The 71,893-nt window shown below is 37.1% G+C and overlaps 4 protein-coding genes and 7 non-coding genes across 16 annotated transcripts; 5 read left to right on the top strand and 6 right to left on the bottom strand.

The window, feature by feature from the left end:
- Positions 1–22,316: 22,316 nt before the first annotated feature.
- On the bottom strand, positions 22,317–24,804 carry LOC145937261 (uncharacterized). Its single transcript, XM_083040199.1, has 6 exons — positions 24,349–24,804; positions 24,123–24,279; positions 23,733–24,004; positions 23,360–23,589; positions 22,939–23,255; positions 22,317–22,750 (listed from the first exon to the last, which is right to left on the bottom strand). Exons 1-6 carry the CDS (start codon positions 24,492–24,494, stop codon positions 22,661–22,663), a joined length of 1,212 nt encoding a protein of 403 aa, XP_082896325.1. The 5' UTR covers positions 24,495–24,804; the 3' UTR covers positions 22,317–22,660.
- A 631-nt stretch (positions 24,805–25,435) lies between these two features.
- Positions 25,436–29,670, bottom strand: LOC145937281 (uncharacterized). 2 transcript variants are annotated; one of them, XM_083040239.1, is made up of 4 exons: positions 29,552–29,670; positions 28,724–28,925; positions 27,852–28,062; positions 25,436–25,742 (listed from the first exon to the last, which is right to left on the bottom strand). In XM_083040239.1, the coding sequence occupies exons 2-4, from the start codon at positions 28,911–28,913 to the stop codon at positions 25,598–25,600; spliced, it is 546 nt and encodes a 181-aa protein (XP_082896365.1). In that variant the 5' UTR covers positions 28,914–28,925; positions 29,552–29,670; the 3' UTR covers positions 25,436–25,597. The 2 variants fall into 2 exon arrangements, with proteins under 2 accessions (XP_082896365.1, XP_082896364.1); XM_083040238.1 differs by lacking the exon at positions 29,552–29,670 and adding an exon at positions 29,018–29,283.
- Positions 29,671–31,428: 1,758 nt separating this feature from the next.
- On the bottom strand, positions 31,429–39,128 carry Geko (olfaction protein geko). Of its 5 annotated transcripts, XM_083040212.1 has the most exons (5): positions 38,984–39,128; positions 38,100–38,548; positions 37,303–37,632; positions 36,019–36,151; positions 31,429–32,249 (listed from the first exon to the last, which is right to left on the bottom strand). In XM_083040212.1, the coding sequence occupies exons 3-5, from the start codon at positions 37,499–37,501 to the stop codon at positions 32,078–32,080; spliced, it is 504 nt and encodes a 167-aa protein (XP_082896338.1). In that variant the 5' UTR covers positions 37,502–37,632; positions 38,100–38,548; positions 38,984–39,128; the 3' UTR covers positions 31,429–32,077. The 5 variants fall into 5 exon arrangements, with proteins under 5 accessions (XP_082896338.1, XP_082896336.1, XP_082896337.1 ...); XM_083040210.1 differs by having other exon boundaries at positions 37,862–39,128; XM_083040211.1 differs by having other exon boundaries at positions 37,880–39,128.
- Positions 39,129–41,344: 2,216 nt separating this feature from the next.
- On the bottom strand, positions 41,345–43,554 carry LOC145937408 (uncharacterized). Its single transcript, XM_083040427.1, has 9 exons — positions 43,471–43,554; positions 43,294–43,383; positions 43,123–43,185; positions 42,942–43,007; positions 42,812–42,853; positions 42,650–42,721; positions 42,453–42,574; positions 41,976–42,166; positions 41,345–41,544 (listed from the first exon to the last, which is right to left on the bottom strand). Exons 1-9 carry the CDS (start codon positions 43,552–43,554, stop codon positions 41,345–41,347), a joined length of 930 nt encoding a protein of 309 aa, XP_082896553.1.
- A 6,087-nt stretch (positions 43,555–49,641) lies between these two features.
- Positions 49,642–49,713, top strand: Trnaq-uug (transfer RNA glutamine (anticodon UUG)). Its single transcript has one exon. It is a non-coding gene; the product is annotated as a tRNA-Gln (tRNA).
- An 81-nt stretch (positions 49,714–49,794) lies between these two features.
- On the top strand, positions 49,795–49,866 carry Trnaq-uug (transfer RNA glutamine (anticodon UUG)). Its single transcript has one exon. It is a non-coding gene; the product is annotated as a tRNA-Gln (tRNA).
- An 81-nt stretch (positions 49,867–49,947) lies between these two features.
- Positions 49,948–50,019, top strand: Trnaq-uug (transfer RNA glutamine (anticodon UUG)). The gene has a single exon. It is a non-coding gene; the product is annotated as a tRNA-Gln (tRNA).
- Positions 50,020–50,100: 81 nt separating this feature from the next.
- Positions 50,101–50,172, top strand: Trnaq-uug (transfer RNA glutamine (anticodon UUG)). Its single transcript has one exon. It is a non-coding gene; the product is annotated as a tRNA-Gln (tRNA).
- Positions 50,173–50,253: 81 nt separating this feature from the next.
- Trnaq-uug (transfer RNA glutamine (anticodon UUG)) lies at positions 50,254–50,325 on the top strand. The gene has a single exon. It is a non-coding gene; the product is annotated as a tRNA-Gln (tRNA).
- A 579-nt stretch (positions 50,326–50,904) lies between these two features.
- Positions 50,905–50,998, bottom strand: Trnay-gua (transfer RNA tyrosine (anticodon GUA)). Its single transcript has 2 exons — positions 50,962–50,998; positions 50,905–50,940 (listed from the first exon to the last, which is right to left on the bottom strand). It is a non-coding gene; the product is annotated as a tRNA-Tyr (tRNA).
- A 6,923-nt stretch (positions 50,999–57,921) lies between these two features.
- Positions 57,922–57,993, bottom strand: Trnaq-uug (transfer RNA glutamine (anticodon UUG)). Its single transcript has one exon. It is a non-coding gene; the product is annotated as a tRNA-Gln (tRNA).
- Between the last annotated feature and the right edge of the window lie 13,900 nt (positions 57,994–71,893).

Here is a 71,893-nt window from a genome sequence, read left to right as displayed (position 1 = left end):
ATACATTTATGCCGCTGACCCTATGCGACGCATCCTTAATTTATGTATAGCAAATGAAAAAGTTTGTACGCTGTTGTCTGCTTGGTACCAAAAGATTTTGTAATCAATGTACTATTAAGATGTATAATCGATGAATTTTTGGCTCGTCTTAAAATATTAGAAATCGATACTTTTTTGACGCGGACCCTGTGCGAGGCATCCTTATTTTAAGTTTATCGTATTAAAAAATTTGTACGCTGATGTCTGCATGGTACCAAAAGATTCTGTATTCAATGTACTATTAAAATGTATAATCGATGAATTTTTGGCTCGTCTTTAAATATTAGAGATCCATACTTTTTTACCGCTGACCCTATGCGACGCATCCTTAATTTATGTATAGCAAATGAAAAAGTTTGTACGCTGTTGTCTGCTTGGTATCAAAAGATTCTGTAATCAATGTACTATTAAAATGTATAATCGATGAATTTTTGGCTCGTCTTAAAATATTAGAAATCGATACTTTTTTGACGCGGACCCTGTGCGAGGCATCCTTATTTTAAGTTTATCGTATTAAAAAATTTGTACGCTGATGTCTGCATGGTACCAAAAGATTCTGTATTCAATGTACTATTAAGATGTATAATCGATGAATTTTTGGCTCGTCTTTAAATATTAGAGATCCATACTTTTTTACCGCTGACCCTATGCGACGCATCCTTAATTTATGTATAGCAAATGAAAAAGTTTGTACGCTGTTGTCTGCTTGGTATCAAAAGATTCTGTAATCAATGTACTATTAAAATGTATAATCGATGAATTTTTGGCTCGTCTTAAAATATTAGAAATCGATACTTTTTTGACGCGGACCCTGTGCGAGGCATCCTTATTTTATGTTTATCGTATTAAAAAATTTGTACGCTGATGTCTGCTTGGTACCAAAAGATTCTGTATTCAATGTACTATTAAAATGTATAATCGATGAATTTTTGGCTCGTCTTAAAATATTAGAAATTGATACTTTTTTACCGCTGACCCTATGCGACGCATCCTTAATTTATGTATAGCAAATGAAAAAGTTTGTACGCTGTTGTCTGCTTGGTATCAAAAGATTCTGTAATCAATGTACTATTAAAATGTATAATCGATGAATTTTTGGCTCGTCTTAAAATATTAGAAATTGATACTTTTTTGACGCGGACCCTGTGCGAGGCATCATTATTTTATGTTTATCGTATTAAAAAATTTGTACGCTGATGTCTGCATGGTACCAAAAGATTCTGTATTCAATGTACTATTCAAATGTATAATCGATGAATTTTTGGCTCGTCTTAAAATATTAGAAATTGATACATTTATGCCGCTGACCCTATGCGACGCATCCTTAATTTATGTATAGCAAATGAAAAAGTTTGTACGCTGTTGTCTGCTTGGTATCAAAAGATTCTGTAATCAATGTACTATTAAAATGTATAATCGATGAATTTTTGGCTCGTCTTAAAATATTAGAAATCGATACTTTTTTGACGCGGACCCTGTGCGAGGCATCCTTATTTTAAGTTTATCGTATTAAAAAATTTGTACGCTGATGTCTGCTTGGTACCAAAAGATTCTGTATTCAATGTACTATTAAAATGTATAATCGATGAATTTTTGGCTCGTCTTAAAATATTAGAAATCGATACTTTTTTGACGCGGACCCTGTGCGAGGCATCCTTAGTTTATGTTTATCGTATTAAAAAATTTGTACGCTGATGTCTGCTTGGTACCAAAAGATTCTGTATTCAATGTACTATTAAAATGTATAATCGATGAATTTTTGGCTCGTCTTAAAATATTAGAAATTGATACTTTTTTGACGCGGACCCTGTGCGAGGCATCCTTATTTTATGTTTATCGTATTAAAAAGTTTGTACGCTGTTGTCTGCTTGGTACCAAAAGATTCTGTAATCAATGTACTATTAAAATGTATAATCGATGAATTTTTGGCTCGTCTTAAAATATTAGAAATCGATACTATTTTGACGCGGACCCTGTGCGAGGCATACTTATTTTATGTTTATCGTATTAAAAAATTTGTACGCTGATGTCTGCATGGTACCAAAAGATTCTGTAATCAATGTACTATTAAAATGTATAATCGATGAATTTTTGGCTTGTCTTAAAATATTAGAAATTGATACTTTTTTGACGCAGACCCTGTGCGACGCATCCTTATTTTATGTTTATCGTATTAAAAAATTTGTACGCTGATGTCTGCATGGTACCAAAAGATTCTGTAATTAATGTACTATTAATATGTATAATCGATGAATTTTTGGCTCGTCTTAAAATATTAGAAATTGATACTTTTTTACCGCTGACCCTATGCGACGCATCCTTAATTTATGTATAGCAAATGAAAAAGTTTGTACGCTGTTGTCTGCTTGGTATCAAAAGATTCTGTAATCAATGTACTATTAAAATGTATAATCGATGAATTTTTGGCTCGTCTTAAAATATTAGAGATCCATACTTTTTTACCGCTGATCCTATGCGACGCATCCTTAATTTATGTTTATCGTATTAAAAAATTTGTACGCTGATGTCTGCTTGGTACCAAAAGATTCTGTATTCAATGTACTATTAAAATGTATAATCGATGAATTTTTGGCTCGTCTTAAAATATTAGAAATCGATACTTTTTTGACGCGGATCCTGTGCGAGGCATCCTTATTTTATGTTTATCGTATTAAAAAATTTGTACGCTGATGTCTGCTTGGTACCAAAAGATTCTGTATTCAATGTACTATTAAAATGTATAATCGATGAATTTTTGGCTCGTCTTAAAATATTAGAAATTGATACTTTTTTGACGCGGACCCTGTGCGAGGCATCCTTATTTTATGTTTATCGTATTAAAAAGTTTGTACGCTGTTGTCTGCTTGGTACCAAAAGATTCTGTAATCAATGTACTATTAAAATGTATAATCGATGAATTTTTGGCTCGTCTTTAAATATTAGAGATCCATACTTTTTTACCGCTGACCCTATGCGACGCATCCTTAATTTATGTATAGCAAATGAAAAAGTTTGTACGCTGTTGTCTGCTTGGTATCAAAAGATTCTGTAATCAATGTACTATTAAAATGTATAATCGATGAATTTTTGGCTCGTCTTAAAATATTAGAAATCGATACTTTTTTTACGCGGACCCTGTGCGAGGCATCCTTATTTTATGTTTATCGTATTAAAAAATTTGTACGCTGATGTCTGCTTGGTACCAAAAGATTCTGAATTCAATGTACTATTAAAATGTATAATCGATGAATTTTTGGCTCGTCTTAAAATATTAGAAATTGATACTTTTTTACCGCTGACCCTATGCGACGCATCCTTAATTTATGTATAGCAAATGAAAAAGTTTGTACGCTGTTGTCTGCTTGGTACCAAAAGATTCTGTAATCAATGTACTATTAAAATGTATAATCGATGAATTTTTGGCTCGTCTTAAAATATTAGAAATTGATACTTTTTTACCGCTGACCCTATGCGACGCATCCTTAATTTATGTATTGCAAATGAAAAAGTTTGTACGCTGTTGTCTGCTTGGTATCAAAAGATTCTGTAATCAATGTACTATTAAAATGTATAATCGATGAATTTTTGGCTCGTCTTAAAATATTAGAAATCGATACTTTTTTGACGCGGACCCTGTGCGAGGCATCCTTATTTTATGTTTATCGTATTAAAAAATTTGTACGCTGATGTCTGCTTGGTACCAAAAGATTCTGTATTCAATGTACTATTAAAATGTATAATCGATGAATTTTTGGCTCGTCTTAAAATATTAGAAATTGATACTTTTTTACCGCTGACCCTATGCGACGCATCCTTAATTTATGTATAGCAAATGAAAAAGTTTGTACGCTGTTGTCTGCTTGGTATCAAAAGATTCTGTAATCAATGTACTATTAAAATGTATAATCGATGAATTTTTGGCTCGTCTTAAAATATTAGAAATCGATACTTTTTTGACGCGGACCCTGTGCGAGGCATCCTTATTTTATGTTTATCGTATGAAAAAATTTGTACGCTGATGTCTGCTTGGTACCAAAAGATTCTGTATTCAATGTACTATTAAAATGTATAATCGATGAATTTTTGGCTCGTCTTAAAATATTAGAAATTGATACTTTTTTGACGCGGACCCTGTGCGAGGCATCCTTATTTTATGTTTATCGTATTAAAAAATTTGTACGCTGATGTCTGCATGGTACCAAAAGATTCTGTATTCAATGTACTATTCAAATGTATAATCGATGAATTTTTGGCTCGTCTTAAAATATTAGAAATTGATACATTTATGCCGCTGACCCTATGCGACGCATCCTTAATTTATGTATAGCAAATGAAAAAGTTTGTACGCTGTTGTCTGCTTGGTATCAAAAGATTCTGTAATCAATGTACTATTAAAATGTATAATCGATGAATTTTTGGCTCGTCTTAAAATATTAGAAATCGATACTTTTTTGACGCGGACCCTGTGCGAGGCATCCTTATTTTATGTTTATCGTATTAAAAAATTTGTACGCTGATGTCTGCTTGGTACCAAAAGATTCTGTATTCAATGTACTATTAAAATGTATAATCGATGAATTTTTGGCTCGTCTTAAAATATTAGAAATCGATACTTTTTTGACGCGGACCCTGTGCGAGGCATCCTTATTTTATGTTTATCGTATTAAAAAATTTGTACGCTGATGTCTGCTTGGTACCAAAAGATTCTGTATTCAATGTACTATTAAAATGTATAATCGATGAATTTTTGGCTCGTCTTAAAATATTAGAAATTGATACTTTTTTGACGCGGACCCTGTGCGAGGCATCCTTATTTTATGTTTATCGTATTAAAAAGTTTGTACGCTGTTGTCTGCTTGGTACCAAAAGATTCTGTAATCAATGTACTATTAAAATGTATAATCGATGAATTTTTGGCTCGTCTTAAAATATTAGAAATCGATACTATTTTGACGCGGACCCTGTGCGAGGCATCCTTATTTTATGTTTATCGTATTAAAAAATTTGTACGCTGATGTCTGCATGGTACCAAAAGATTCTGTAATCAATGTACTATTAAAATGTATAATCGATGAATTTTTGGCTTGTCTTAAAATATTAGAAATTGATACTTTTTTGACGCAGACCCTGTGCGACGCATCCTTATTTTATGTTTATCGTATTAAAAAATTTGTACGCTGATGTCTGCTTGGTATCAAAAGATTCTGTAATCAATGTAATATTAAAATGTATAATCGATGAATTTTTGGCTCGTCTTAAAATATTAGAAATCGATACTTTTTTGACGCGGACCCTGTGCGAGGCATCCTTATTTTATGTTTATCGTATTAAAAAATTTGTACGCTGATGTCTGCTTGGTACCAAAAGATTCTGTATTCAATGTACTATTAAAATGTATAATCGATGAATTTTTGGCTCGTCTTAAAATATTAGAAATTGATACTTTTTTACCGCTGACCCTATGCGACGCATCCTTAATTTATGTATAGCAAATGAAAAAGTTTGTACGCTGTTGTCTGCTTGGTATCAGAAGATTCTGTAATCAATGTGCTATTAAAATGTATAATCGATGAATTTTTGGCTCGTCTTAAAATATTAGAAATCGATACTTTTTTGACGCGGACCCTGTGCGAGGCATCCTTATTTTATGTTTATCGTATTAAAAAGTTTGTACGCTGTTGTCTGCTTGGTATCAAAAGATTCTGTAATCAATGTACTATTAAAATGTATAATCGATGAATTTTTGGCTCGTCTTAAAATATTAGAGATCCATACTTTTTTACCGCTGATCCTATGCGACGCATCCTTAATTTATTTATAGCAAATGAAAAAGTTTGTACGCTGTTGTCTGCTTGGTACCAAAAGATTCTGTAATCAATGTACTATTAAAATGTATAATCGATGAATTTTTGGCTCGTCTTAAAATATTAGAAATTGATACTTTTTTACCGCTGACCCTATGCGACGCATCCTTAATTTATGTATTGCAAATGAAAAAGTTTGTACGCTGTTGTCTGCTTGGTATCAAAAGATTCTGTAATCAATGTACTATTAAAATGTATAATCGATGAATTTTTGGCTCGTCTTAAAATATTAGAAATCGATACTTTTTTGACGCGGACCCTGTGCGAGGCATCCTTATTTTAAGTTTATCGTATTAAAAAATTTGTACGCTGATGTCTGCATGGTACCAAAAGATTCTGTATTCAATGTACTATTAAAATGTATAATCGATGAATTTTTGGCTCGTCTTTAAATATTAGAGATCCATACTTTTTTACCGCTGACCCTATGCGACGCATCCTTAATTTATGTATAGCAAATGAAAAAGTTTGTACGCTGTTGTCTGCTTGGTATCAAAAGATTCTGTAATCAATGTACTATTAAAATGTATAATCGATGAATTTTTGGCTCGTCTTAAAATATTAGAAATCGATACTTTTTTGACGCGGACCCTGTGCGAGGCATTCTTATTTTATGTTTATCGTATTAAAAAATTTGTACGCTGATGTCTGCTTGGTACCAAAAGATTCTGTATTCAATGTACTATTAAAATGTATAATCGATGAATTTTTGGCTCGTCTTAAAATATTAGAAATTGATACTTTTTTACCGCTGACCCTATGCGACGCATCCTTAATTTATGTATAGCAAATGAAAAAGTTTGTACGCTGTTGTCTGCTTGGTATCAAAAGATTCTGTAATCAATGTACTATTAAAATGTATAATCGATGAATTTTTGGCTCGTCTTAAAATATTAGAAATCGATACTTTTTTGACGCGGACCCTGTGCGAGGCATCCTTATTTTATGTTTATCGTATGAAAAAATTTGTACGCTGATGTCTGCTTGGTACCAAAAGATTCTGTATTCAATGTACTATTAAAATGTATAATCGATGAATTTTTGGCTCGTCTTAAAATATTAGAAATTGATACTTTTTTGACGCGGACCCTGTGCGAGGCATCCTTATTTTATGTTTATCGTATTAAAAAATTTGTACGCTGATGTCTGCATGGTACCAAAAGATTCTGTATTCAATGTACTATTCAAATGTATAATCGATGAATTTTTGGCTCGTCTTAAAATATTAGAAATTGATACATTTATGCCGCTGACCCTATGCGACGCATCCTTAATTTATGTATAGCAAATGAAAAAGTTTGTACGCTGTTGTCTGCTTGGTATCAAAAGATTCTGTAATCAATGTACTATTAAAATTTATAATCGATGAATTTTTGGCTCGTCTTAAAATATTAGAAATCGATACTTTTTTGACGCGGACCCTGTGCGAGGCATCCTTATTTTATGTTTATCGTATTAAAAAATTTGTACGCTGATGTCTGCTTGATACCAAAAGATTCTGTATTCAATGTACTATTTAAATGTATAATCGATGAATTTTTGGCTCGTCTTAAAATATTAGAAATTGATACTTTTTTGACGCGGACCCTGTGCGAGGCATCCTTATTTTATGTTTATCGTATTAAAAAATTTGTACGCTGATGTCTGCATAGTACCAAAAGATTCTGTATTCAATGTATTATTAAAATGTATAATCGATGAATTTTTGGCTCGTCTTAAAATATTAGAAATTGATACTTTTTTGACGCGGACCCTGTGCGACGCATCCTTATTTTATGTTTATCGTATTAAAAAATTTGTACGCTGGTGTCTGCATGGTACCAAAAGATTCTGTAATTAATGTACTATTAAAATGTATAATCGATGAATTTTTGGCTCGTCTTAAAATATTAGAAATTGATACATTTATGCCGCTGACCCTATGCGACGCATCCTTAATTTATGTATAGCAAATGAAAAAGTTTGTACGCTGTTGTCTGCTTGGTATCAAAAGATTCTGTAATCAATGTACTATTAAAATGTATAATCGATGAATTTTTGGCTCGTCTTAAAATATTAGAAATCGATACTTTCTTGACGCGGACCCTGTGCGAGGCATCCTTATTTTAAGTTTATCGTATTAAAAAATTTGTACGCTGATGTCTGCATGGTACCAAAAGATTCTGTATTCAATGTACTATTAAAATGTATAATCGATGAATTTTTGGCTCGTCTTTAAATATTAGAGATCCATACTTTTTTACCGCTGACCCTATGCGACGCATCCTTAATTTATGTATAGCAAATGAAAAAGTTTGTACGCTGTTGTCTGCTTGGTATCAAAAGATTCTGTAATCAATGTACTATTAAAATGTATAATCGATGAATTTTTGGCTCGTCTTAAAATATTAGAAATCGATACTTTTTTGACGCGGACCCTGTGCGAGGCATCCTTATTTTATGTTTATCGTATTAAAAAATTTGTACGCTGATGTCTGCTTGGTACCAAAAGATTCTGTATTCAATGTACTATTAAAATGTATAATCGATGAATTTTTGGCTCGTCTTAAAATATTAGAAATCGATACTTTTTTGACGCGGACCCTGTGCGAGGCATCCTTATTTTATGTTTATCGTATTAAAAAATTTGTACGCTGATGTCTGCTTGGTACCAAAAGATTCTGTATTCAATGTACGGTTAAAATGTATAATCGATGAATTTTTGGCTCGTCTTAAAATATTAGAAATTGATACTTTTTTGACGCGGACCCTGTGCGAGGCATCCTTATTTTATGTTTATCGTATTAAAAAGTTTGTACGCTGTTGTCTGCTTGGTACCAAAAGATTCTGTAATCAATGTACTATTAAAATGTATAATCGATGAATTTTTGGCTCGTCTTAAAATATTAGAAATCGATACTATTTTGACGCGGACCCTGTGCGAGGCATCCTTATTTTATGTTTATCGTATTAAAAAATTTGTACGCTGATGTCTGCATGGTACCAAAAGATTCTGTAATCAATGTACTATTAAAATGTATAATCGATGAATTTTTGGCTTGTCTTAAAATATTAGAAATTGATACTTTTTTGACGCAGACCCTGTGCGACGCATCCTTATTTTATGTTTATCGTATTAAAAAATTTGTACGCTGATGTCTGCTTGGTATCAAAAGATTCTGTAATCAATGTAATATTAAAATGTATAATCGATGAATTTTTGGCTCGTCTTAAAATATTAGAAATCGATACTTTTTTGACGCGGACCCTGTGCGAGGCATCCTTATTTTATGTTTATCGTATTAAAAAATTTGTACGCTGATGTCTGCTTGGTACCAAAAGATTCTGTATTCAATGTACTATTAAAATGTATAATCGATGAATTTTTGGCTCGTCTTAAAATATTAGAAATTGATACTTTTTTACCGCTGACCCTATGCGACGCATCCTTAATTTATGTATAGCAAATGAAAAAGTTTGTACGCTGTTGTCTGCTTGGTATCAGAAGATTCTGTAATCAATGTGCTATTAAAATGTATAATCGATGAATTTTTGGCTCGTCTTAAAATATTAGAAATCGATACTTTTTTGACGCGGACCCTGTGCGAGGCATCCTTATTTTAAGTTTATCGTATTAAAAAATTTGTACGCTGATGTCTGCATGGTACCAAAAGATTCTGTATTCAATGTACTATTAAGATGTATAATCGATGAATTTTTGGCTCGTCTTTAAATATTAGAGATCCATACTTTTTTACCGCTGACCCTATGCGACGCATCCTTAATTTATGTATAGCAAATGAAAAAGTTTGTACGCTGTTGTCTGCTTGGTATCAAAAGATTCTGTAATCAATGTACTATTAAAATGTATAATCGATGAATTTTTGGCTCGTCTTAAAATATTAGAGATCCATACTTTTTTACCGCTGATCCTATGCGACGCATCCTTAATTTATTTATAGCAAATGAAAAAGTTTGTACGCTGTTGTCTGCTTGGTACCAAAAGATTCTGTAATCAATGTACTATTAAAATGTATAATCGATGAATTTTTGGCTCGTCTTAAAATATTAGAAATTGATACTTTTTTACCGCTGACCCTATGCGACGCATCCTTAATTTATGTATTGCAAATGAAAAAGTTTGTACGCTGTTGTCTGCTTGGTATCAAAAGATTCTGTAATCAATGTACTATTAAAATGTATAATCGATGAATTTTTGGCTCGTCTTAAAATATTAGAAATCGATACTTTTTTGACGCGGACCCTGTGCGAGGCATCCTTATTTTAAGTTTATCGTATTAAAAAATTTGTACGCTGATGTCTGCATGGTACCAAAAGATTCTGTATTCAATGTACTATTAAAATGTATAATCGATGAATTTTTGGCTCGTCTTTAAATATTAGAGATCCATACTTTTTTACCGCTGACCCTATGCGACGCATCCTTAATTTATGTATAGCAAATGAAAAAGTTTGTACGCTGTTGTCTGCTTGGTATCAAAAGATTCTGTAATCAATGTACTATTAAAATGTATAATCGATGAATTTTTGGCTCGTCTTAAAATATTAGAAATCGATACTTTTTTGACGCGGACCCTGTGCGAGGCATCCTTATTTTATGTTTATCGTATTAAAAAATTTGTACGCTGATGTCTGCTTGGTACCAAAAGATTCTGTATTCAATGTACTATTAAAATGTATAATCGATGAATTTTTGGCTCGTCTTAAAATATTAGAAATTGATACTTTTTTACCGCTGACCCTATGCGACGCATCCTTAATTTATGTATAGCAAATGAAAAAGTTTGTACGCTGTTGTCTGCTTGGTATCAAAAGATTCTGTAATCAATGTACTATTAAAATTTATAATCGATGAATTTTTGGCTCGTCTTAAAATATTAGAAATCGATACTTTTTTGACGCGGACCCTGTGCGAGGCATCCTTATTTTATGTTTATCGTATGAAAAAATTTGTACGCTGATGTCTGCATGGTACCAAAAGATTCTGTATTCAATGTACTATTCAAATGTATAATCGATGAATTTTTGGCTCGTCTTAAAATATTAGAAATTGATACATTTATGCCGCTGACCCTATGCGACGCATCCTTAATTTATGTATAGCAAATGAAAAAGTTTGTACGCTGTTGTCTGCTTGGTATCAAAAGATTCTGTAATCAATGTACTATTAAAATGTATAATCGATGAATTTTTGGCTCGTCTTAAAATATTAGAAATCGATACTTTTTTGACGCGGACCCTGTGCGAGGCATCCTTATTTTATGTTTATCGTATTAAAAAATTTGTACGCTGATGTCTGCTTGATACCAAAAGATTCTGTATTCAATGTACTATTTAAATGTATAATCGATGAATTTTTGGCTCGTCTTAAAATATTAGAAATTGATACTTTTTTGACGCGGACCCTGTGCGAGGCATCCTTATTTTATGTTTATCGTATTAAAAAATTTGTACGCTGATGTCTGCATAGTACCAAAAGATTCTGTATTCAATGTATTATTAAAATGTATAATCGATGAATTTTTGGCTCGTCTTAAAATATTAGAAATTGATACTTTTTTGACGCGGACCCTGTGCGACGCATCCTTATTTTATGTTTATCGTATTAAAAAATTTGTACGCTGGTGTCTGCATGGTACCAAAAGATTCTGTAATTAATGTACTATTAAAATGTATAATCGATGAATTTTTGGCTCGTCTTAAAATATTAGAAATTGATACATTTATGCCGCTGACCCTATGCGACGCATCCTTAATTTATGTATAGCAAATGAAAAAGTTTGTACGCTGTTGTCTGCTTGGTATCAAAAGATTCTGTAATCAATGTACTATTAAAATGTATAATCGATGAATTTTTGGCTCGTCTTAAAATATTAGAAATCGATACTTTCTTGACGCGGACCCTGTGCGAGGCATCCTTATTTTAAGTTTATCGTATTAAAAAATTTGTACGCTGATGTCTGCATGGTACCAAAAGATTCTGTATTCAATGTACTATTAAAATGTATAATCGATGAATTTTTGGCTCGTCTTTAAATATTAGAGATCCATACTTTTTTACCGCTGACCCTATGCGACGCATCCTTAATTTATGTATAGCAAATGAAAAAGTTTGTACGCTGTTGTCTGCTTGGTATCAAAAGATTCTGTAATCAATGTACTATTAAAATGTATAATCGATGAATTTTTGGCTCGTCTTAAAATATTAGAAATCGATACTTTTTTGACGCGGACCCTGAGCGAGGCATCCTTATTTTATGTTTATCGTATTAAAAAATTTGTACGCTGATGTCTGCTTGGTACCAAAAGATTCTGTATTCAATGTACTATTAAAATGTATAATCGATGAATTTTTGGCTCGTCTTAAAATATTAGAAATTGATACTTTTTTGACGCGGACCCTGTGCGAGGCATCCTTATTTTATGTTTATCGTATTAAAAAATTTGTACGCTGATGTCTGCATGGTACCAAAAGATTCTGTATTCAATGTACTATTCAAATGTATAATCGATGAATTTTTGGCTCGTCTTAAAATATTAGAAATTGATACATTTATGCCGCTGACCCTATGCGACGCATCCTTAATTTATGTATAGCAAATGAAAAAGTTTGTACGCTGTTGTCTGCTTGGTATCAAAAGATTCTGTAATCAATGTACTATTAAAATGTATAATCGATGAATTTTTGGCGCGTCTTAAAATATTAGAAATCGATACTTTTTTGACGCGGACCCTATGCGAGGCATCCTTATTTTATGTTTATCGTATTAAAAAATTTGTACGCTGATGTCTGCTTGGTACCAAAAGATTCTGTATTCAATGTACTATTAAAATGTATGATCGATGAATTTTTGGCTCGTCTTAAAATATTAGAAATTGATACTTTTTTACCGCTGACCCTATGCGACGCATCCTTAATTTATGTATAGCAAATGAAAAAGTTTGTACGCTGTTGTCTGCTTGGTATCAAAAGATTCTGTAATCAATGTACTATTAAAATGTATAATCGATGAATTTTTGGCTCGTCTTAATATATTAGAAATCGATACTTTTTTGACGCGGACCCTGTGCGAGGCATCCTTATTTTATGTTTATCGTATTAAAAAATTTGTACGCTGATGTCTGCTTGGTACCAAAAGATTCTGTATTCAATGTACTATTAAAATGTATAATCGATGAATTTTTGGCTCGTCTTAAAATATTAGAAATCGATACTTTTTTGACGCGGACCCTGTGCGAGGCATCCTTATTTTATGTTTATCGTATTAAAAAATTTGTACGCTGATGTCTGCTTGGTACCAAAAGATTCTGTATTCAATGTACTATTAAAATGTATAATCGATGAATTTTTGGCTCGTCTTAAAATATTAGAAATTGATACTTTTTTACCGCTGACCCTATGCGACGCATCCTTAATTTATGTATAGCAAATGAAAAAGTTTGTACGCTGTTGTCTGCTTGGTATCAAAAGATTCTGTAATCAATGTACTATTAAAATGTATAATCGATGAATTTTTGGCTCGTCTTAAAATATTAGAAATCGATACTTTTTTGACGCGGACCCTGTGCGAGGCATCCTTATTTTATGTTTATCGTATTAAAAAATTTGTACGCTGATGTCTGCTTGGTACCAAAAGATTCTGTATTCAATGTACTATTAAAATGTATAATCGATGAATTTTTGGCTCGTCTTAAAATATTAGAAATTGATACTTTTTTGACGCGGACCCTGTGCGAGGCATCCTTATTTTATGTTTATCGTATTAAAAAATTTGTACGCTGATGTCTGCTTGGTACCAAAAGATTCTGTAATTAATGTACTATTAATATGTATAATCGATGAATTTTTGGCTCGTCTTAAAATATTAGAAATTGATACATTTATGCCGCTGACCCTATGCGACGCATCCTTAATTTATGTTTAGCAAATGAAAAAGTTTGTACGCTGTTGTCTGCTTGGTATCAAAAGATTCTGTAATCAATGTACTATTAAAATGTATAATCGATGAATTTTTGGCTCGTCTTAAAATATTAGAAATCGATACTTTTTTGACGCGGACCCTGTGCGAGGCATCCTTATTTTATGTTTATCGTATTAAAAAATTTGTACGCTGATGTCTGCTTGGTACCAAAAGATTCTGTATTCAATGTACTATTAAAATGTATAATCGATGAATTTTTGGCTCGTCTTAAAATATTAGAAATTGATACTTTTTTACCGCTGACCCTATGCGACGCATCCTTAATTTATGTATAGCAAATGAAAAAGTTTGTACGCTGTTGTCTGCTTGGTATCAAAAGATTCTGTAATCAATGTACTATTAAAATGTATAATCGATGAATTTTTGGCTCGTCTTAAAATATTAGAAATCGATACTTTTTTGACGCGGACCCTGTGCGAGACATCCTTATTTTATGTTTATCGTATTAAAAAATTTGTACGCTGATGTCTGCTTGGTACCAAAAGATTCTGTATTCAATGTACTATTAAAATGTATAATCGATGAATTTTTGGCTCGTCTTAAAATATTAGAAATTGATACTTTTTTGACGCGGACCCTGTGCGACGCATCCTTATTTTATGTTTATCGTATTAAAAAATTTGTACGCTGGTGTCTGCATGGTACCAAAAGATTCTGTAATTAATGTACTATTAAAATGTATAATCGATGAATTTTTGGCTCGTCTTAAAATATTAGAAATTGATACATTTATGCCGCTGACCCTATGCGACGCATCCTTAATTTATGTATATCAAATGAAAAAGTTTGTACGCTGTTGTCTGCTTGGTACCAAAAGATTTTGTAATCAATGTACTATTAAAATGTATAATCGATGAATTTTTGGCTCGTCTTAAAATATTAGATATTGATACTTTTTTGACGCGGACCCTGTCGACGCATCCTTATTTTATGTTTATCATATTAAAAAATTTGTACGCTGGTGTCTGCATGGTACCAAAAGATGAAAAGATAAATATTATAATTGTTGTATAATATATAATTAACGTACAAGCTGTGGATCGAGAATGCGCTACGAATAATTCGAAACATCTTTCTATCTTTGTTCCATATTAGTAGCACATTTTCGACCGCAGCTTATATTGTATAATTGAAGGAAATAAATGGCGCGCGCGAATCGCGCGCTTTGTAGTGTTCTAGTATATTAAATTGTACGTAGCGCTCACATGTCGTGTGGTGATAATATATGAAATGTAATATATCCAATAATAATATAAATTATTTATAAAATATTTAATTAACATATTTAATTATTGCAATGAGATAAAGAAATGTAATAATAATTATATTGTAATATAAATTGAGATTTTTCATATTTTTATATTATTTCATTTTAATAAAAAGATGTTAAAAACATTATCTTTTCAGAACTATTGCTCTGAGATATTGTATTTTTCAATTAATTATTTTATCCATTAATAGATATGTCGCTGATAAATCGCAATAATCTTTTAATCTGTCTTTTAGTTTGTCGTAAGAATATTAGCGTAACAATATCGCAAGCAGCGCTGAATGAAAGTCATTCAATAGATCGTCGACCGTGAAAAAAGGAAACCATAAATCTGCCATAAATAAATTATTACAATAGTACGTTATTTAAAACGCGAAGGGACGATTGATTGATTTTCTCATACTTTTTGCTGCAATTTTTAAATAATAATTATTTCTTGCCTTTACCGATAATAATTATCTCATCCAAGTATTGTACGAAATTGCATTGATTCACATTTCACGAATGCAAGTCGTTACGGTCGAATTTTCATCTCGTTACATGGCTTTTTTTTAAACTTCGCGAACGATAAGTTAATGGAATTTAAACAGCAGGACTTACATACTGCCAGCAACGTACATGAAGAATCGCAATTACGTTCTGCGGAAGTAAAAACGGCAATATAATCGTCCGATGTGAAATGTACACAGAAAACGACCGTAGGGGTGAAAGGCTAACAATCGTTAATTCGACTTGAAGAGAACGAGTGGAAAGAACGATCGGTGGCGTGAAGTCTATAATTACAGGCCGCTGTAAACTGCAGGTTTGGCGTGTGCCTCTTTATTAGAGGCGAATGCATGTGTAATAGCGATGAGTTTCATATTCGAAGCGTTTCGAAAAAAGATCCGAGGAAAAAAGATAAGATTATAATGTAATAAAGAAATTTTTTTCTCACGTGTGACACCAAATCGTAAGTAATATTTATATTTTCAAGAATACAATTATGCATATACACTATACAATTATAGTCAAACTAATAAGGTAAGTTAAATTAATCGGACCACACAATTATCGTTTGGCTTCTGAGAGGCTCATATAATTAAATTTGCAAGGATATAATTGCAGTTGCGTATCTGAAATGTAAAGCTACGTAAAGTATTTAAATGAGAATTATTAAACGATTGAATCGCAATCGAAAATGTGATTTTTTTCGAGGCGACAGATCTCACCCCGATTTTTCTTCTGCAAGAGGGGTGGAGAGGGGAAGGAAGAGCCGTATAATTATAGCACTTTTTAAATGGCAGTCCGACCCCGCACGCGTCTCTCCATTATGATGCATGGGAGTCGAATTTCGACCCCATCGGCCAGCCGCAGCAACCCCAACGTATTGTCGGCTTAATAATACACGCCGCCGTGTACAAAGTGCGGGGCTCCTTGCACGTATACGTCACTGACACCGTATAATCACATCTCGGGCAAGCGAGAGCGGTGCCTCCCGGCCATGATTCATGCGCATTACGAATATCAAATACTCGGAAAGCGAGCAAATACCGCTCTCGCCGTGCAGAGACATTAAGGGTGGCGTTTCGCGACTCTCACCCCCATACACACATAAACCGACGCAATAATCATACGTCGCCGCTGCCTTCTCTCTCTCTTTTTCTGTTGTGTTTGCAGAAATTATATCATTGACATAACGACGGTCCCGTACTTTTTTTACACCGATACGTATGATGTAATTTTATTTGACTTCTCCGCAGAGTTATAATTTTCAGCGTGACAGCACCGTTATTTTGTTTTACTTTGGCGGATATAACGTGTTTTACGTACACACACAATAGTATTATAATGTAAACAATATCTCGATATTGTATTATGGAAAACCGCCACATCATTGCTTTCTGTTCAATTCCCTATACCGGATATCCTATAATATCGTTTCTACGTGCGCTTAAAACTTTATATAGAATCAATTTTTTTCCCGATACGACGCAAGAGTAGCTTAATCACGAAAAATTTTTTAATTAAATCTGATGTTTAAATTAAGAAATTATTGTTTGATTCTTGGATGTCGCCAGTAGATAAATTAACAGACCAAGATTAAATCGATTTAATCGTGTGGTCGATTTAATCTTGGTCTGTTAAGAAATTATGTTTTCAGCTATTTGTGTGATAACGCGTATACGTTTGCAATTTCAATAAAGTGCATTCTGTTATCTGTGCAGGCACTGCGTGGGGAAGAAATGTTGCGAAATTATTTCCACCACGGAACCACTGTTTCTTCAAACAAAATTATGATTCGCTTTCACAATCCGCGCACGTCTTTATTCCGCGACTTCTTGGCATAAACAGCACATCCGTGGCTTTTTACTCGAGTCTTCAACCGACTACAACTTCGAAGGAGGCTGCTCGATGGCGAGTCGAGAAAAAATTTGCAAGACTAGCTATGTATGTACAAAGAGGTCCGAGCGTCCGACGTAACGTCCTCGAAGACAAATTAGCCCGGCGAGGTGGAACGAGCATCTAATCGAGCAGAGCCTAAAACGTCTCGAAGACGATGCTCTATGAAGATTGCCAGCCCTCGGGGCTACGAATCGCCACTTACGAAGTATTATTCGCATTAGTCGGGGTTAGCTCGACGTCTTTCACTCATCGCTTTTCTTCCCTTCCCTCTCTTTCTCTATCTCTTTCTTTCTTTCCGTCCACCTTCAAGGTTCCAGCGCACCTAACTTCTTCCTGGAAGGTATCAGCCACTTCTTCACTCGCATTTCTCTCGCGCGGCACGTCGCGATAATTTGCTTCGCGAAGGAGTTATGACGCGTAGATTTCATTGCTTGGTACATTGCATCGAAAGATAATTTTATACGATTCTCATCAACAATACATACTTACGCAACATAAAGAGAGAGAGATACTTGAATTTTGAAATTCACGTGTTAGATTGCTGTATATATTGTACTTTAGAAATTTACCGTAAATAATTTTTTCACACTTTACATCTCAGCCGTACCGTTTCGCAGCCGCCAGCATCGCTATCTATAAGTTACACCAGCGCTTTTTAATTTAAAAAATCTCTAAATCCCAGCTGACAAGCGATCGACGTGACGTGCCAAGGGGTCTCCTTAGAATTCTGTTTACACGTCTCTTATCCGTAACAATCTCAAGCAAAATCCGAAGCCTCAGTCCAGCCGCATAATCCCGGTCGCATTAAAGCATCGTCTGGTCGGTTTAAAAAAAAACCGATTCTCTGCGCATCGTTTGACTTTCCCTGCGATACGTTTGGCTTTGCGTGCAAACTCGAAGCAGCAGGGGCGACGACATAAAAGAAGAAGGAAGCGGCCGAATGAAGGAAAAGAAGGGAATTGACGGGATAAAAGGTGGCCAGGGAGGAGGACAGAAAGAGAGAAAAAGAGACGAGTATAGCAAGCACCCTTCGGCGATGATACGAAAATACTGACACGCGTCCGACGATTGATCCGCGACACGTGTCTTCAATGCTGCAATCAGCGTAGCTGACTGACGTTGCACGGTGCTACCCGCAGCCAGATTCATTATTTATGAACGATTTGAAAACCGATCTGCCGAATAAAGTGGTCTTTTTTAAAGACGTGGGAGGATCGACCGTGCAGGGACCGTGGGTGGTTTTGTACGTCGCGAATAGAGGGTTAACGTTTTATAATCTTCTAATGGACGCTATACAAAAATTCGTTAAAACATTTATAAGAAAGATCCATAAGACGCAACGAAGATACGGAATGAATATAAAAAGATTTTAATCGTGATTATAACTTTTTTTATGCGCACATTATTATTCTCCAGCTTAGATAGAAAAAGAAGCAGTTTTTATATTTAAAGCATAGAGAAGTTTCGTTGTAAAATAAGTATTCTAACGTAATACTAGGTGCATCTATATTTATCACCGATCGACAGTTCGTCCCTTCGACAATTGGCATCGCGTCTCTGCGAGGGATAAGGGAAATCTGGCGAACGGTGATAGCAGAAGGTGGAGGGTATCTTCCCTTTTGTACTGGCAGAGATACCCACTTATCCGGCGGTTTGACCAGCGCGTCAGAATTTCACGGATTTTCAGGGTTCCTAAACGCAAGACCGCGAAGGGAAGGATATCGCCAAAGGACATGAATTTTCATTCTCTGAATTATTCTGTCCATCAAACGGCCGAAGGTAGAGAAGGCGGGACGGGGAGTTTTCAACCAGTGGAAGAGATTCTACCGTAGTTCTTTTGTGTTGGAAAATTGGCGTCCTTCGGTCCTCGGTGACAAAGATTCGACACCCCGAATTGAAAAGTCTATCGAGAAGAAAAGGATAGTCCGTGGTATATTGCGACGGTAAGATATTGAGGCATTGTGAATCGCTCGTGGGGAAATATACGGCTAAATAAGGTCGCGGCGGTGTTTTATGGTCGCATGGGGGTGGAGGGGGAGTGAGGGTGTATTCGAGAATTTATGTCTTATTTTCGGGATGTAGTAGCTACTGCAGCCTGATTAAATCGCGCGCCGTTAAAGCTGCTTAGCAGGATTTGATTTAGTGAATCTTGATTGTATTCCACGTAAATATATCTTGCGCGCGAACTAGAATCTCTCTTTTATAAGAATCGACGACGTAAATACTATTTAATGAAATAATTTCAAGAAATATAATTGCAAAATACTCATTATTTCTTTACTTTTTAAATTCTATTAATATGCAAATATTTATTTCTTTTCTCTGTATTATTTCGTCGATCGTTAGCCACGATATTCGAGTTTATCTCGAATTTAGAGAATCCATCGCGAATTTCACTTTCCGCAAAGCTTCCGTTGCCTATATAGGTGCAGATCTCCAAGACATCTTGCTGATCCCTTCGAAAAAAACTCCGATTGTTCCCTGGGTGTGGGATAGACTCCTCACCTGGTCGTTGATGATAGATCCTACCTGCAGCGTATTTTTCACGGGGATTAGCTGCCACAATCACGCGGCAGATCCTTTTGTGTGGCTGAGCTCGGCTGAGCAATGTCGTACGTAGATGCTCCTTTGCATCAGCCATCCACCAATTCGGGAGGATTTGTTTCGCCACTTGGGGTGTGGTAAGCCGATATGAGATAACGCCCCGACGACGTTGCCGCTGTTAATAACGAGGAATTATCGCTGCGATACAATAGGCCTGCGGAAAATCCTCTTTGATGTCTACGACGAAAATAATACCGCACTAATAGAGCGAGATTATGACAAAGCCGTGAGGATAGACGACGTTGAATCGCATTCTCGTTGCAGTCTCGAGCGCTAATCCTGTTACTGGCTCTATTCACTTTAGCATATAGTAGCATCACTCGACAATCCACAATCTCTACCAACTCAGAAGCTAAATTTAATTATCGCGAATTAAATATAATACGTTAAATTAAAAGTCTTTATATCGCAATTGTTGAAAAATATTACATGAAATCTCCCAAAGGTAAAAAAATATATTCACGGACCAATTAATATTACATAATTTTACGAAGCCGTGTTATTTCACCTCACGCAACGAATTATAAATCAACGGTCTCCATTGCACACAGTGTGTATCTCACGTGTCACGATGCGTGAAACGAATCTTTATAAAGTTCCTACGTAGTATCACGCGACATTGGATGTATCAGAAGGCTAATTGTCTTCCGCTGTCAGTTGCACCCCACTTGGTTCTGTCCGGGGCACACGCCCCTTTAGGCTACAGCATTGCCGTGGACTTGGCCATACCATTTCTACCAACCCCCGCCTGCGTCGAGTCCATGAACGCGATGCACGCCCCAAATTACACGCCAGAAAGGATAAAATAATTACACGTTGTCCGCCGCTTTTTCGACGTTGCGCCTTCCATTTCTACAACGTCACCGAGCGGTGAGCCGCTATTTCGAGAAAGTCATACGTGAATTTTACAGCTGCGTGTCAAACGTTTCACACCGCAAAGAGATAAACGGCAATACATTGTATGTAATATCTTTTTTTATTTTAATAACGAATATTTTTGACAAAAGATAAATTCTTTTTGGAGAACCAATTCCTCCTTTTTTAGAAAAATGTTTACAAGAGATTACACTTTGATGTATTTTTTTTTTAATATTCAACAAATACCTTTAATTCAAATATACCTTCAAATATTTTATCTAAACTTTTCGGACACCCATATAGTGCGCAAAAATACCAAGAGCTGAAATGTTATTGCCGCATGTCATATAATAAATTTCTGTGTAAAATAATCCATATAATTAAAATATTATAATATAATATATATATTTTTATTCAAGAAACTTATGCACATACATTTCATACTTCAAGCTTGCACTTTTGCACGCACGCACGCAAGGATATATGAGAAACGCAAGATATTGCTATCATCACATGAGACGTGAGAAAAAAACACAAGTCAGGGAGTAACACCCTAAATGAATGGGAAGACTCTCGAAAGGCGTGTACGATCACCTGTCGAGCAAACTTTAACCATACGTGGCTAAAATCGCTAAGCGGTAGCGGGAAAGATACACACTTGCGTTGATCATAGACGTTATCGGCTTACGCTTTGCAAAATTCATGACAGCGATCGAAAATTATTACGCTCAAGGGTGATTGCACATCAGTATAGACCTAGCAAAGAATCTTCTGGCAACTGTATTCCCCGTGAAGAAAAATCCTTGTGTGAATGGAAAGATATTAAGAGAATAATTTCTAATTTCGGAAATTTTGTTCTCAAATAATTATATTAATTGTCTTTTTATAATATGTTACAAAATGGATAAATATTTAAAATATCGCGAATTAAAATTTCAAGTAAAGCAACAATAAAATAAAAAACTACAACAAAAACCCGATATATAAATCTCTTATATCTATAATCACACTATTAACTTTAAAGTTATACATATATCGTGTCAGATGTGCTTTAGAATAAACATAAAATCTATTATGAGAAAAGGTGAGGTAGGCGAATAGGGAGAATCCCTGCATCAGCGAGGATAGAATATGCTTTCGCACGTAGAATGGTCGATGCTTGCCTATCGACATCAAAATTGAATTTCCAGCTGAGTCTACAATTTCTAAATTCCGCTGGCAATGCATGTCGATGCTGTGAGATGTAATAGATAAAAAGTGTGTAAAACTGTGTAATATTGAAAATGAAAAAATGAATAGAGAAACAAAATTAAACGACTTGTAATAAATTAAATTAACTTGTCCCCTCATTTATGTGAACGTGTCTGGTTGCGAGCCATTCGGGCTGCCGAATCTCAGGCGATTGTGAAAGGTAATGCGCGAGTTAAAGTATAAAATTTAAACACATTAATTTTTATAGACATCGACCAAAATACATATTAAACAACAGTGATGAAATTAATTTATTAATCTTGTTTCCTAATTTATGTAACATCGATTATTTTAATAGATACAATGTAAATATAATTTTCTATGTATATATAAATATCTGAAAGAATGTTTTATAGTCAGTGATTCTGAACATTATTCTAGAATTTATCCATCAAGAAAAAAATCGATTGTTAATACAGAAAACGAAACGCATTACGTGATGTCGAATCTGAAATTTTAGAAGTAAAACGCAATACGCGAACACCTTGCTCCTCTGATTCCTGAAAAATATCCCACAAAGATAATTTTAGATATAACGCAATTTAAACACACACACATTAAATTTAGAAATTATTATGCATCGCTTAGCAATATAATCTTAAACTTGGTCTCAAAGGATTTTGTTTGCAAATATTATAATACGAGTAATTTAATTTGAATCTTATTTCTGTAAACACAAAAATATTACCTGAGGAAAGAACGGAATAGGAATTTGCGAAAATTTTTTCGCATTAGAGTTTTGTAAATCTGATTGGAATTCAAAAATCCTATTTTCCGATGGATGGTTTCCGTTTTCGTCTTTTAAAGACTTTTCATGACCCGAGAACACCACTCGACTTGAGCTCTCCAGCGTATTATCCTTTGAAAAAATGTTTTTTCCATTATCTTGACGAGTAGTTGAAATGTCGAACTTTAATTCGCCTGTTCCGGTACGATCAGCCTTCGCTCCAGCGGTGCCCGGGGGCAAGGCTTTTTGTCTCTTTTCTTCAAAGGATTTTAGCTCACCTTTGTTGTCAAAAATATTATTTAATTCATACAAAACCATAATTCATACCAATCTTACTTTACGATCTGCCATCTGTCAATAAATTTCATGGTACATTTTTTACCTCGCAAACCATAAGACGATTGAGGAAAATTGCCGTGTTCGCCTCTGCTAAAAAAGCGAAAGAATCCGCCGTTGTGATTGTTCAGATAATGCACCAGTTTGTCAGGATTACGCGGACACCTAGGATACGCGCGGTAACACATAGCCGGATTTCTATTGCTGCTGTAGCCCAGCACGGCAGCTCGAGCAAAACTCAATAGAGGAGACGGCTCTGCCGATCCGGCAAGCCATCTGAAAATATAATGAGAAACTAGATCTAGCGAGTTTATTTATAATATTTAATTTTCATCTATTGTACTACGTCGAAATTACGTATATTATTATCGTATGTCACTTAAAATTAGTGTTTCTTTATTGTATTATATTGCACGCACTGAGCAAAAATGTTTTTTCCAAATTCCCCCAAATAATGTTGCTCATCATTTCCCGTCGATGTCTGCTTATATCTTCCCGGTGGCTTTCCACTCGCTACTTCGCAGAGTATTCTGGACACACACTTTAGATCGTCGTAGCGGGAGATTGATGACAGAGCATTAAAAAGATTTATCCCAAGTCCGCCAAATTGATTGAAAGATTCATTTGGTACACTTGGATAATTTAATTGATAATTACTGGTAGTAGGATTCAATAGAAAATCTTGATATATCTACGAAATATTTTCAGAGTGCGTTAATAAATAATAATAATTAATTTTGTAATAGAATACAATCACACACAAGAGAGAAGATAGAAAGAAAGAGATAATATAAAAGTTATATACTTACCGATGGCATTTTATTATTAAATAGATTTAAGATGATATTTCCATAAGGAAATTCGTATGGAGCTTCTCTGTAAGCTAACGAGTCTGATCGACTCGTTTGCTTTAATGATCGATCATTATTTTGAACCGAAAGATTCATTGCAAATTCATTCATGCATCTATACGTTTAATTCATATAAATGAGTTGATTTAATTTTATTAATATTTTATCAGAATATTATATTTACCGTAATAAATCTGTTACATTATAAATCTTCTGAGAGACATCGAGAATGCATTGAATATTGTCAGATGAGTTTTGCGAATATTGTGATGAATATCCAACGTGAGCTTCGAGTAAAAGGCACCAAACGAAAATAAATTTACTTATCATTTTGCGAAATAAAAAACGAGTTTTCTTTATTTTTTAAAAACCTTTAATTGATCTGGCAGAGTTTGATAACTCTTCTTATACGCAAAGACACACCGTTAAATCTCTACTATCACATTATATCATTGTGATGTTAATGCTTTCTTAACACATTATAAATATAGACGATGCACCAGTTTACGAAAAACTTGTTTGCGCTTAACTTTACAATCGCGAATGTCAATCTATTCTAATTTTTTATTTGACAAGACGATTATTATTTAACAAGGCGACTTATATATTTTCTTAATACAAAACAAGAGAGTCGCCTCTCTAGGTTTTGTACCAACTGAAACTTTCCTCGAAGTTGATCCTCGTTAAACCATTCGGTCGGAAAGACGTGGGTTGGTAGTAACGTCACTATAAGCAACTCTCACTCCATACATGTAATGCTTTCGCGTTTGTACACGTGTGCGTGCGTGAGTGGACATATGTATGAGTAAAGCATCCCGCTGAAATGGCACAGTTTTCACAAGAGCTCTTCGAAAATAAGCAGATTCAAAGTGTACGTGGTTTCTTAAATGTCAAACGGTTTATTTTCGCAGAATAACACAAGTGTATATAACGACGTATCACATACACGTGATACATTGATTGAAGCTATTTATGTCACAAATGCATAGTGAATCTCGAAGAAATAAATGAACAAGTGCGTTGAGATGAGATGTTTAATACGTATATTTGAAGTCACACAATAATAATACTAAAATAATTTAATATATCTGTAAATTGTATAAACAATAATCACGTTTCTCATATTTTACAATACATATTCTCCTTGTTACAATTACTATTTATCAATTTGCTTTTTCTATTAAAACAAATGCACAGTATATGCAGATGTTAATTAACATACAATAATATAAATAATTTAATATAAAATAAGAAAGGGAATTTATCTTTTGTACAATTAACATGAACGATTATAATCATACAAACATGTGTATCGTTATCTTATACAAATAATATTATAATTTATTATTAGTCACAATACACTAATCTCTCAAGTCTATGGCATTATTTACAAATCAGTAGAAAACGCTCAACATGAATTGCACATTATGCTTTTAACTAACTGATAAGGTACCGTTATCGCAGCCTCTTCCTCTTTCCGCCAATGCATGACATAGCTTTGGACTGCTAATAATGTTGCCTAGGAAGATACTCAGCAAGTAATTTTCCTTCTTCAAATTGGGCGATGACTTGTACTCGCTATAAAATTACATAATGCAAAATAGCGATTATTAATCTCAACGTTGCATTAATGCAAACGTGCAAGTCTTACATTTCATGTACAATTAAAAATAATATATTACAATTTAAAAAAATATTGAAATGAAAAGTTTAAGATACAATAGAACATCGCCGTGTTTAAGTGCGCATGCACGTGCATTTTACACAACCGCATCACGACTCCGAAACTCTCTACAGAATAATCGATGTCTTGTTGCCTCATCATCGTTGTCTACGAGACATCTGTCATCTCGCCCAAATGGATTCCTAATTTCTAACGACGCCAATTCGCTTACAATACTTGTATCATCGACCAGGCTTTTCCGAGCTAGGAGGAGAAGACGCTCCGAGACGATCGGGACTCGGGACGGAGGACTTGGTCCCTCATCCACGGTCGGTTAAGCCCGTCTAGACGGCAGTTGCCGCCAGTACCCGATCTCCAATTTATCTCTCCTCCTTCTCCTTCTCCTGCCGGCAGGACACGTATCTCTCTCCTTGACACGAACATTCGCTCCTACGTGAGGTGCCCGCAGGTGACCGATGGAGAAGGAGAGGAGCTTGGGCATCGAAATGCGCGCCCCGAGAGATGCATCGTGCGTCGACAGGCACGATGACACGTGCTCGCTATCTCGCGCCGCGAGGCATTAGGAGGTCCAAGATAAGCCGACAGCTCCTCAAACCCACGGGCCCGGATAGCAGGGCAATCGTAAAATAGTAGGAGACTGCCTGGACATGCGGTGATGAAGACGAAGGGGTAAAGAGGCGGTGAGGAGGAGAATGAGAAACGAGTTATCAAGATGCATTAGAGTCGCCCGTGGAACCATTAAAGGCTATCTCCTCCCGGCGTTACTTACAACTGAACTTAGTGTAAGCTCCGTGAACGAACGCAGAGCGTAAACGGTAGCAGGGACTTCTTCTTATATCTTCGAACGGATGCGTGAAGAAAAGAAAAAAATATTTCGTAAGTCATTAGAAGAGGGTACCTCTTTGTTAATGTGCTTTCTTTCAAGAATCTGTAGAGATGTGGATAGCGTCTTTGACGTTATCGTTGCTGCTACCATTTTACGACACGTTTTGATCGCTTATTGATTGATTAGGCGCCACAAAGATTAGAGGATTAGAAGATTCAATTTTTCCCTTTTAAAGATATTTTCGACATATCTGTCAAAATGTGATAAAATTGACAGTGAAATGTTTCTATTTTAATATTTCACCGTAAAACTATTTTTATTACTGTAAATATCTTCTATATATTACTGTGATTTTATTGTAAATGTTTAAAAAAAAAAATTCTCCCGGTTAAAGATATTTCGGTATATCTGCCAAAGTGTGACGAAATTAACAGTGGAATGTTTCTACTTTAATATTTTACTGTAAAATTATTTTACTGCAAATATTTTCTATATTTTACTATAATTTTACTGTAAATATTTAAAAAAATTTTAATATTTACAATTACCTTTCCAGAATTTAATTATATGTATGTCACAAGAGATATTTAATCTTCTGCCAAAAAACAATAATTTGTTTTAAAATATTTTATACGAAAAATTTGATTTCTCAGGTTCGCTAAAAAAAACCTTTTTTTTTGCGACTTCGCACATTTGATCACTTCTTATAATAGGAACCTATTACTAATTGTCTTCTTCTCAAGAAATTAATTGCTGTTGCAAAGTCTTGCAAAAGCGAGTTAAGTATTGTACGAAATCATTACATATCATTGCACAATTGGAGAACGACAGTGTCTCTTTAATGAATTTAAAATCTTTGTTGAATTTATTATTTCCTAATTGAAGAAATGCGTTTGTGAAACCTGTTTTCGAGAGGCATAGATTCTTCGATCCGTAAACTTCAGAGTCACGATTGCGTAACGTAATTAGAATTGCATAGCGACAAGCTTTGTGAGTAAATTGATAATCTTCAACTTTACAGCTTATGGCTATTATCTAAAGGAAATTAATTCTTTCTAAGCATCTATATTTTTTCTTCGACAGTCATAAAACAGCTACAATCTAATTTTCATTTAAATCAGCAGATAAGCTAAATAAAAGCAGTTAAACTCGTGCTACTAATAAAGGTATATCGTACCTGAACACTTCACCCCAATCAAGAATATTCCAATCAAGTTGCTGATTTTTTTTTCGAAGCATTCGTTCTGCATATTCAACACAAATCCTTTCGTAGATGCAAACGTCATTTCCGAACTCGGCTACTAACTTTTTCTCGATTTGGCCAACATCTAAAATCTCTTCGTCGTATATAGAGGGATGTGCCCGTTTCACTCGACTAACATAAGTATCTAAGAATTCAAAGAGATGTAATACCCTTAAAAGATCTACAAAATATTTTATCCAAATTTGACTGTATTTTAGTGAGATTAATAATTATTCATCAAGAGAGAGAAATTCTCGTAAAATATCTTACAGAAATGGCAATCTTTTAAATATCAAATAATTTTAATGTGTTGCTTAAATTGACACGTATCTAATGTTAATGATTAAAAATGACTTTGATTCACTAATAGCGATCTCTGATGTTTTCAATTTGTTGGTGTGCGTATTTATTTAACGATGAACAGCTACACATACATTTACAGGGTGTATTGTATTCCATGTTTGAAAAAGAGAGTTTACCACATGTGAAACTCTTTCTCTTTTGCTGTTCGCTGATTCGTCTCGCGTGTTACATGAGCCGACCACGGAAAAGGCGTGCATATCTTGATATATTTTTATGCCTAGCGGACCATAAGACTGACAGATATTTTTTTGCTATGAATTTTATACGCGGACGTACATATATGGCAAAGTCTGCATATTTCTTCGAGTCTCTATTTTCATTTTCGTGATTTTTATTAGATATATATCTTTCATACCGCTATGATCAGTTATATAAAGAGAGTGCGAATATATGAATACAAATCTTTATGCATGAGAATCTTATTATATAAAAGAGCGCATTACCTGGATTCAAAATATAAGCGAGCTTCTTGAAGAAATTGGCGATTCTTACGCTCGCTATAATTACCGGAAAGCCAACCAGATGCACCGGAAGCTCGAAAAACGGCTCGTCTTGACCGGCAGGCGCCGCCGTCACGAGGGTCAATGCCAGAAAGCAGGAGCCGAGAAGCAAGAATGTCCGTGGCAATTGCATTATGTAGCGGATCTAAGGCATTCATTAATTAAGACAACCTTATGAAACTGACTAACAAGATCGTCGGGATATTTATCAACTTCCGCCATTCGTTGCGCGAGTACCTTTCAATTTAGTTGCGCAGTTCTCTCTCAATTACTTCCGCTTAAAAGGGAAACTACTAACTACTTTTGCATATAGAAAAGAATGATCTTTGTTTCACACGCGCGTAAAGTAATCTCGCAATTTTATAATACACAATTTATCTCTTCTCTCACCCGATTCCCCTTGCAGTTTGAATAATCATTAAAAACGAGAGCTGTGTGATAATAATACTGATAATCCAACAAAGCGTCGTACGTGAATTACACTCGGCATTAGGTATCTATCTAATTTAAAAACAGAAATCTCTCTTCAATTAAACTGTACATCAGATTTCTCGAGTTCGAAACACGCACTCCACAACAAGGTAAATTTATCCATTCGCGCTATCGCGAATAAATCAATTTTGTCCTTGTTATATACTTGAAAGCATCCCTATTATGTAACAGATACACTCTTCTAATACGCGGAAATCGATACGTTCTCGCCTCTTCTTCGATTATGCGATTTTCACGCGCATCACCCGAGAATGCACTTCCGCAACTGCGTTAACGTACCGCGTGACTTTGGTCACCAACGCGTGAATCTGGTCCACCGGTCGAGGATGCGGACGGACCGGCGGCGGCAGCGGCGACGGCTCGCTGGTGTTTGGTAAAAACTCCGTTGCTGAATGTTCCTCGACGCACCACGAGGCCGTGCCGACGAAGAGAAAGTGATCGTCCCCTTCCCGTCTACAATACGTTCGATCCGACGTTCGAGCTTCGTCTCTTACGACATTTAATACATCGCACAAGGGGGTTCTTGGTCCCCCGAAGATGATTCGCGACACGAAACTTTGTCCTTCTCTTCCCCTTCTTCCTCCCTTTCCCCTTCTGGTCAAGGTCGATGTGCCCGATACGTGCCTTTTTCGAAGGCATTTATGGCGCGATTTAGAAATTTTTCGGTTAATCAAATACTTCGAAATTTCATCAAGAAAGTGCGTGTCATCTTTTATGGACGACGTTTCGCCTTCGGCAAGATCACTTGCGAAATTCTACGCACCGATTTAAACGTGATGAGATATATCTTTCAAAATTTTGAAATAAAGCTGCATATTCCGATTGCCAATTAATCCGACTAACGTATAATGCAATAATTTTGGTTAAGGCTTCTAAAATATTTACAGGAACGATTGACAGATCAGACAAGTTTTTTAAACACAAAGCTGATAATCAATTGATTACGCTTATCAAAAGATAAGCCGACGCTAAATATAACGCTCAAGTCACAGATATCTGAAATCGAAAGAGTGACCTCATTTAGAAAATAAAGGTACGAATAAATATTTCTTTTATCACTGAAATGAACAACTTGATAGATCAGATTAAAGTTATTTCTCTAATCTATATCAAGTCTCAAAAGATCTTATTGTAAATACAGAGCGTCATTAGGGGTGTATAGAGGTTCATTCGTCGTGGATATATAATTTAATAGACATTAACGCTGACGAAATGTACTTTTGCAAAGAAGTAGAACGAGATAAATGTTTTAAATATTTTTTAAACCATGTCACGTAGATCACAGTTACCTACCTGATTGCTTAATGGACAACATTTTTCGTTTCTCTTCCGCCTCCACCGTCCTACTTTCAGGTGCCAAGATTTCTCAGCATCAATTGTACATGCAATATTACATGTCAAAATGCGATCAAAATGTATTAAATAATGCATCAAAAATAGAATTTCAATAAAATTTATAATTGATTTTAATATCATATGTCGGTTTTGGAAAAATTGATGAACACTTTTTCGCCTCGGAATTGCAGTCGTATTGCTAAACGAACAAGCACGTATAGCGAGAGAGGAGCGAAATTGTAGCTGTAAATCGCCAGAGTTGGCAGAGACAGCGATAGAGACTCGAGCCGCGATATCGCGCGATAATTTTTTACAAGTATTCCGAATGTCGCCGGCTGTTTCGGCAAGGGGTGGCGAAGGGGATGCAGTTAATGGTGCGGTTTCATCTGCGTTACGTTCCGTTACGTTCCCCTCGTCGCGCAACGCGCCGAAACCTAACCGAAACTCTTGGCACGATCGCGTTTACGATCGTACGGCTCGTTGGGAAATGTCCACTCTGGAAGTTGGCATCGAGCTTGAGTCGATAAAGACGCCGGCGATTATTGTAATAATTTTCGCGCGTTTCTCCTCTATGGGCCTCCAGATTATATCGAGAATGGCGGCGGCATTGTATTAGAAAAGAATAGAGAGAGAACAAAGATCCTGATAATTTGGCAAAGCGTCTCCTGAGGCTTTCCGTGAAAGTGCACGATTTCGGGATAGTATGGAGTGAACTTATAGCTATTTCGGGGAAAGTATTATATATTTATAGTAAGAAAATAGAATGATTAGTAATTTCCAGTTATAATTTTTATTTGTTATTTCTTATTTAAAAAATACAAGTATATATATACAGCAAAAAATACAAGTATATATATATATAACAGTACAAAATTAAAAATAATCGTATGCTATTAGTTATATAGGATTCCTGAATTGTACAAAATCATGTGTCGTGTATCAAAAGTGTGTATAAAAGCTATAACATGGGTAAATACATATTAACATAAATAAATAGTATGATGCAATAAAAAAGAGTATACATTTATTCTCTTGTAAATATTGAACCAATCAAATAAAAATTTCGCAAACAATAAGTAATTGCATAATAATATTTGAAATGTTATTCAACAATCAATTATAAAATCTAACAAAATAGTTTTTTAATCACTGAATAAGGCAGACGTTATTAATAATACATCATCTCAGATATATTTTTTTATAATCTCACTAATTTACGATTTTAAAAGAATTTCGCAAGCTAGAACTTTTGTTTCGCAATTTTTAAAAAAGATTTTGAACATCGCATAACATGTTTACAATTTTTTTTCCTCGATTGACTTTATTTTCGACGAAATTTGCACACATTATTTGCATCGCCAAAAAGACACTGCACGTATTGAATCATCGATAATGTCAATACTCCTGCGAAAGGAGAAGAATTCACACGATATCACAGGTTCAGCAATTAATCGAGGCGATTTTAACTTGTCAGCGCAGACGAACCTTTTTCATCATATTTAGAACGCTAATACCCGGCAACGGACACGTTGGATAAAAGTTATGACAACCTTGACCTTCTATACCGGAAATCAGCTGACCCATATGAGCTGCAAAGTGATACCTCGAAGGCACTTCCGCCATCGTGCTCAGACTTGTATCTCTGAAAGCAACAATGGAACAATTTTTTAAAACATTTTTATTAAATTTTTTGTCACGAGTCATATTTTTGCATTAGTGTGACACTCATTAATTTCATCAATTGTAAAATCGATTTCTTGCATCGGAGATCACTAAAATTAGGTCAAGATTTTTTTTTATTTTTATGGTGGTCTTTTTATATGGTGGGGGGTCTTGCAATTTCGATATATTAATGGGATAAAGTTTAAATGTCATAATGCAATCATCAAAGTATTTCTGAAAGCGAATTCAATGATGAAACACTTGATTCTGTTAAAGTCGGCCAATAATATATATAAGAATGAGCACAAGGTCATATTCGCGACTTTTCCTTTCGATATCGTTACAGCCAATGAATGTATTCACTTAAAGTCCGGTTATGCTTGGCAATAACGTAAGATGCATTATCTCTCAGATCCTTTCTCTATTTTAATTCACATTTGTATTCCTATACGAATCGAAAATGAACGAACAGAATCTATTATTCCTCTGTAACGTCATAAATACACAAATATATGCTAATATTCCACTTTAAAATATCACATTAATTTCTTTTTCCGTTATCTTGAAAATTCATTAGGTTTCAAAATGTAAAATAATGTAGAAATATTAATAAATAAAAAAATTAAATGTAAAAATTAAATATAAAATGTAAAATGTAAAAATTATTACATGCGGAATACAAATTGTCCAATTTCGTGCTGAAGATTTGCTCACAGGCGCTATTTTCTATAAATTTATTTCCTTAAATTTTTAGGAAGGAAAATCTGAATCGACATCATCCTCTAAAATGTCAAGAATTGCTGACAATCTCTTCCGCCTCAAAAATCGTCCGAATCTCATCGAAATGGAGCAGATATCGGGCTGAATTTTTCGAGAAGTCGTTCGACCTGTCGAAAGAGCAAAAGCGCAGCAGTTTTGTCACGTATGACTCTCGTGGAGGATGTCTTTCACCTTCAAAAACGAGGAAGAGATCTTCTCCCCCTTTACGACTCCGCGTCCTGACTCTCTCTTGAGAGTGACATCATGGGATATAAGGAATAAACGCGTAAAACGACTTTTTAGCCTATCTTGATCGGTTTAACCCGGACCGATCCGCGTAGATAAAAATCGGACCCGTCAAAACGGACTGGCGCGTTTACGCAGGCATAAAAGTAAATATAAAGCTCGGATCCTTCCGGAACATTAACCGCATTCGTTTTCGTTCAAGGATGCTTACTGACAGAGAATATGATAAAGACGCGCGAAAGATATGACGCAAGCTACATTTGCTCTACTCGACTTCTATATTTAAAGCATATTACCTAGAATTTTTTTGCGAGAAATGTAGAACTAATGTTTTTTCCTCATCGTCTTTTCTATAAAATTTTTATTTTCAAGAAAAAAACTTTTGAGAGAGTTTAATTATCTTTTATTAAAAATTGCAAGATTTATTTCACTATAATTATATGTACATGCGTCTATATAATTTTAATGAGCATGTAATATAAAGATATATGATGTATTTAAATGAAAAGAAGAACGCGTGACATCGAGAGTCAGTGTCGTCGTTTTGATTCATTATATTTTCTAATAGATCTCGCTTTTCTGCGTCAATTCCTTTTACTGTTCGTCGACGTCGTTTCTGTTTAACACGCAGACGGAAGTGAACAACCGTAATAAATATAAAGATTTTTATTTCAGCCCGCCGCTTTAGAGAGATAAACTTAAGCTCTATCCATCTCCATTTACGATATCCTACATAAAATGTCTCTTTAATTTTTGCATTAAAGTGATCAGTTATTTATTATTAACTCAACTGTATTTATTATACTGAAGAAAAAAAAGACTATATAAAAATGCATAATAAAATCTTTTTCTTTAGCAGCTATTAATAAAGAAATGTTAATTCCTTTATTTCTTATAGCATACAAAACAGAATATAAAGCAGTTATTTTGCTTATGAATAATGCAAAGTGTCTATACTTGCGTCATTAGAACGAAAACAACAACATTTTGAGAGACAAATACTGGGAGATGATTAAACGACCTTCTTTCGTCCGTGCAAAAGTATTATCGAAGTCAAGGAAATATAAACTTATTAACTTTCCGTCGTTGTTTACATAGATCGCGAAGAATGTTTGCAGGAAGCAAAGTTCCGGAAACGCGGCAAATCTCGGCTGGCCGTATGCCGGAGAAAGTATGCATGAAAAGGAAAGTGCTCGTTGGATGGCGAGAGATAGGGCAAGGAGGCATGTCTCATTTTCGGACATCGGACAGGACTTACATAAGACACCTGACGAACTTTCGCGGCTGCTTTCGACCAGTACTTTCCAAAACGTTTACGATGCAACTCTTACTTCACGATGACGTGTAGTGTAATGTATAAACGAATTATGAGACTTTGTATATATAATTCTTAAAAAAAAATCCATCGACAAGAATTCTCTTACAGTAGCACGAGATTTCATCGAGATGGTGATAAATAAATGATAAATAACTAATCAATAAAATAAATTTATTTTGCATATTTATGAACAATCTGAAGAGAAATTGTAAAAAGGGCTAACTGTAGAATCAGATAGATTTTGAAAGTCGTGTTTTAATTTGAAAGAGAACAGTCTAATTTGCAGTATTTCGGGGAAAAACCCAGTACAATGTATGTTAATTTTCTCGAAATTCTTCGACTTCCTAATTTTTCGACTCATTCGTTCAATTGACGAACAAATTGAACGAACGCAATGTTCACGGGGTCGACGCATGTAAATGTGTAATTAATACATTCACGCTGGAAAGTTCCGCGTCGACCAAAGTATGTACATTACGTATAGGATACATTCCGCGCTAACGCAAATACGGGGATTTAAAAGCGTTCCACCGGGGGAGCCGCATTTCCCGATTTTCCCGCGGCAGATGAGACACTCCGGTCCCGTTTTAACATAACTTTGCTTTTAATCAGAACGTAAAACGGCGCGAATTCGCGGTATAATTCTTTGCGTTATCCGCATAACGCGACAGATGTACGCATGTATACATGTATACGCGGAACTCGGCCGCGCGTTTTACCGCGGATAGTAAACGAAAATTGCAAAATACGCGCGTGCATTTACCCTGGGCGTCCAATTTTCCGGATCGCGGTCGCCTATGCCCCGTCGTTTTTCGAAAACGTTCTGCAGTATTATTGGCGCGCACACGGTGGATATTACCGCATCAGCCTTGATGAGTGAAAATTACAAAATGCACACGCGTTGTCGCACGTGCACTCCTCGGTAAAGGAACCAGTTATCGCGGTTCGCGCTTTCGAATAAAAGAATAAAAAAAAAACATAGTTTACATTTCGAAAGATCACGTTCCTCGTAGAGTTCTTCTGTCCCCAGAGAGAAGTGTGCGCAAAATTTAGGAAATAAATCTCTTACACTATATCGTTAATCTCGCGCTTATGCCGATTCAGGGTCGATGCACTTGAATCGTTTAGTGGTCGAAAGTTGTGAAAGTAAGAGCACACCGGGTGCAAGAGCCTCCGATGATGAAAGTAGATTCTCAACTTATTACATAGATTGGATAAACTGACGGAGGTTGGAACTATCGTTCATTCTAGATTTTCTCTCGAGCGCGACGTCAATAAAATCTAAACGTTTTTATATGATATCTGGTTGATACGCAAGTGAAATTTAATAATTATTATTAAAAACTGACAATGAGACCCATTTTCTCTCCTCGATTATCACTGACGAAAAGACACAGAAATATAAAACGTAATGGTAATTAAATACCTTATGAGATTCAGAAGAGATCGCTCCATTTCGCTCAGCTGGTCTTGATGAACGGACGACGTGAGTTCGCATATCAACTTTGGCAGGCAGGCGGTCTTGATCGTCGCCATCATCTTCGCACGGCGTAAGGCAGCTGTTGCAGCAGAAATCAGACCATTATTGTCAATTATATATCGTTGCGCATGCTATATCAGTCCAGAAGCTGACAAAACGATTAATGGAGCGCAGATATTATTTCGAATGACCGCGCGTATAATTCTTGTGCGCGAACGGCTTTATTTAATTCTGGTATGATAAGTGACAAGTTAACAGCCAAGGTCTCACGCGCCAAACATTTCTAAAGATTTCTGAGACATTATAACAAGAACATACTTGGAATAGCGCGGAGGGCACGATATGTCAATTTTTAATCGAAATATATTAATTGGAATAAACGCGTATAATAATTTTTAAATGTATTAATAACATAATATTTTTGCTGTCATTTGTATCTTTGTACGTGCTGAAAGATAATTCGCGATGATGATTTTATAGTTGTATATATTGTTAGTAGAATATCCGAGTAATTAAACCGTTTCTTTTTATTTTGACGTATGCACAATACATTTTTTGTTATTATACAAATACTTTATTAATTTGTAAAAAAAGATAGAAATCATTATACCCTTAAAATAATCACACAAATATATTATATTATGACAAACACAATCGTGCATATTACACACTGGAATATCAAAAAAAGCCACTACGATTGAATTGAAATATATAACACACATATGTTATAAATATCTCATATCGCATTCTACGTTTCAATCACCCTTTTTTCGATTAAAAACTGGTTTTAGTCTGTGAGTGAGATTCCGATAAACTGCGAGACGGATGAAACGCAAGTAGAGGGAATCTCGATAACGTTGCCAAATAATTAATACACACGAGCGCGCGGCTAATTAGCGAAGTGGCAATTAGCTCCGCGCGGTCTGACAAGTACAACTCGACAAATATTTCCTCCCTCGTAATAACGACGTGACGACACACGAAGCATGCATAGGCCTTCGCATATACTTATATCAGTATATACGTATAAGGGTAATTGTAGCGTGAAAATATTAAACAGCATGAAATGCGCACTGAAATTGCTTGGCGGCACGAGGCAACTATTTAATTTTAAATAGTTAACGTAAGAGGATTTTACATCCTTTATGACTTGTATATTTTTCTTTGATGTAATATATATTTGTGAAGAAATCATCACGTATCTTTCACGCGTCATTTTCTTTCTCTTACCATTATTCTTATCAACGTCTCTTTTCGAGACGACGGCTATCTTATCGAGGGGCCCCTTAAGCTGAGCTTCGGGTCCTCTAATGGTATCGTTCTTCTCCATTGCATGACCGAAAATTGATGAGATTAATATGCTATAATCGCCGGCGAAAATCAGAAACATGCCCAAAAATATCACCAGGCGTACCGTACTTGTGTCCATGTTGATTTTTTTCAGTACGATAAGTCTCTCGAAAATATTAGAGATAATTAATTAATTTTTGTTATCACACCGATTCGCGGACATGCATCTGATAAAATAATGTACGAATCCACTGCGGTAGGGAATTGCATCTGAAAGTATGAAATATCACATTGATTTTATCAACTAAAAAATAAATTCAGATTTATATAATAAAAAGAAAGAGATAAAGTTTTCTTGTATTTTATTTCCTACGTGTTGAAAAAAATATATACCTAATGTAACAAATGTATAATAAATGTACGACAACAGTAATATCTAATTAGGGTAAAATTTTAAAAACGGTAATCTAATAATAAATACTCTAATCTAATAATTTACCAGTGAATGATACATTACAACTGTGAAATTACACGTCGCATCAAATAATAATGTAAACGTGTAAACGTCGATTCGCGACGATGATTCCGCCGCTTTCGACGATCACGTATTATTACGTAAGCGTATAGCAGTCGATACACATCGCCTTACTTGGAGAACGCAACTGGTTTCGCCTTAACCTGAATTTTCAAAGATCAAACGATCACTTATAATACCGTATGACCATCTAAACAGATACCTGTCCCTGGACCAACGTAACTGGCAGGTCGACGCTGTGGAATGCAAGATCGCGGTTTCTTCCCTCTCTCCCTCGCGAAAGAGAAAGAAAAGACTCTCACTCTCCGTTAACTTCCACTTTCTTCGAGTTCCGTATCGCGCCGCACGGCGATAAAGCTGAATCCTCTTACAACGTCCAGCCTTACTTTCATCCAGTGCACGTTCAGAAAGTCGCTCTCTAAAGTCGACGATTTCTTTGTATCGTCGAATGCACTTTTAGCGCGCGGAATCGCGGAAACGACCGGCGAAATTGTAACGGAAGTCCTCCATCTACCTTTCCCGAGAAACTCTGCGGCAGGCAACTGCGGTTGAACTTTTCCCAGCGAACCGTAACAATGTCGTCGAACGAAGTCTACTTTAGAAACTCGCGTTCGTCTCGCCGGCTTAATTCGTGCGCTCCATCTTTCAGTTCTACGAGAGCAATTTTCCCTCTAATTACACACACACATATATACACACGTACACACACACACATACAACGACGTCTAAATTTCGAAAAGCAATTACAATTGCGAGAACAAACGGTCAATCCCCGGATGACATCGCTGACTGAAAATCATGCGCGTCCAACAGCCGCTTAAATCAAATCACGCGTAAATCGAAATCCGCGGATCGTAACTCTCAATATTGCGATTATATATATATATACGGATATGGCGCAATAGCTCTACAAAATGAATTTTTCCTTTCATCAGTCGATAGAGGTGAAAAATATCCCGATAAAATGTTGGACGTTGAAAATATCACTGCGTCACGGATGTTCGGGAAAACGTCTGCGCGCGCGAGACAAACAATTTTGCAAGAGCGATTGCGAAACATAGAACTCGCGAACGCGCCACTACCTACATATCCGCGTTGATGTAGCCACTGAACGTACACTTTGGGAGTGACAACTCGTATGAGAAGCTCTTCCGCCGAAGGAGAGAGAAATACGGGCAGCTCGACTGTACCGAGGCCCGTCGAAGTCGCGGAATGACTGTGAATGAGACTCGAAACCGCGGCAGCGAGCGTAACGAGTCGTCAGTGAAAGTTAGCCGATCGCTCACAAGTCTACGAGTTTCGATCGCTCACGGCTCTACATAGTTCAAAAACAAGGTAAACTGGCGGACAAATATATAATACATCCGCTTCGGTATCACTCAATTAGCCCGTTAAAATTTGGATAACATCTATTAGTCATTATTGAATGAATTATAAGTATGAAAAGAGAGATACTTTGTACCATGTTGAGAAAAAATATATATATAGTTTTCAAATAACAAGTATTGAAAGTACATAAAAATATACTTAACAAAATTTTTTTTATATAAAAAAATTATTTTTATAAAATTTTCGAGAGAGAAGAGATTAAACGAGATACACTCTGATTATAAAATCGATTTTATATATTTAGATTTACTTTCACGTTGATTTTGCAAGTAGAAACAGGCGTTTCTTCTATTTACTGAATTTCCAATGCAATTTTTTGCAAAATAATGACAGCTGTGCTTATATCAATCATATACCGTGTGTATGAGAATATGAGGAAAAAATAGAACTTTGATTAAATTGTAACAAGCAGAGCAGAAAGACAGTAATGTCAGTAAAAAATTAATAGGTTGATATACAGGTAGAGCAGGTTGTTGCATTAAACGACTATCATACGTAGCAAAAGCTTTCCCACAAGCGTGTCAATCTTAACATGCATAGATTCTAATTAAATACTTTCGTTCTTTCAGATAAAAGTATACAATTTAGTAGACTCAGTAGATATGTAGTTCAAGGAATGGACAATCGGTGTTTTTTAATAACCTAAATAGTCTTTCTAATACAGTTTTATCTATATTTGCGCATACTTGATGCAAGTAATTATCTTTTTGAGATAATATTTGAGAATAATATTACATATCTAAAATAAAGTAAAACACAACAAAATACAGGAAAAATGCGATGAATAATTCCTATTAGGAGAATTAAATTAGATAAAAAATATATGACGCAATTATTATCTACGTTATTATATAAAATAAAATTGCCTTCTTGATATCGCTTAGTATAGAACGATCGTAATCGAAATCATTTCGAATCTATAATGGGAAAGCGGCAAATATAATTTTCATATATATCAACATTAACGATGAATTTCATCGCACTACAAAACTTGTGGGCCGTAAATTATATGATAAATATTTTGGCACGCAATGCGTTGCATAAATGATGTTTTCTTTTCTCTACTAAGTTCTGTATTACTTTATTAATATCGCTCAGAAATTGTAGTGAATATAAGGCATGAACTCTGCATTTTTTGACGCATATGTCCGCGTACTCTCTTTATCAGTATCAAATTTATAATAAAAAAAATGGCACGATAAAAAATAATATAACTTTCTCTCGACATATAGATAGAAATATAAAACAAAAATATTGATGAGATTGATTATTTATCGTTATCAGCATACTTTAGTTGATGTTTCTAGATTTTACTTTCTCTCTTAGAAACCGAACACTGAACGCATTCAATTAATGAATTATTAGTTCCAGTACGTGTTTATATAAATATTCATAATTACATAAATATTCGATCACAAGATGGCATTATTTATAAATAAGATCGAATCTTTTAACTGAGAATGCAAATTTGAACAGTTAATAACTACTTGTTTGGCCGATGAGAATAATTAATTTTGTAATACTTGTAATATATTTTCCACATTATAAAATAGACATGTTCATCATTTACATTTACATATAAGTACTTTTCGGTACTTTTGTTTTTTATTTCATAAGTATTATTTTCCACGCAATAATTGTGCTATGTAATAATTGAGCATAACACGAGCGTAACATGTAGCTAATTATGCTTGATAGAAAGATACGCAGTGATATGAAACACGATTAAAGTCTACTGCGGCAGACGTATAAAGAAAATATATTGCATATGTTTCAATTAAACTCGAATTAAATACAACGAAATACAAAAATAAAATGGATAACAAAAAAATATATGTTTATTATATAAAATTTCACATAATTTTATAAGAACACAGTATTATAAAAACAGATATTATCATAATAAAATCACATATTATTTCTAATATGTTATATATATATATATATAAATAATACATGTTATGTAAATAACATTTTAAATATATACAAAAGCAAGATGAGAAAAGATTATAGAAATCATCTTTGAAACGTTAAAATTGCCGAAATATTATATTTTTACTAATGTATAACTTTATAAAACATTGTAGCAAGTCCTAATAATGATTTGGTAAAAGGTGTGACATTCTTTAAAGAATCTATGTGGATCTTACGCATGTTACAATACGAAGATCGTCGCGAGCGCATCTTAAGTCGTTTAGGATATCTCTTTCGATCACCATCATGATAATTGCTGTGTCTTGAAGAAATTCTATTCGTAGCTGTAGAATAGAATTTCAAAAATTAACTCAATTTAAGAATATATACTACACATAGACAAGAAAGACAATATCAAAATTTAATTTATATAACTGAAAAAAAAGAAGCATTTATAAAGCTGCAAGAATTAAATATAAAATTTTGGAACGATTGTATAAAGATAAAGGAAGCAGATAATGAGAATTCAAGAATAAATATATTCTTGGATTGAATAATATTGATCTCATTGTCTGCTTCCTTTGTATGAAATTACAATTGCGATGAATGATTCGACTTTACGATCGACCTAAATCCATGTCAATAACACAATCCGAATGTGTTAGAATTTCGTGAATTAATACGTCTCTACTTTGATCATTTTCCACCCAAACAAGAAATTTATAATGTTCGAATAAATTGCATATATATCTATAATGTAATCAGAGCGTCTTACGACGTCGAATGATAGATTCCGAGGAAGCTTCTGCCGAAGCGCTATTGTTTGAATCCGATTTTTGGCGGTGGGGTTGCAGGTGCAACTGCAGACGGCGGTCTACGTTGCCCAGGCGGTCGACTGACAAAGATCCCGTACTTTCGAGGCGGAGGTTCCGGTGGTACGGACGGCGGAAATGACGGTTCGAGGATCTTCAAATCACGTTCGACAATAATTACGTAATATAATATATTACTAATCCTCTCGATTAATTTTTATTTCAGTCAAGTCGACATAAAAAAAAGGATATTTAATTATGCTATATGTTAATTGCATCTGAATCAATTAAATGATATTTTTTACAAACTTGATATTATATTCGTAATCATGATTATATCATCATTACTTATATCATAGTCTTAATTAGCCCGTAATGTAAAATTCAAAAGATTTTTGAATATTTGATTTACTGAGAACGAAATATTCATATTTTTGCACCTTGAACTTCTCGAGCGGATTCGCGGTATCCTCGTGTCCTCGTGTACATTCACCTTCACCGGCTGCGATGACACCGGTTGAATATGTAAGCGATTTGTCTGGATATTTGTACTAAAAACCATCTACGATTTAATAATAATTACTGAAGCGGGTAAAAATTGGTAGCTACAGAATACGTGTCAAAAAACGACGATTACTTTTTCAACGATTCTTTCTAATTCGACGATTTTATTGGACGTCGTGATTAATTCCACGCTGAGCCTATGCATCTGAATAATTAAGTGATGTTTACGATACGAATATATTAAAGAAGTTTTGTTTATACATAGATTTACATCGATTTTCAACTCTTAACTTACTTCATCTTCTAGATATTTTGTAGTAATTTTTTGCGTATCTGTCTGTAAACATCATTATCGTTAATTATCATCAATCATTAATTATAGGCGTTATTATAGAAATAAAAAACAAGATGTATATATGTCTAACTGTTTTCACGATCACTTCTTCGAATTCCGCCTTTTTATTTTTCAGCGATACTAATCTGTCTAATTTCTACAAAAAAATTCTTTATTAAAAAAGCGAGTAAATTATTAATAGATTATTCTAATAATCAACTAAAATAAAAACATTAGTCTTGAATGAATAAATGTCATAATCCTAAACTCACTGTCTTGTTCTCTGCAACTGTCATTGACATTTTCCGATTCGATTTTTCAATTCGTTTGATTATCTTGAACAATTGTATCGAAAATCGTATTAAAATTAATTTAACATTCAAGATGCTGATTTTTCGAATTAATCGTGTTATATTTGGCTTTCAGTCGTAATGATTACTTACGTAATTAGCGTACCATAATGACGCGTAGAACAGGATGTACATCAAAATGCAGATGTAAAAGTTATCCAAAACGTACGCTCGTATAAAAGACTGCGTAATAAACGAAGATGCAAAAATGTGACATAAACGATATATATTTGTCAAAATTATTTCATTTTCTCATTAAATCGCAATTACCTGGTGATCGTAAATGTCAACGAGCTTCAAAATCGGATAGGATCTCGACAGCTGGGAGAAATAACGCGACCTCTGCGAGAACATCCTCGAGAGCGTAATCCATTAGCGAAGTAAAGAGCTACGAAAATCAAGGAAACTCAACTGCAAGCGTTGACAAGTATAGAAACTCGTGCAACGTATTTCTGTAATAAGATGTGGGACGACGAATTTCCAGGCGACTTTACGGCATCGTGTGAATGTGTCTCGTTTATATCCGTCGTTCGATAAGTTTCTCGCGAATAGTGGAATATCGCGAGAACAACTTCACGGAATAAAGTAATTTTCGTCAAAGTTTCGTCGACTTTTATTGGTGAATATCGATAATCAACACTTTCCGAAAGTGTAGTAACGCGCGTACGTATGTGTGCGTGTGAACATTCTACAATGTATTAAAAAATTATACTTGTATATAATATTAATATTTTCGATATAACATGTTCACCACTTAAATTTTTAAAAATTTATTCTCAATCTACAATTTTTTATGCGTTGTATCTTCTAATGTGTAGTTTCTAAAAATCCTTATCACATAGAATATTATCTCCCTCGTATAGGGATCCGTATAATAACGCTTAAGGGAGTCGCGATAACGTAATCTCTTTCTATATAAACATAATTAAAATCTGAAAATACGTGTTGAAGCAGATAACTTATTTATACATCGATTGCTATATTATGGATTGCAAAGATTGCGAGATTAATATAGTATATATATACTAGATAATTCCTGCGATAATACAGTGTAATTTAGCGATAAGTGATAGAATATGAAACAACGCAGAAATCATAATTAATCTTATCAATCGTTATTTATTATACACTGCCGAATTATCTTTCATTTTTTTCATGCTATTCTGTTATTTGAATGCAACAATCTTTTTTTTAAATCTTTTCAATAACACAATTTATAATTTATTTACTAAATTTGTTGTACTAAAGTTGTAATTACTATGCGGCATTTTCACTTTAAACGACGAGCTTTGTAATTTTACGAGCTCAAATTTCCGGCGTCAGCACCGCTGGTCATTAAATGTGGCTTAAAGTAATAACGTATTAAACCCAACATTACAAGGCGCTATTACAAGGCACCTTCGTCACGGGTTGGTACCCAATAGCTAAAATATATATTTAATGTAAACTTAAATAAAACTATATGAGTCTGCGACCCTGGGAGAAACACGCGGCAAAAATCAAAGTCGAAAAAATCTAAACTGTTAAACAAACACTCGTCTGGAAAGTTCGAGTACACTCTCTCTCTCTATTTTGTCCTCCGCTCAAAGCAAATTATGAACTAATCCACGGGGGATCGTTTACTTTTTACGTTTGAAACGCCGAGTCGGCTCCATCGATGTCCTCCGATTAAATACACAAGGATTATCACATGAAAGGCATACAGAGCGTTCGATGTGACGAGAAACCACATACACAGAGAGGAACTAACCATCTACTATCCACCAACACACATGTAGCAGCATCGCTTCCGAATATGTGCACAGCCGTGATACGCTCGAACCTTCGCTGGGGCGAGACCGAGCCACTTGTCGTTTCTCATGACGCCTCGCGGGCAGGGTTGACTAACTAAATACCGAAGTTAGCCCGGGGCCAGGGTTAAACGGGGCTTAAAAAAGTCTCCGGCGCGAAAACGTCGAATCAACTGCGAAAACACTCGAGATCACTTAGAGGAATCTCCGCGACGTTCCACGTCCCGCAACTTTGCTTTGCGCCGATCCGCCCCGTTCTCCCGGGGATATTTATGTAAAACAGTAGCCGATAAACGTGCCGACCCTTGGAGGATGGTAAGCGCGATGGAACCACTTGACGCGTCAAAAACGTCAGTTACACATCGGGGGCGGTGCCGCCGCGCAGCCGGGTGTGTAGCTTCGAGGGTGCTTTTGTCGCAGAGAAAAGACCTGGTTTTGTAGATTGAGAGGAGGAGCGAGGTTGGAATATCCGAAATGGAAATCGAGAGGCTACCGTGAAAGGGCCGCTATTATTTTGAGAAGGGAGGCCGGTCGGTTTGCTCCGAGGATTTAAGGAAAGTTAGTAGAACAAACGTGATACTTGAATCAATAATAATTGACTTCGAAATGTAAGATATACAATTATTTTATCCCGAGAAACAGATGACTTATATTATAACTTTCCGTATTTCATTATTATTCATATTATCGTCTTGAAACTGCCGATAATTTCGGAAAGTTAGTTACTATCATTTGAAGAAAACTCATTAACTTTCTACATTTTTTATATTATAATGACATACAATGCTCTGTCTCTAAATTACAATACAGATACTTGCTTTCTCTTTTGACACTTTCTATGAGAATATAGCCGGAGCAAGAGGTCAGCCGCGATTCGCAAGGATATTCGTTTATCTTCCTTATCCCTCGAATCAACCCAAGCTTCACCGCACTAAACTCCGCACGAAGGACGAACGACCACAGTCGCCCTTCACGAGCGAGTTATCGTGCGATCGGCGTAAGCGCCAAAGATAAAGGCGAGCGAGCCACGGGGGAGGAAAATTGGTAGGCCACCTAGAGCAGGATATCGCAGGATTCTGGCAGGAGCTCTTTCTCTCTGTCTTTCTCTCTTGTGTGCAAACTAACAGCGTTTCGGGGCAACAGCATCGGGACATAATCGATTTGCCGTGAGCTCATCCGTAATTCGCTCCCCGCGACAAGAAAGTCTCGGCGGCAAAGGCGCCAGCCGAGCGAGAAATTACTCATCGTTCTGATTGAGGTTAATTAATTAGATAATTAAGTCCGCCTCCGACGACGACGTAGGGGCGAAACGCAGCGGGGATACGACAAGTGAGCGACGACATAGCGTTTGCGATTAGCAAACGCGAGCGCGAGGCGTCTCGCTTCTCTGCTGCTTCCCCCAAGAGAAGACGGTCGATCCTCGTTATAAAAATCCTCCCTGTTATTACCTCGAATCGACCCCCGCGTCCGCTTCTCTTATCTCATTAACGTCCTTCCTCGAGCGTTCCGCGTTCGTATTGTGTCGCGGATAATGTCTCTCTCCGACTTTCTTTTCGCGTAATAAAGAGAAGGACAAAAATTTTACGTCGCTGGATTTCATGTTTCTTCACGTTGGAATCATCAGAAGCAAGCGATATTCAATTGCGCCCTCGAATGCGAGAGAGACGCGACAAAAATATTATTAAAATTTTAAAAATCTAGAAAAATATATTAACGAAAAGGCGATAAAAATTGTTTACACAGGATAAAGAACGGGCACTCTGTTAAACTTAGCTCCGAGCTGCATCCGCAATCTTCTATTCTTTCGCTTCCCGCGGTGAAACTGACAAAGTAAGCCTGCTTACGTTCCACCCCGCGTACGCGAGACCAGGATTTGACGAGGGGGGGAGTTTAAAGCGAATCTCTGAAAACCCCGCGCGCGTTCGATAAATTTTCATGTCACCTTTATCTGACGGTATTTCACGAGCGGCGCCGCGGGTTGGCTCGGTCGCGTATGAAAGAACTCTTTACACGTGACACTTAACAAGAATCTCATAATCTTGCGGGAGGACGCGGCTTTCTCTCTCTCTCTCTTTCTCTTTTTCTCCTTTCCTCGCGTACCCGAGAGACGCCATGAAAATCCCTTTGAAGATGTACCCATTGACGCTCGCGGTTTAATATTCCGTCACGGATATTAATGCTCTCCTAGCAACGACTCCTCGTAAATCAGCAAAGCCCCCATGCTGATGCACTTTTCGCTACCGTTTCCCGACATCTCCTCACCCTCCCGCTTTCACTGATATCGCAGTCCCTCTTCCTCTTTCTCCCTTCTTTTCTCTTTTCCTCATTTCGTCCATAAGATCCTCAGATCCGCGAGGACAGTCGCGTTGATTGAGGATAATGCGAGATACCAATTATTCATCCGTACGGAGAATTCATTAGTAGAAGAAAAGGAAAAAATGCAGCAACGACAAAGCGTTTCTAGACGCATATGGCCTTTTGTATGACAAAATGCATCTTCTGTCACCGAGTATTTCCGTCATTGTGCTTTGATGTCATTCTACAAGCATCAAGTAATATACGGCGTAGAATATATCTATACGAGGATATAATAGAATCATGGAAAATTACAGAAGATAAAAGTAAGTTTGATGAATAAAAAATCAATTGACAGAAACCAATGCACAAAACATAATGTAAAAAAATGCGAGATGATATTTTAATAAACTTTTTAATTTAAAACATTTTTTTATAATATTAAATAAGAAGTTAGCGAATTGCAAAATAAAATTTTTTATTTGAGAAAAAAATAAAGAGAAACTTAAAACAAGGTGTTCAAAGAAATTATTCATGAATAATATTTCATACATGAAAGCTGAAAAAAAATTAGCACAAAAATAAAACAGATTTTCAAGAATATTAAATTTTACGAAATCTCTTCACGGTACTTTGACTTCAGCACATTAATAATGTACATATGTTAGCACTTTGCTCTAAATATATCGTTTCTACTTCCATAAGAAGTATATCTTCGAATAATATCTCAAACATTTTAAAACCGTTTATATGTTATTCTTTTTCTTTTCGTAAGTATACCACCGTCCAAAATTATCACGGTTCGTGCACCGAAAAATATTCCGCCCCGGCTTTCTTCGATTTCGCGCGCCTTGCGAAGAGAGAAAAGGATGTTTCCTTCGAGTCCCGATGTTCCACCAAGCATGAAATAAGTGTACACACGACGTCTTCCCGCGCCAGTATGAAGGGGCGCGAGGGCTTTCCACGGCGGTCGCGACGATAAAGCGAATTTGCACAGGGGGTAAGAGTAAAACCGAGGGAAGAGGATCTCGCTCCGTGGAAACACGATTTCCGTGTTCTTTCCTTCAATCGAACGGGGGATAAGAATCCCTTACGCACGAGCCGTTATAAAACCATAAAGATGTAATCGTAGACCGGGGTGATCGCCGGGTCTTTTGCTACTGTTGAAGAATTATTGCGCGTGAGACTCGTTCGAACAAAACGTGGTAAGAGCACAGTTGGCGTAGAAAGATCGAATGAAAGATAATTATATAATTTAAATAAATAAATCGAAAATTTCCTACTCGCGTTACGTGAAAGAGAGAAAGTAGATAAAATGTCTTCCTGATTCTCTCGATCCATTACAGAGGTCTTAATTTAATAAAAAGAAACATTATTTTATTATGTGAAGTAATTAAGTTTCTTAACGATGAGCGAAAATACACATCTTGACAGCTTAATAATTTCAATGTGTTAATTATCAATATAAATAAAACCTACATATTTTTGATGCATACTTTTTATAATGATTATTCTGTTCCGTAGTTAAAGTTCCGGAAAATAAAAAAAAATCGGACGCGCATCAAACTTGAGAGAGAATCGCATTATACAGCCGCTCTGAATCATCCCCGAAATCGAATCTAAAAGTGATTTCACAATGACACTTGCTCGCTCGGGCTGTCATCCCGCACGACGTCGCCGCACCTACCAGTGGATCCACTATGCGTATAACAGCACGTTGCGCCGGTACCCCCGATTGTCCCGCATGCAAGTGTCACGGGTATCCTGTCAGTCAAGGATCAGCGAACCGTAAGGAGGAGCGCATTGTACACGAAAAGTATAACAGAAATGGATTCGGGGGTGTCGCCGAATTCCGGTCCGCGCGCGAACCGAGGGAAGGGTCGATCGTGCGCGTGGATCGTGATCTGGGGTTCGGGGGTTCTGATTGGACGTCACTCGAGAACACGTCAAATCGTAGAATATGCTGTGACTTGAAATTAATTTGAGTGGTTTCCGCGAGGCTGCCCGTCGGAGGGCAGCCACACGCGTACGTCCCTGATTAATTGTTTTCGTCCGTTCACGAACTGCGATACCCTCTACTAAAGATTGAACCGCTTGTCCGTGGTATCTCAGAAACATGAGTCCCAGCTGTGACGAAGAAATATAAGATGTTTGTTATTTATATTTCTCGTATCAATAGTTGTATAGACACTTTCGCAATCGCTTGTTTTATGTAATAATATATCTTCCTTTTAAAAGTTAGATTAAATTTATATAAATGATTCCCCGAATCATTTATATAAATACGAACATAAGAACATAGAACACGAATAAATTATAGAATAAATTTATAATATGTAAATTAGCAAGAAACAGTGGTTCCATGGTGTAATGGTTAGCATTCTGGACTTTGAATCCAGCGATCCGAGTTCAAATCTCGGTGGAACCTTTATTTTTGCATTAAATTAATATTACAAAGAACTCGAATAATTTAATAATTTATACAGTATGCAAATTAGTAATAAACAGAGGTTCCATGGTGTAATGGTCAGCACTCTGGACTTTGAATCCAGCGATCCGAGTTCAAATCTCGGTGGAACCTTTATTTTTGTATTAAATTAATATTAACAAAAACTCGAATAATTTAATAATTTATACAGTCTGCAAATTAGCAAGAAACAGAGGTTCCGTGGTGTAATGGTCAGCATTCTGGACTTTGAATCCAGCGATCCGAGTTCAAATCTCGGTGGAACCTTTACTTTTGCATTAAATTAATATTAACAAAAACTCGAATAATTTAATAATTTATACAATATGCAAATTAGCAAGAAACAGTGGTTCCATGGTGTAATGGTTAGCATTCTGGACTTTGAATCCAGCGATCCGAGTTCAAATCTCGGTGGAACCTTTATTTTTGCATTAAATTAATATTAACAAAAACTCCAATAATTTAATAATTTATACAATATGCAAATTAGCAAGAAACAGAGGTTCCATGGTGTAATGGTCAGCATTCTGGACTTTGAATCCAGCGATCCGAGTTCAAATCTCGGTGGAACCTTTGTTTTTGCAGCAAACGCTTTCTTTTTGTTCATTGGATTTATATAAAAATAGAACAAGCGAATGTTTCGACAAATCTTTAAACTGATGAATAATTTTCTTACAGAAAATTTTTGTTAGAAATCAATGATACACTTCTTTTAAAATTTCAAAGATAAAGAGATACTAATAATTATTTTAGGAGATTTAATTAAAAATACATCTTAATTATAAGTCATGTTCATGGAATCATTTATATATTGTATATGCTAATAATTTAATGAAGTACAGTAAACTTATAGCGTGGTACTTCAATGAATTTGTATAATGCGAAAAATCATTCCGGTATAATGCGATAGATATATCTTTTCATTTTTTCATTATGAAAAATTTTATATTTCTTTTATAATAAATATGTATTTTGAAATTTTGTACAATTCACATAGATATCGTATAATCGGAATCTATGTGGAATATATCAGGAGTCTCATTGTATTGATTCAGTAGTTAGTTTTATATATTACAATCAGTAAGTTTAAACGAATAATAAATTTAATCAACGTTGACAAATAAAAAGAAAAGAACATTTTTCAAAAAAGAATCCTTCGAGCCGGATTCGAACCAGCGACCTATGGATGTCTATATCAGAGCTTCCCAACTACAGTCCACCGCTCTACCAACTGAGCTATCGAAGGCTTGTGAATGTACGTGCTCAATTCGCTACTTCAAGTTATTGTATAGATTTTATATATAGTGCATAAGATATGTCTATTGTATATATGTATACCCAAACATGTATTATTAATTATTTAAATGTAAAATAATTATAATTAACGTGACAAATATTTTTAACACTTAAATAATACTCTTATTTTTTATAGTAAAACAGCATATAAATAAAAAAAACAAAAATTGTCAAAAGAAAATAGTATGATTATTATTAATCAAAATTAATATTAATAACACTCTATTATTATTCTTAATGCTGAATTTAATAAAAACAAAACTATTTTTATTTCTGACTGCTGCTAACCATAGCTAACTAAGTATAGTTAAATAATAATAAAATATTTAAGCGATGGGAATAAAAATATTCTAGAAGCAACGCGCGCGTCTTATGTTTATTATCTTTTATCGATTGCTTATTATCGTGCAAAAAAAAGAGAGAGATGCATAGTAATTCAAAATATACACAGATAATCCTTCCCCGTACTGCTTTCCATTCTGCAAATTTTCTGATATTTGATCTGATGTTTTCGCCATGTCGCGATGTAGTTATCACTTATTTATGACGCAGCGGTCTTGAGGTAGCGAAGAATTGCGTGTCAAAGCTCTTACGCGGAAAGTAGCTAAATTTTTTATGCGCGAAGAACAGCGTTTCACAAACTTGTTACACTTGTATATATATTATAAACATTTTTTATCCATATTATTATTTTAAGATAAAAATGTAATTTTTCGTACATTTCTTAAATTTAATTGAAGATACATCTTAGTGTGTCAAAAATCCTCGATAAATAAAATCTGACAAATATATTAAAAACTGCTTAATCAAAAAACTTAAACCAATGTAAATGAAAAAAGAAAAACAAACATTCAGAGATAATTGTAGCGAAAAAGAAAAATCGATTAGCTTCAATTTATCACCCGAACATTATAATTTCAAAAATGAAACGTGTTTGAAATAAAGTACGAGCTTCCGGATATGCATGATTTTCTTCGTTTGGGAAACACTGGCCTCTAGAGAATCCTATATCTCACGATGCACGCCAATCACCATCAAAGCGTCGTAGACGCCCGTGCTTCATGGCCCGATACAGTTTACATAAAACTATAAAATTATGGCCGTAGACGAAGGAGACGCCTCCGGGAAGAAAACAAGGAGGCCCCGCGGAGGTGGGCTATCGTAAAGCCGATGGGGTATTTTTACATGAAGTCATTAAACTCGGTTTACGGCGAAACAAAGTACCTCGCCATCCGCGCCCTTCCTCTCGCGTCGCTTAATTACTCCTCATCGCCGAATTAAGGTCCTAGATCGCACTCTGGTTTAATGAGAGACGAATGTTTAATGAGGGATTCGCGGAGAGAACGTGTTCCCGGTTTACGAAGACAGTTTTCACGATGTCTGGAAGATGGTAGAGCCCCCCGTGATGTTTCTCTTCCCGCAAACCCCGAAGAAGGATGCCAAGAATTACGTGAAATGCTGTATGTTGTTCGCAGGAGAACAGCAGATTCTCCGCATATTTCGTGTTCGCCCAATCTCGCAAAACGCTATTTAAGACTTGACCTCGTTGCCAAACGATATTTGGTTAAAAATTCATAGAGTTCGAAGACGCGAGATATTTTCTCATCTCTCCGAATGTTTCTGTTGCCAAATACAAATCCTGGAATATATCGGATAAGTTCCATTTCGGTTAGATTTAGGCAAACGCAATATCCTGGCAATTTCAGAGCTGACAAAATTTAAACATCGTAAATTAAGTATAAAATATTCTCGTATATAAAAAGATATAATTTCAGATAGCAATACAAGAATTTATATTTAAGGAAACAGCGCGATATGAAAACGCGTTTCACCTTACGAAGTATGTATCTCCGTATCCACGTATACGTGTTTCCGTTTCACAATGGAGAGAGTTTTATCGTCGCCGAGCCAATAGTCCGTGCTTTAAAGTCCATCTTTAAACAATGACGGTAACGAGCAGAGAGATGGACCGGCTAAAAGCGGCGCCACGATGGATCGTATAAGTCCGAATAAGCGTCGCGTAGACAAACAATTTTTAGGGGGCAGTTAAGTCGCGACATTGTACACGGGAATAGATGGAGAAATCACCATCGCCACATCTTAGCGATCGCTCGCGATGCGAGGACCATTTCCGGAGGCGTCTTCGAAGGATTCGTTTTCTTTTTTTATATTTTACGGAGCGCCGGGGCGGCGCTTTTATGCGAGACACGCACTCTTTGAGCGTATAAAAAAATTTCTCGTCTTATTTAAAGACGCTGCCTCCCCCCCCCCCCCCTCTTCCTACTCGCTCGATGCCTAATAAACGTTTTTACGACATAAATTCGAGGGTGTGTCGCGAAGGGGGTTGGGAGCCACACGCTCCTAGAGGCTGTTATAAAACACCTTGTAATTGACGTGACGCGCGTAAATCTTAGATATCGAGGTTTTATGGATAAATGGGAAATTGGCTCAAGAAGCTGCCCTGCTGTTGGATTTATGCGAAGTTTCTTGGCAACGAGATTACGGCGGGCTCGCCGTTTTGCGATACTTAGAAAATGGTAGCATTATTTACTGTGATATTTACCAAGTAATATATGTACGTTTATTTAGTTTATTTGTCGAATAGATTTTCTTGCTTCCTTGCGGACTTAAAGTCCCTTGAGGATTTTTCGTAAAGGAAGCGCATTCGATAAAATCGTTCCAAGACAACGCATTAGAAAAATGTGTATACACACGTATATATACATATATATATTTATATACACTCATAATATATATGGCGTTTCGTGTATAAATGGACGTATATAAACGGACAAAGTTACTTTACGCTGGGATTTAAGGAATACGCGGCCATAAGCTATAAAGATTCCCGTCATAACTCGAACGGTATCACATTTTATTTAATTGCCCCGCGGCTCACTCGCTCGCGAGCTTTTCCCGCTCGTGCATAATATTATTTATTGCGAAAGGAGCTGTTAAAGTTTAACGTCGCGGAGGCGCTCACTCTCAAAATTAAATGCGATAAAATGTTTGTTATCCAATCGGCCTGCTACTTAATGTCTTTTCGCCCTCGTCTCTCTCTCGCTTGAATTTGTATAGAGAGAAAAAGAGAGAGAGGAAGCAGTAATCCGCGCAAAGACGACTAGCAACGTATTATCTCGCGAATAAGAAGGAACACCGAGGCTTTACAACCATTTAGCTGCGAAGAGTGTTCTCTAAAGTAACGTAAACGTAATTATGATTCATAGGTAATAGAAAGCTTGAAATTATGTGTATTACTACACACACACACACACACATCGCTGTTACAATGAAATTTCAAAGTACTATAGACCTAAAAAACGCGGAGGATAAATTTTAGCAGACGGTGAAAGCTTGAAGTAAATTTTAAGCTTAAACGAATCTTAAGTAAGAAGCTTAAAAATCGAATTTGAACGCGTTCCAAGTTTAATTTCCGCTTTTTCTACTTATGACACGTCATATCGTGATAGTGCCAAGTCTAATTATAACATTATATTTCTCTCTCCTCACACTATATAATAATATCGTAGACGTATAATATTCAACACAATTTACGGAACTCTCGCTAATCTCGATAACGCTACTCCAGTCTTCTCATTTGCGAATTCTACGATATCCGATAGCCGTTTAATGTCCTCTCGTCTCGTCTCTCCTCTCGAGACGACGGGAAGCTGCAGAACGATCCGTACATTATCTCGCGGATAAGACAGACTTTACAGCCGCCAAGTTCTGAGAGAGAGTGGGCGGTTATACGAAACCTTTCGAAAGTACCCCGGGTACGACGGACATATTCGCCAAGTAAGCTCGACATTGTCGATCAGTTAAGCTTCACCGCGGGAGAGAGGCCGAAGCGCGATAAATCCGGCGTCGCGGAAGGATGCATAAATCTCTTTAATTTACTGCCGCGTAACTTTTATTCCGCGTATATATATATATGTACCACCTACCCGTGTTACGTTAGCCGGCCGCATCGAGAGACGTTTAAAACTTTTAGAGAGCCACCTATCTCGGCCGGCGATAAGCGGCCCCGTTTCGACTGCGGAATTATTAATTTAGAACTCGAAATGGCCGGTGCTTTATATCACGCTGTACGCGAGTAATAGACTCTGATTCACACCAAGAGATATCGAGCGGATAATAATCATTTAATATGTAAACTTGTCTATTATTCTCTTATATTATCAGAGAAATAAATCTGAAATCGAAATTTAAAATGCTGCATCGTCCGAATTTTCCGAATGAATCGTTTATTAAGAGACGATCGCGATTCGGTATAGTTATGGAAACTCTCTCGAGTTTGATATCTCTTCAGAAATGCATTTCCCCATCCGCCATGAACAAGATATCAAGATAAAAGCTCGTGTGATTCTCGATTACACGTTTCGTCATTACGGGGAGTATTTTATCGTCCGTCTGAGTTCCGGGGGTTCCGCTCGTTAACCGGAAAGTTCGTCGGGGATCGTCGTGCTGAAATTTAAATTGAGAAAGTATTTTACGAGCGTGCGCGCGCGGGAGAGTTTCACGGTAACGTTGTCACATCTTGATGAACTTCCGGTAACGATCATAGGAAAATGTCGCCGTCGTCGCCTACGTTGAATCCGATATATACAACCGCGCCGCGGCAATCTGCTTCGCGAAACGAGAATCCATCGGCATTAATGAACGCCGATTACTTATTCGTGCCATTTACTCGTGATTGCAAAACGCCGTCGTGATTATCATATAACAGATTATCCTGCGTCTATACTGCGAAATATGGTCCATCCATTTAACACCTGTAGATCCTACAGACGCCAGACGCATTAAATAAGGCGATATATTGTCGTTCCAAGGCACAAAGAGGAAGGTAAATTATTCAAAAGCATCAGTGATTCAAAACGGGAGACACAGAATTGTATTCATTATCGAGTAAGCAAATGTCATATTAAAGAAGTCTGAACTCTCTGATGTATATCTCTGCATCAAGATTTACAAAAATTAAAACAAAAAATGTATGTTTAATTAAATTAAAATTAAACGATGCAAGATCAAAGCACGGATTTTTATGTTTTAACTTTTACATTTAAGAGCATTTTATAATAAAGCACTAATTAATATTTTATAATAAAGGACTAATTAATATTTTCATATTATGAAAATACGTGTACCCGATTTTTCTACCATTATATCACAAACGCGCAACACGGACGACTTATTTAATCACCGCGCTAGCGTATATACGCGGAACAAGAGTAGCGTTTGTAGCAGAAACGTTTGTGCAACGAGGCGTTGACGGGCATGCGACGACGAGCACGTGAGGCGGCATAAACGCTCAGCCATTAAGCTCGCCTTCGTGTGTTTACGAAACAGGCTCGGCGGAAAAAAGCGCTAGACGGAGGAAAAAAAGTGTATCGTATCCGCATTTAAAATGGATGATCCAACCCCCTCGCAATCCTTATCCTCGCAGTCGCGATTCGCGCACGCCTCTCTCTCACCCCCCTTGAGCTTAATGCCCAATGCACAATGAGAATACGTCCTGTATATATATCTCCCATAACGCGTAGGTACAATGTAACTTGCATATACAAGGTGTTTCGCATAGTTTACGACGGTAGTAAAAAGATGACATTTTTTTATCGACCAAGAGAAAAATCAAGAAAAAAATTCTACATAATATCGCACGAATCTGTGAACCTCGAAAAATAAAAAGCTAAAGAATTTTTAGCCGTACGCTGTATTTCGAGAGGTTCATTATTTCGTAGAGATTTCCTAGGACACTCTGTATATACGAGATCACCTGCGGATCGTCCGCCCACCTGACAATACGCCGTCTCCGCGGGATCGTAAAGCCGCTCTTTATATACCACGCTGCGAAATGGTCAGAGGATAAACGTACCGCGGACACTTGGCCGGCCGTGCAGATTACGATAAACCAGCTCTCTCGGACATTTCCACACTCTCGTCTGTCCGCGCGCAAAATTACCTTTTATTCATAAAGCGCTCTTTTTTGCATCGTAAATTTTTTCACGAAGAATTCAATCGACACATGCGCATGTAAATGCATTTACATGCTAAATTTAACCGGTGAAAATTTGCATATTCGCGAGTCGACGTCGATGAAAACGCGTATAGACACGTGTCGCGACACTCTTTCGCGGCTTCGCGAGTCGTATCTCGCGATTGAATTGCGTCGTCTCTAAAATCCAGAAAATTAGCGAAATTTAGCTCGTCGAGAGTTAGTCTCTAATCATTCGCGTAATCGTAATCGCGACAGAGATCATATTTATTTCTCCGAACATGCGTGCATATCGATTGCATCGCATATATGTAGTCACTTCCTCGTTTTTCCGATTACGCGATATTATCGTGGTGCGAAAAAAAACGAACGGGCTTCGAGCTGAAACGACAGGTAATAAAAGTCACGGATATACGTTCTGGCCGACGATTCGTATAGGGAGATAAGGGGGCTGATGGACAGTGACCGCAATCAAACGAGGTCCCCGTTTCGCGATAACGCCCGCGAATATCTCGCGCGACGATTACGCGCGTAGACGATAAACGAATCAGTCTGTTAGGATGCACCCGTGATTGCGTAATCGCTGATTAAGCGACTTCGGCGGCCGAGAGAGCGCGACTTTCGCGACCGGTTTCGCTGATAGCGAGTGACTATCGATTACATTATGTAACGAATGCGCGATCCTCTCTGACACGTATTGATCGACAATCTGCTATATATGCCGTTAAATCGTACGAGCTAATCCTGCATCACACACACGCACATAAGTGTATTTTCAGTAATGTAACAAAAAATATATATATAAAATATATGTGTATATTGTATAAAAGCGGTAATAGACTATGTAAAAGTGATTTAAAAAAAAATTAAATTTGTACAGGTCCCACCGAGATTTGAACTCGGATCGCTGGATTCAAAGTCCAGAGTGCTAACCATTACACCATGGGACCACCGATACAAATAAGGTCGAATTTATGAGACATACGAATCGATTATCTAAATTAAAAGTTTCATTAATATTTATGCATCGAAATCTCTTATATGTAACAATATTTTATATTAATTATTCTCCCAAATAATTACAACAAACAAGTACTCAAATATATATCCGCGTTATCTCAAATTAAATTTAAACAACACGAATAATACTAAAAATAAAAAAAAATAAAAAAAATAAAACGATAAAATGTAAGACATAAAATCCTATATCTTATACGCACATTTTTATTTAATTTAAATATACATGTTTTTATCTATACACTGAGAAAATTTAATCTTAAAATTTATTCTAAAAATCATAGTAATCGTGGGACAATATGGTATGGAAAGAATTTTATGAGAATTTCTGTGATTAATATTTATCACAATAAAAATAATAATATCTATTACAATAAAATATAAAATGTTTGTTAATTTTACTATGCAGTTTAGTAAAATTAATCAAACATGTTTTATATTTTATTGTGACAGATATTATTGTTTTTATTGTGATAAAAATATTAATCAGAGAAATTCTCATAAAATTCTTTCCATACCATATTGTCCCACGGTTACCATGATTTTCAGAGTAAATTCTAAGAGAAAATTCTCTCTGTGCATAAGTTTGCAGATTACTATAACGTTGAATGCTTATGTTGAATTGAAATAGTGCTCGTTCGCGAAATAAATTTCCTCCCTGTCACGTTACCATTCGCCGTTGTAAAAGTGATTATTTACAAATTCCTTGCTACACTCTTGACGCCCCCTTATCGCGAGAGAAAGCGAAAAAAAAGCCTCTCGAACCGTTTCGCGAGTATCGTCGTCCTGAATCGGAAGAACGGGACGAACAATGTATAAATTTAAAGCACCCCTTCGAAGACACGAGACAGGAGAAGGGGTGGGGGGAGGGGAAGAGGGTGGAAAAACATAGATTTCGAAAGCATCGACAAGCGCGGGACTTGGTGGAGGTCGACCCCTTCTCGCCCCGTGTCAACCCCTAATTGAACGGAAGCCGGCAATAAATATTACGTTTCTTTCGTGGGGGGCTCGATTTTATAATAGCGCGCGACCGTGGCACCGGCGGAAGCGGATGTGCAATCAGTGTGACATACGCTCCGGCCCTCTACGGATTTATACTCCGTGTCGCTCTACGTGCGATTAAGTTGCAATCGGATTGGAACGGAAGATCAGCGTCGATCAGTGCCGCAGAAGCGACTCGACCGATTTCCGCGTACATATATTCGAATACGGGAAAAGAACTGGGTGAGGAACTTTCTCCTCGAGGCGTCTCTATTTGCAAACTAGCGTGAAAGTGTGCATTAGCACTTGATCGGTTAATGAATAACAATCAGTTAGAAGAGAAATGTCGAGATAGCGACAAATATCTGAGACTCTCGAGTGTTTCTTTCGAATCGCGGATATTGAAAGACCAAACAAAAAAAATTAGCATTTTTATCGCAATATTTACTTAATTTAACATTGAAAAAAAATACGTGGATTATCCTAGTCAACATCGGTCATCTCGAGATAGCTTAGCAAAGAAATATCTAATAAATCATGTAAGTTCCTAAAGTATTATGTATTTGCTTTCATTTAGTTAAATATGCTAATAAATATACCGATAAGTCGGGACGCAATTAAAATCTCGTAAAGTAGTAGCGCTTGCAAAGAGGAGCGCGAGATCCATCGCTATTAATTCGACCGTAAATTCATCATTTGTCCGGCAAACGTGCGTTTATCGCAGGTAGAGGTTCGTCTATCATCTCGCGACGCGCAACCAGAATCATCCCCGTCAGTCGATACCCGTGCAAAACCCCGGCGTGTCGCGCAGCCTGCGCGACTTCCGGTTTCTCCACGATAATTAGAAACGGTCCCGGCTCTCTCGTATAATAACAACGATAACGGAGCTGCGGCCCCGGGGCACCTCGTTTGACATCAAAGTAAGGCCCCTCCTCTCTCCTGCCCTACCCTCGTGCAACGGAGCACGACTAATGAGATTCACTTTGCTTACGGTTTTGCCCCGTGCTCTCGCTGATTACCCCGAGTCAGACTGGTTCGCTCGCCACCTTTCGATCATTTTGATCATCGCGACGATACCAACCGACCCTCGCGACGGCGACGGCGCACCCCATTTTTTTCCCGGCTTTCCACGTATCGCGAGAGAGCTGCTTTTGTGCCCCTCGTTCCCGTAAATATTTGAGCTGCGAGCGAGTCGTCTCGTTAACGGAGTTTGTTGTTGTTTGTTTGATGCATTCGCGGAGCGAATAATGCATCGAAGTTACGTAAACAGTGCCGCGTTATTCTTAACCACGATTGGCGCATGTCGATATAAATTCGCATATATACTGCATGTACAATTCCTTTCTACCATTTACTAATTTATGACATGTATAACGCCACGTGTTATTTCAATCATTTTAACAGATTAATGATTATGAATAGAGCACACAAAGAGATCTCTATTTTATTTTTATTGTAGATTATTATTACGCAGCAAGATCCTCTTTGTAATGTGCAGAACGAGACGTTGCACAGTCAGTTAGCCTTGTCTGCTCCATAGATGCAATTATCCCTCCCAGTCCTATATCGTACGCTTAATTGAAACAAATCATTGTAGCAATCTAGACTTGTCCCACATACATGATCCGTTCAGCTACTTAATATTATCTCATAAACACAGCAGTGGTTCGTTTTCATTGGTATTCGAGGGCAATAATTTGTCATCTCGCGCGCGCCAAGTCAATCTCTTATTCACGTTATACGAGAAATTAATTATCGTTTTAAACCAACATCGCGTCGTCTTTTGTCGATAACATCTAAAAATGTCGACAAATTTTCATCGATATTTATCATCGTATATTTACCATCTCGACTGTCCATCCGCGTGTAAAAATCAACCGCTTACACGCCGTTAGGCCCATTAGCGAGTCCTCTTAATAGACGGCATTAATTATGTATGCATCTGGGTCGACGACAAGGAGGAAAGGACACGAGATCAAGGCGTGCGATGGCGAGGATGAGGATGACGATGACGACGACGACGACGACGAGTGCATTAAGTGATGCACCCCTATAACGCCACGTGCCCCGTTCGCTCGCGGGGCCCGGGCGGGATTTTAAAGCGCGCGGGAAAAAGCGAGAAGCGCACGCGGATAACACGTCGCGCCGTTAAGGGCGGCACGAATTAACGCTGGTGAAAATAAAAGAGCGCGTCCCGTCACGCCTGGTGGCAAAATGGCCTGTGACTAATGCGGCATCACTTATTCCCGCGTCCTCGACTGAAGAATCATGATCGCGACACGGTTATCGAGAATCGTATGGACATATTGCCGGATCGTTCCGACCTGAAAAGTTATCCCCCCTCCCCCTCTTCGTCACTATTCTTGTGTGCCCCGCCGATATAATTAATTACAGGAAGTTAGCTCGGCGTGCGCGAGACTCGAAACGCGGCGAAAATTGAATCGCCTGTTATTCTCGGACTGGTTTTGCTCCCATACAGTCGATACAATTAATCGTCGTCGAGGGGGAAGCGAGATCGAGCGTGGAATATCGCTAGTGGAAGTCATCAAGGTGTTGTGTTACGGCTAATGTGACGTGCTGCGCGTAACGGATCTCGGAAAATTATTTCTTTTTAGAATTTGGTTATATCCTATATATTACCCTTTTAATTTAATAATATTAGAGGGTCGGCAAAGGGACTAACTCGTTAAATTAAATTTTATTTAACGATTATTCCATTTGCATTTTGTGCAAAAAAAAAACGTCATCTTTCGAAATGATGTTCTTTTTTATGCAAAAATTAATATTTATGCTCCTTTTTGAAGTGTCTTGCGTAACGCCCCCCTTGTCCCTGACATATGTCGCACGTGTGTGCATTTATTAGCGTACATTATTACGACGCGGCATAATTTTACAATACGGGCAGATTATTTCCTGGAGATAGCAAGTCTCGCGGAAGAACGAGACAACTGATGGCGATGGGGGATCTCTTGGATAGGTCAGTATCGGCCATTCATGCCGAGGAGGCGACGACGCTGCGGGAGGGAGGGTAACGCAATGAAGTTTTTCGCACCGAGAAAGTGCGAACCTTCCTCCCTCTTTTCCTCTCTCTCACCCCGAGACTACAACTGCGAATCGTTGCACGGTATGCGTTCACACGCGTTCACGCGCCGACACGCACGGCGTTTCAATCATTCTTATCGGGCTAAATCTGCATCGCGCTCGCGCTTATGCGCGTCCTGACAAAAGTGGACGTAGCAGATGCCACGATGCGGGCACTATCTGCCAATGGCATCTGCGACTTTCGGTCACGCCCATTTCGGATCATTACTCTAGTTGGCGGTTATCATTTCACTTTCGTCGAGACTCAATAATGGGTAAGAAAAACCTTCAAGAGACAGCGGGAGGGAAGTCGTCTCTCTCGTTCTCTCCGCGTGATCTTTTCTCACGTCAACTTTCGTACGGACACCCCACGGTGCGATTGTGTAGGCCTAATGGTTTACCTGATGGAAAGATTTCATGGTGGCTCAAAGGATGATGAACGAAAGAAAAATTTGTGAAAAAAGCAGCACAGAGATTAAAGATTTCTTTTAAAGATATCTCCGTCTCTTTTATACCTTTTTCTGGGACTCATTGTTTTTTTAACAAAAAAGGGAAAAAATCAATTGTGTTAGTCACACTTAAAATTTGTCTTGGTCGCGATTTCGGTTAAATCTGCCTGTCTTTAAAGTTTAAAAATTTTTAAAGACACCCAATTCATTTAAAAACAGAAAAGGTAAGATGAAAGATTTTATTCTATAATTAGAATAGAGAAGAAACGAAAATTGTTCTCAAGAGAGATCTTTTGTACGGTATAATTTTCTCATTCTTTTTGGTACAAAACTTGACAGATTGAGCCGTCGAGCAACAAATGTGTGTACCGAATATCCGGCGATTACGTCGGATACCGATAGCGTCGGTACTTCGCAAGAGATCTACACGATATATATTTTTCGCAGGAGACACTGTCGATAGCAATTGTCGTGGCGGGTGACAAATGGCCAGCCCGCGGCTGCTGGATGGCCCACGGTGGATTCTTGTAATTTTAGATTACACTTCGTTGCCCAGCGGCCATGGGTTAACGCATGGTCGGTCAACCCCCTCGGCCATCACGGAGTATCTTGTCCAGAAGGGTTAGATTAGATACGTCGTTCACTTCGGGCCATATATCTGTTCGACCCCGTCTTTCCATCGCTATGCCGCGTGTGTAAGCACACCTAAACCGACCGTGCGTGTTTATTGACTACGCGTGTGCGTGGCTCCTAGCTATGTGTGCGTGCGTATATGTGTGTGGACGAGTCGCGGCGGTGAGTTACGGGGCTGCGGACAGAGTGATGCATTGCCGCAGAACCGAGAAGGACCAGATCCCACGGGAATCGAACAGGGTAGCCTCGCGCCTCACACCCATTATATCCCCGTGACAGGAAGGGGCTGAATTATTGGAATATCGACGCCACCGGGCATTAAATGCTTCAATTACGATTAATATCGAAATGCGTTAGAACAATGCGCGCGACCCATCACGAAATGGATACCTTCGAATGACGTCTCCCGATACTCTACATCGCTGAATAAACGCTTTATTCCGTCCCGGTGGGTAACGTTAACAGAAATTAATTTCTACGCTTTCATCAATCTCTCATTCTTACGTATACACTTGTGTAAATATTTATTCATTAACGTTTTTTCGAAAGAAGAGATGAGGGATAAATGTGCACGTGCGAGAGATAGATCTTCGTATATTTAATCGGCTTTGAAATTTAATCTTAAACAATTATAGGAAATATATTTTGTATCTCCGTAAAACGAAAAACTTGACGTAACGTATCGATATACGACAATTTATTATTACGATCGGGACGATTTATACGTAACGCGCGTTTGCATAATAAACGCGCGATGTAATATGACCGCGAATGCAAATAATCCGCGTAAAGCCGCGGCGATTATATATACACACACTCGCATGCAGGCATCGAGATTTTCGCTCTCGTTGCGCATTATACCGCCACAGTAAAACTGTCGTCGTCCCCGTGAAATACACTCTAGTGCGCGAAGGGTAAACGTTATTGTTGCACCATATAAATCGCGCTTGATCGCGGAGGAGTATGGATATCGTATATCAAAACTACTGCCGTGCGCCCACTGTAATTTGTGGCCGGTAATAGAAGAGGGTAGCGTCTCACTCTCCCTCTTTCTCTCTCTATCTCTCTGCGATGAAATTATTATCCAGAAAATACATGAATTCTGCGGTGGCGGCGGCGACGTCGACGACGACGGTACTTCGGGGTCGCTCAAAGGTCGTGGTACGCTTCCCTGTAGTTGTAATACTTGGGGGTTTCTGTAGGCGGCGATGCGCGAACCGACACACCGCCGTCGGCGACGTCCAGCCAATTCCGGTAATGCACAAACACGGAATATCGCAAAGTTATTCTCTCATTTCCCTCTCGCCGTAGGGCGAGGTCTATGATAAAATCTTATCGTTTTTTATCATGTGAGAAACTTATAGCCTCTCTTTTCGCATACAAATAGTCGAGGATATGCAGGAATGCTTCATCTCGAGCTAACCGTTGGACTTTAAGCGACTATCCTCGCGAGAAACATCTAAATTGAATTGTTATAAAAATTATTCTATCGGGAGAGAGAGAGAGAGAGAGAGAGAGAGAGAGAGAGAGAGAGATCTTCAATTTATTTCACGATCGTCCATTTATTTATTGTGAACGTTGAAATGCTTTGCAAAATCGGATACCGAACACGGACGAATTCCCGGCGATGGAAAAGACTTGTTAAAGCTAACTTTCCAAGCTAACTCTCCCCAATCGCTAATACATCCGCCTATGCACATCCACGACACACTTTATTTTTATTTAAAGTGCCCGAACACCGCACGCACCCCGTCGTCTCGGTCGTCGATTGCTCGACTAGCCGGCTGGATAGCTCTGATCAGCTTCCGAACCCCTTCCTCCCCGTCTCATTCCGGTGAGTTGAGAGAAGGTACGGGGGAGACGACGATTCAATCGATTACCGCGATTAAAATAAAATGTAAATGGCGGTACGCGCGCGCGACTCGTGTGTTATGCAAATTCGGTTCTCCGGTAATCACTGAGTGGAAGCTGATGTCTTCCTCCGGCGCACTAATGGTCCGGGAAAATGCAAAAAAGAAAAATAGAAAACGAGAGCGAAAAGGAGAGAGAGAAAGCCGGCGAGACGAGAGAGAGAAAATAACGATGCGAAGTGTATTGCAACACGTATACAAGCGTGCGAATGCGTGCCCGATAACGAATCGAGAAGAGATGGAGGAGAATGAGGGTTACACTCGAGGGTGCAGTTGACTTCAATAGTTTAACGAAATTGCCGAAGATCCTCTCGCGTCGAGTCTCGTTCCCAGAGATTTTCCGATTCCGAGAGTCTGTTTCGATATTAATTCGTTTCTTCATGTTTCATGATAGACGCGCGTAAAATGTGGAGGCAAGAATAAGAGAACATTACTAAAATATATATCTCTATCGAGGAATGGCTCGGCATTTAACAAGGTTAATAACAAAGTTGCAAAATAATAACTTATATAACAGAGTTATAATAAATACGCTGTTTTACGCGCGAGATCCAGGTAAATCAAATTATTATAGCGCGTTTATAAAATGTTTATAACGTTTCGGTTCGCAGCGTTATAATAATATACGCTTAACGACGATGCACCTGCGCACGGGGTGTTTAATTCTTCCGTTTAAAAGCGAGACCCGTAAAACATAACGAACCCATTTATCGTGATAAGCGAATAAAAAATATCCATTAGCATCCGGTAACGCGCAGAGTGTATCGTGAAACTATACGGTAATCTACTTGCGGGATGCGCGTTTATAATACATTACACCGGCCCAAATGTGTTCTCGATATTACATATTATACGGCACACCGCAGCCATTAATCTCGACCACTTGCCGCGGCCGTAATTAATGCTAAACCAACACGCGCGATCGCGCACTTTCCTATCGAAATCCCCCGAATCGAACGTCCAAACCCTGATGAAACCGCACGCCGACAGTAAGCGTAACGCGCGCGATTCGACAGGGTATCTGCAACAGTGCCGATAGGCAAATCGAATGGCGATCGCTATTTGGGAGAGGATAGTAGCTGCAACTGGATGGTGCAACTGGGTACATACGATAGATAGAAAGGGGATGCAACGAACAGAGATAGAGATAGAGAGAGAGAGAAAGCAGTTCATGCAGAATAGGACGCATGCAAAGCCGGACAAAGACGCGAAGCTCGAACGTGTACGCGATTGCGGCAGCGTCACAGGACACCCGGGACGGAATCAAAAGGACGTGCATGCCGATGCATTCATTGTACCACGCACCCATACGCATGCAGTACACCTATCCTTCCGGTGCAACGCGCGAGCGGGTGGGCGCCCGCGTTCGGTCGCGCCAGGATGATTAATTAGTTGTCGCGCGTTCCATGTCACCGTGTCACTCTTGTCACGGCTTTGTCACTTCGCAGCGAGCGCACACGCGCGCACGCGGGAAGGGGTTGAAAGAGGGGAAGGGGGAGGACGGTGCTGTCCCGCGCTGCAAACATAGCGGGTTCCGCGCGTTCGCCGCGTGCACTGCCCGCGCGCGCAAAGCAAATTGCATTGTAACCCGGGGCTGCAACAGGCGCGCCATTAATCAATGCCCGGACCACGGTGCGTTCAATTTCCAAATCGCATCCTCCCCCCTTCCTTCTCCCGACGACGGCGCGAATCTCGCGGACAAAACAGTAGGATAGGTGCGGTCGATGATATGGAAATGAAGGCGGCGACGAGCCTTCTTCTCTCTCGGTCCGGGGTTTCGATTCTCTGTCAATTCGCAAACAGTGCCGATCGCGCCGCGTTTGCTCGGAGCGTTAATTATATTTGTTATAGTTATACTGTGCACTTCATATCTCTAATCGTAATAATTAATAGCAATGTTAAATACGCTTGCTGAAATTATTTCTTTCTTTATTCGTGTGACTTTTTTGCAGAAAGATTTTATTCACGATTGTATTAGATTATTTCTATATATTCAGATTTTTCAGACGAATTAATGATAGAAAAAAAATGCAATTTATCGTAGTAATATTATTCGTTATTATAATATTATACGGCAACGTTCGTAAATCGGGGAGGAGACCATAAAATGATTATTCAGCGCTAAGTCCGGTCCCATTGGTGAGCAACATAATCAAGAACCAGCGGTTAATCGCAGACCGAGCAAACGCGGCCGGCGTTCAGCATAATTCCCTCCAATGTAATCAGGTCCTGCAAAGATTAATTGCCGGCGCGCCGGGGAAAAGCGCATTAACCGAAAGGATTAATCTCGCATTATCGACAAGATATCTACATCGCATAGGTCTAGATGCAGCGCGTAGTAATTCCCTCCAGACCGAGCCAAAGTAACCCTCGTCCATCGGAAAGTGATCGGCCGTTACGCCGCTCAATAAGTAGTAATGAGATCATATCCGCGTAACGTCATGTCGATTTCTTTTAACGACTAGCTTGATTACTCTTTCGATTTACCTGTTGCGTCGACGACACTCGATGGGGCTACACCGGGACGCATCTCGTGTTCTCGCCATAAATATCGGACTCGACCAGAATAAAGATGTTCGCGACGTTTTCTTTATTTCTCGTTTTTTTTTTTTTTTTTTTATTTTATTTATTTATCTCTCTTACTGTGAAACGTATTAGACGAAGAATTATTATTAATGTATGTACTTTCTGTTTCTTTAAAGAAATGAAGTTCTTAAATATATAATTTTATTCACTCACTAATATGTTTACTTCTCTGTGAGATTTATTTTATAAATATGTTACTTGCAATTAGTAAGAAAGCCACGTTATTTGATTCAAGGTTCGTGTAAATAATTATACATATAGTTAATTATTTTAATGTTCTCCATTTCATTAAAAGTATCTCTTAATGTAGAAATGTTACGTAAAATGTAATTTAAAATAATTTATTTTTAACGACAATAAAATTTAAAATGCTGTTTATAACCCAGATTAATTAATCAATATAAAAACTTTTAATTAAAACTCTAATTACATTGCAGACTGTAGACCAACGTCAAAGCTATTCGTGTGAATATTTTATAAAATAAAAACATTTATGTAACAATAAAATTGATTTATATGATTTATATAACAGATTTAATTTAGTCGTTCTTTCAGTCTGCTGCACGATTAAAATGGGGTATAACTATTCTTGATTTTACAGGTGAAATGTATTTACGTATTACGTCAATGCAATTCACGAGACATGCTGATTCAAGTGTCCAGTGCTTGACAGTTAATTAAGAATCAATTTACAGGATTGCGGGTGACGCCTGTAACGCATAGAAATCAATCAATCTGCATGCAGATGCATTTGCGGCATTCGGAACGAACATTGCACCGTCCGTATTTTGAAACATTCTTGTCGTAACGAATGCTCGCTCATGTGCAAATCAATTAGCGCAAATCAATCAATTTATTGGCTTACGGAACAATTTCTCGCTCGCAAACGTTTGTAAAATATGTCCATTCAAATGTGTACGTTCAAATTTATGTTATTATATGTAAATTCTCTTGTGGATAATCTTTTATATAATTTAGATATATTATTATCTAAAAAGTAATTAATTATTATAATTATTTAAAAAGTATTTAAAACTTGCATGATAATTAATGTGTGTGTTAAATCAGACAAACTTTTTCAAAGATAATCTTTATCTACTTTTATATATATGGTGTGTGTAATTATTTTTTACCGCTTTATAAAAATTATTTCATGGAAAGGAATATAGAATATCACTTTTCTCTATAAAAAAATCCTGCATAAAACATGATGAAACCACTGTCGCGAGATAAAAGAAGCAGATTAAATATTACAGGCCGAGCACGAAACACGTATGCTCCGCTGAATGCAATCTAATTAACCAAGGATTTCGTCGGTTTGCCAAGGAACAGCCTCAAGCTAGATCTGATAGCAGGGCGCGCGCATCCGGTGCGCCGACAGCGAGCGAATCTTCTTTTCACGCGCGGATCCGGAGAGGAAACACTCGGGCTCGGGCTGAAATTTCGTGTGCTAAATATGTAATTGCGCCAGCGAGTGAATCACCAAGGGGAAACTGGGTGCGCGACGTGCGCGGGAATGACTGCAAGAAAAAAAAAAGAAGATGGCGAATGCGGCAGAGGACGAAAGCGATAAAAAAAGACGGTCCTTCTACCTCTTCCTCCTGCCGACCTCTTTTTCATCCCCGCAGTCGGCTTGACGCGAGTCGCTGCCGTGGCATCGGACTTAGTCGCAACTTTGACTACGCCCGCAGCCTTCATTTTATTATTTAGCCCGCGCAGGAAACGAGCCGGTGGAATTAAAGCAGGTAGGAATTAATGAAAGGACGTTGAGTGGCTGCTGAGCGGTCGACGGCCCTAAAAACCTGCAGACGAAGTTATTCGCGTGAGACGTTGCGAGAGCTACAGTTGAGAAAATGTAAGAGCAATTAAGGACACATTTTTGCAACTTTTTATACACATTCAGCGCAGTTCGAGGTGAAATGTTTGGTTAATTTACGGGAAAACAATGCGTGATATAAGTCTCCAAAAATAATGAGTATTACGTGTATTAATGATAACTAAATTCATTATACGCTCGTGTCAATGGATAGTGAATTGATTATCTGCGTTGTTTGTAATAATTTTCGAGGAAATTGAAAAATAATTCTCTCTCTTCCTCTCATTTTATCACAATTCTAGAATGCTGCATGGAGATAAAAGGACTTCTTGTAAATCTATCTCACAATTTCTTACCGCTACTCTCCGGTGTTGATAAAAAACTAGATTGTGAAGGAGAAGCTGTTTCGACTCAAAATTACCGACTTCCTTCATCTATAATAATCAATCTAGAATAGAAATCGTGTGACTGTGTGTACGTGTTTATTTCCTGTCGCAATAAGTGATAATTTATAATGCAATAAAGTAACTGTGATTGTGTTAGCATGTACAATTGTACAACTATTTATCATAAAGTCCACACAAGCTCTCAACATTTTTAAATTCTGCTGTTTATATCAAGTTTGTCTATTTTCATACAACAGATTAGCAAAGTTACTTTCGTAACTAATTCGATGCCTCTTTGAATTTATTAATTATAATCCCTAAACATATACTATACTGGAAAACGAATTTCGCTGAATTATCTTTCCCAATTAAGTGTATCGATAAATTTATAAGACAGCAATCTCTCGAAAAGAATTTTCACTTGTAAATATTATTAATATCTGACAACCGCGTCACACACGCATATATTAATGACTTTCTAGAGATTATCCATATTGCAATATCTTGAGAATTCTCCATGTCAAAGTCATCTCTATCTTCCCCGAGAGCGTATGTCACCCCGCTTTGATTACGCCACCCTGCGCCGCCCGGCCGCCATTTTCGCGCACAGAGTAAATCCATCATGATCCCGGATTCCTCCCGGGCACCACCGTCATTAAATGATCGTACAAAGCAGCGGCGAAGCCTCGGCTTTAAGATCTCAAGCTGTTGCTAAGGGATTGATGGTGTTTCCATGGCAACTACTGAGGGCCTATTGTTGCACCCCGCTGGTAGATCCATACCCCCTTCCCTCCTATCCCTTTCGCGTCCCTCTCGCATGGCATATTTATTTGCATGTAGTGTAGGTACGCGCGTTTTGCGCGGCTTGCACACGCACGCCACGCATCTCTCCGAATGCGCGCGTGTGCGCGGTAACCGCGTACATGCGTGCCGTGCGTTTATGCATCTGTGCCAGTGGTACCAAACCCCTTGGCGTACTCGGGGCAATGTCCTGAGTTTAAAGACGAGGGCTCGAGGGCTTGGCTAAATCCTAGGAGGTGAATCTAAAGTTTCTATCACGATAACGTCATCCGATATCTACCTGATTGATTCTCTCTCAGACTTCGAGATAGAATCGAGCGTAAATAGACCTTACATAAGCAAGGATAAACAGAAAAAATAATTTTAAAAAATCGATGAGTTTTTTCTCTCTTTCGCTCTCTCTAAATTATTCGACGATACAAAAATAAAGTTATATCGCGTCTGACATCAAACTGTCAATTTAATCGTTCTCATATTTCTGGATAATATATGTAGAATGTGAATGTTTCTCGAGATATCAAAAAGTAGCTAAATAGCTGCTGGCAGCGCTATCGTACCCGCGGAAATGTCGAGGCCAATGACCTCGTTTAAACGCGAGCGCAGTTGAACTGCATGCGGTGCTTCGTTACGCGCCCGTTTCGAAGAAAGCCAGTTTAAACTTTTCCACTAAAGATAAATTATTCGTCGACACGGGGAAGCGCTGCGCCGCGTCGGTACAAACACAAAATTGAACTGGGTCAGAATGAGAATGAGCGAGAATTCGCGGCTTGTACGTGACGCTACTGCAATCAAAGTCGAGTCGTGGATATTGGCGACTTTTTGCCGCCGCGTCGTAAGCGAACCTACTGCGCCAGTGTCGTTGGAATAAAATGTCATTGGAGTTTTCACGGTACTTTTCAGAGATATTATGCAAGAAAAACTATCATTGTTCACACTGGGTTAATCGAAGTCTCGTACTCGAGATGACAAAAGTTTGCCGCTCATTTTTGTTTTAAATTCGCGAAAGATATTGCCTTCAAAAATTACATTTCCCTACTTTTTACTTGCACAAAATATATAACAGCGCTGGTAAGAATAATAGTCGTTTTACAAGATGAGTTATCGTCGAATAAATAATATTCCTCATTGATTTTCGTAAAATGGAAAATTGGTGCACGCGAGATTTTTTGTTCTTTTATCAAACTCGTATT

Source organism: Prenolepis imparis, unplaced genomic scaffold, assembly GCF_030444845.1.
Source record: "Prenolepis imparis isolate NDT839.2.m4 unplaced genomic scaffold, iyPreImpa1.0 SCAF_6, whole genome shotgun sequence".
In the NCBI taxonomy this organism is placed as follows: domain Eukaryota; kingdom Metazoa; phylum Arthropoda; class Insecta; order Hymenoptera; family Formicidae; genus Prenolepis; species Prenolepis imparis.
Note: the sequence above shows the minus strand (reverse complement) of the source record. Positions and strands in the feature narration are given on the sequence as shown.

Bases quoted from the DNA above. Each gene is read 5' to 3' on its own strand.
- Geko (XM_083040210.1), bottom strand. From the start codon at position 37,501: ATGGACACAAGTACGGTACGCCTGGTGATATTTTTGGGCATGTTTCTG. The intron at 36,152-37,302 runs GTAAGAGAAAGA...CTGCTGCAACAG, and splicing joins AGACGTTGATAAGAATAATG to CTGCCTTACGCCGTGCGAAG. The intron at 32,250-36,018 runs GTATTTAATTAC...TGTTGCTTTCAG, and splicing joins TCTCTTCTGAATCTCATAAG to AGATACAAGTCTGAGCACGA.
- LOC145937261 (XM_083040199.1), bottom strand. From the start codon at position 24,494: ATGATAAGTAAATTTATTTTCGTTTGGTGCCTTTTACTCGAAGCTCAC. The intron at 24,280-24,348 runs GTAAATATAATA...TTAAACGTATAG, and splicing joins AATGTAACAGATTTATTACG to ATGCATGAATGAATTTGCAA. The intron at 23,590-23,732 runs GTGCGTGCAATA...TTATATTTTCAG, and splicing joins GGAAAAAACATTTTTGCTCA to ATGGCTTGCCGGATCGGCAG.
- LOC145937281 (XM_083040239.1), bottom strand. From the start codon at position 28,913: ATGCAATTGCCACGGACATTCTTGCTTCTCGGCTCCTGCTTTCTGGCA. The intron at 28,063-28,723 runs GTAATGCGCTCT...TTGAATTCTTAG, and splicing joins CGCTTATATTTTGAATCCAG to ATACTTATGTTAGTCGAGTG. The intron at 25,743-27,851 runs GTACGATATACC...GTAATTTTATAG, and splicing joins GATTGGGGTGAAGTGTTCAG to CGAGTACAAGTCATCGCCCA.
- LOC145937408 (XM_083040427.1), bottom strand. From the start codon at position 43,554: ATGTTCTCGCAGAGGTCGCGTTATTTCTCCCAGCTGTCGAGATCCTAT. The intron at 43,384-43,470 runs GTAATTGCGATT...TTTATTACGCAG, and splicing joins TTGACATTTACGATCACCAG to TCTTTTATACGAGCGTACGT. The intron at 42,854-42,941 runs GTTAGACATATA...TGATGTTTACAG, and splicing joins AAGAAGTGATCGTGAAAACA to ACAGATACGCAAAAAATTAC.